General features: G+C 38.9%; 2 protein-coding genes across 2 annotated transcripts; both read left to right on the top strand.

The window, feature by feature from the left end:
* The first annotated feature begins 3,939 nt into the window (after nucleotides 1–3,939).
* LOC137266343 (uncharacterized) lies at nucleotides 3,940–11,826 on the top strand. Its single transcript, XM_067801829.1, has 3 exons — nucleotides 3,940–4,342; nucleotides 6,179–6,395; nucleotides 11,307–11,826. The coding sequence occupies exons 1-3, from the start codon at nucleotides 3,940–3,942 to the stop codon at nucleotides 11,482–11,484; spliced, it is 798 nt and encodes a 265-aa protein (XP_067657930.1). The 3' UTR covers nucleotides 11,485–11,826.
* Nucleotides 11,827–46,152: 34,326 nt separating this feature from the next.
* On the top strand, nucleotides 46,153–58,731 carry LOC137266225 (T-cell leukemia homeobox protein 3-like). The gene is made up of 3 exons (XM_067801723.1): nucleotides 46,153–46,498; nucleotides 55,821–56,037; nucleotides 58,545–58,731. Exons 1-3 carry the CDS (start codon nucleotides 46,153–46,155, stop codon nucleotides 58,729–58,731), a joined length of 750 nt encoding a protein of 249 aa, XP_067657824.1.
* The last annotated feature ends 13,358 nt before the right edge of the window (nucleotides 58,732–72,089 follow it).

Here is a 72,089-nt window from a genome sequence, read left to right as displayed (position 1 = left end):
TGAATTCAAAATCCCAGCTTCCAAATGAGTAATTAATTTGGTCAGTAGGTTGGTTGGTTGGTTGAATGGTTGGTTGAATGGTTGGTTGAATGGTTGGTTGAATGGTTGATTGGTTGGTTGAATGGTTGGTTGGTTGGTTGGTTGGTTGGTTGGTTGGTTTACGCCGCGCTCAGCAATATTCCAACTATATGGCAGAGACCGGTAAATAATCGAGTCTGGACCAGACAATCCTGTGATAAACAGCATGAGAATCGATATACGTAGTTGGGATAAGATGACATGTGTCAACCAAGTCAGCGAAACTAACCTCTTACGACAGGCATGGGTTATTGCGGATCAGTTCTAACCCTGATCGCCAATTGTGTGAGTGTTGAATGTTACCTGTGAAGCAGGGCATTATTTGCCTTCATACAAACATTAGGTGTCATGTCTGACATTCAGTGAACCATTTATAATTTGCAGTGTACGTTTGCCTATCATGGAATCTGCCGCTGTTTAAAATCGCAGCAGGTCTTCTCTGCTGTTGACATTTACATTTACGTGACATTAGTATTTTATAACCCTGATATTCTAAGATATATGCTCATGGTTATTCACGGTTCTGCGGAAGCGCTCATTCTGAAGAACGGCGTTTGGTCCAATTTACGTAACATTACTATCACACGAAAACTCGGACATTCTCGGACATTCATGCTAATGGTTCTATGAAAGTGAATAATTATTGGGTGAATCTTCATCCTGTGGAATGACGGAACACTACTATCACACGGTAACTCGGACATTCTCGGCCATTCATGCTAATGGTTCTATAAAAGTGAATAATTATTGGGTGAATCTTCATCCTGTGGAATGACGGAACACTACTATCACACAGTAACTCGGACATTCTCGGCCATTCATGCTAATGGTTCTATGAAAGTGAATAATTATTGGGTGAATCTTCATCCTGTGGAATGACGGAACACTACTATCACACGGTAACTCAGACATTCTCGGACATGTACTAATGGTTCTATGAAAGTGAATAATTATTGGGTGAATCTTCATTCTGTGGAATGACGGAACACTACTATCACACGGTAATTCGGACATTGTCTGATATATACTCATGGTTCTGGGAGAGTGAATAATTACTCGGTGAATAATTACTCGGTGAATAATTACTCGGTGAATGGAATTTACGTGACATTACTATGACGCAGTAACGCGGACATTCTCTGATATATGTTCATGGTTATTCACACTTCAACGTCTTATTCTGCTGGGTGTGTCTACGTCAAATGGACTCTGAAAATAAGCCGGACTGGTCATTCTCTGGCGTTGAAGTTTTATACTTAATTATTGCTGATTATTGCATAGATGCGTACTTGGGCGTGATAGGGGCTATTACAGTTTTATCGCTTTTGTTTCTTCTGACATTTTATTCTACTTACCTACAGTTAATATAACCACTTTCGTGTTGAAACCCAATGTCACCCCATCCACCCTCACACGTTCAGCTGTGTTTTGCGAGGCACTTCCGTTATGGCATATCTGAGCATTCTAATAAAGTCTGTATATTTTCCTTAACGATACCCCTTTGTCTAGGATATTTCTCCATCTAAGCAATTAACTTGTCTCCGGGGACGTCTGCGTTCACGCAAGCTCTTGCCAGTAGTCAGAAATTAAATATGTATCGAAATCCGCTTCGTCTTGATTCGATTTTTTTTCCGGAGCCTGTTAAGTTTCTGACGGATTATGAGAATGGCACGCCACGGACAATGTACCGATGTGCAATTTAAAAGAAGCGCAAAAACCAATAAGCACTGGGGAAAGCTGATTTGAGATATTAGACTAATGTCGACTTGTAAAATACAATTTTACGATGTCAATGATTCATATCTATGAAACTAAATTTGCTGCAGGGTTTATCAATTTGTATCATTTTGAATCTGCTGAATATATGGAATTTATTTATTTATGAAACAACGTGTGGGGTTTATGGGTAGAGATGGTCGGCTTGTCCATGTTGTTGCTAATCAGATACAGGTCTGGGTTTGGATCTGAGCACCGTATACATGGTTTCACCTTCCACGACATACCAGGGCGTGGTTCCATAAAAAGATCTCAGACCTACGTTGGTAGTAAGTGTGCGTGTAAGACTTGGAGTTCGATCACGTCAAGCAACAGGGTCCAGTCCCTCGAGGGCACATGCACACAGAAATGTACTGTCACATGTCTAAAAAAACGTATACGTGAACAATCTTTGGTCCCTAGCGAATTTTAACGTGTCATTCAGTCAGTCAGCATACGACTTAGTGATTCAAACAACTACACTAACTGACACAAAGTGATGCAGAATACGGATTGTTTCAGGTTCGATAAAAAAACGAATAACTGTCTTTCCAAAGTATCTCCACGACCCTACATTTACGTTTTGGTATTTGTGTATATTTATATACCCGTATTGAGTATATTTTACACATGGCGAAATGTTGACATTATATTTGCACAGGAGAGCACCCGTTTATTACAGCCTGCACTAAAGGGATAGAAGAATGATCTGTTTGTTTCAGAAATTTCTTTGATTGTTCACTTGAATTCAGGATACTTCTGTCTCCATTACTAAACCCGTCTTGTCCGACTGTCACATTATTTATTCAATAACAATACATTTTAGAATTAAAATGTTATCATAACAGCACAGAAAGACGATAAACGTTTATAATAAAGTGTAATAATAGGGTGGCTTTCTATACACTCTATCAAGCCATGACTCAGACATCTGACCAACATTTGCCAACATATCTCTTAAAGTAACTTTTTTTAATTGCAAAACTTTTACGTGTACTTTATACACTTTAAATATTACAATTCAAATATTTTCTGTTTATTTTCCAATTTTTATTGCTTTAATAATATTTTCTTAAAGGATTTTAAATGCGCATTTGCCGCTCTGTGAAAACTAGCTGTATTGTACAAGAGCACATGTTACAGAGATCTGTAACATCAGAAGAAAGTTGCCGCTCTAACTAATGAATACATTCAAAACGTTCGCCACTTTATTTGCTTTTATCAAATCAAATATTGTAATATTTTCCTCACGGATGTAATAATTGGTGTTTGACAGAATGGAAACTGACAGGGAGGAGAGTCAGTCCGTCAGCCAGAAACTGATATTGAGATAAAGAGCCACGGCAGTTATCATTGTGAATTTCAACGATCGGAAAATGAGCGACATTTAAACTTTATTGTTGTATAATCACTTCCATACCAGCAAGGAAATTCGATTTGTATTGACCGAACAATTGCCTCAAGTTATAATGGTCTATAACAAAGGGAAAAACATCATAGATACATTTGTCTGACAAGGGTACAACATACATAATCTAATCCTATTTCATTCGTTCCTAACCTTTCGGATCTCCTTGTTTGAAAGCGACATTCAGAACCGAGGTTATTAAAAATATTCTCGGACGAAAAATGCCTCATTAATACACGGCTAAATGACCAACAATATTGGCGAATAATTTAAAGCTTTTTAATGCACTTTCTCTTGGATAATTTGCCAGACGGGCTGTTAATACGATTGCAGGTCGCCTGCACCGATCGATTACTTTAATTGAAAAGCAAACACATGCTAACCCTTGCCAACCCCCATTCTGTTTCATTACATAAAGGCGGGGCCTTGGCGAAGGGATGTAATCAGCGTCTATCCTTCAACTCTGCTAATAGCACCAATCAGGCAAATTTGGGACTTAAACGTTGCTTTAGAACAATATATCCCGCTTGAATTGGCTTGGACGGGAGGACATCTTCGGACTGGGGTTGAGAGAAGGACGGCAGGAATCGCTCCCGGCGTCTGGATTGTTATTGGAAGCTGGGAACGATCCGGCGAAAAAAGGCATCTCCGAGATTTTTGACATTGCCAAATAGATTTTTTCGTAGCCTGGGAGAATAATGTTAGTTGAAAACTCAAAACGTTCTGACGTACTCAGTCCAGATATGTCTGATTCTGAGAGTTCTACCTCCAAAGGTGAAGAGTCAGACGGGCGGGTGACATCAAATTGTGAACCGGATAAACGGATGGAATCAAGCAAACCTTCCAAACACCTTGCGTTTAGTGTGGAGAGGATTTTGGGAAGTGAAACGAAACTTATTAAAAATAGCGACGATGTGGAGAAAAAATCTGACATTTCTGATAGTGCCTCACATTCGGACTCAGTGTTTTCTTACAATAAGTTAAACACGACAGGAGGCAGTCATTTGGAGGTTTATGGTCCCCCATCTGGGAGACCGGTTTGGCCCGAGCTTTACAACTACATGTGCCCTTGGTCCGGCTTACAACGGGACAGACATGGCAGTAAGTCATTTTTATATTACATATAATTACATATAATTGTATTGATTTGTAAATGCTTCATATGATATTATCAGTGCATTGCAGTGTGTGTCGTCTCGAAGATCCAATAGTCTATGACAATGTATTTTCTATAGTGGGTATTCTTTCCCAGTCAATAAAATAGTCGTTTATTGTTTATTTGTAATTGTTCAAACATCCACTTTCCATAACGTTATATGTAGCAAAAGTTTTGTTATGAAAATTAAGTTCGGAAATTACAGATTGAATGACAATATATCACAAAATAATGTTGTTTATCATTATAAATTTGATTTTTACTCATTGACAGTGTGTGTAGCGATTGTAACTGAATATATACAAAACAAATTCTGATATAATTTTAAATCAGAGATATTTTACTTGACACACATGTGTGCTGTATGTTGCATGAATAGGGAAAAGTAAAGCTTCACACCTTTACACAGCAGTGTGAGAGACAAACCTCTATTTCCAAGTTCTTCGTTTTCGCCTGTTTCTGTGTGTTGTGAAGAAACGTGCCAGCTAACGACAACTGGCTGGCTGTCACGTGTAAATTCCATTGTTGTACTTATTAAGGAAATTAGCGACAGACATTGTCTGCCCTGTCGTTTAAAGGCGTTTATTTACTTCCCTCTCTTACAGACCCGTCAACAGCGATTGTGTAAATTCATTTAACCATCACAAGCATTTTTGCCAAAAACAAGCCGTTTTCCAAGAAACACGTGTCTTGTTACATTCTTTTGATTTGCCACAAAAACAGGTATTCATTGTGTATTAAATCCATAAAGGCGTTGAAACATTTAAATCATGCCATTCTGATGCACTTATAACAAGATAAGAGCACAGGGAGGACTGTTGTTTTCATTTTTTAAATATTTATTAAATTAAAAACACCAATGATAAATCATTTCAATTTTAAAATTTCATAAATACTATTCAAAGCAACGACGCATTCCTGTGTTTGGTTTTCCCAGCCGAAAAAGGTAGACACGGCACTTTGTTTTCATCCTTGAACCTATTCTTAATCTCATTTGATGAACGTTTCTCCATAAACCTGGGATTATTGATTTAAATGTATAATAGTTCCGTGAAGAATGTATAGACGCGTCTCGCTGTCACTCACGAAGAAAAAAACAAAACGCAACAACAATAGAGCACACTTCAAACACGATCGTTCTGTTCCCTTGTCCGTTATTCGTATGCACGTAAGAGTTGTTTAAATTGGGTTTATTTTTAATTTTTTTCCTCTTTCTTATCATTCTCTCCAAATACACGAGATGTGTATTTACAACGAACATGACTTGATGATTATTATTGCTGTAGAAATGACAGAAAATCAATAATTTTTCATTTTTCCTCACGGAAAAGAGCAATCAGTTAATACAGAGTCTCCATTGATATTGCACCTCATTCTTAATCTAACTATGTACGCTTGAAGGATCTGGTGACTTGGTAATATGAAAGAATAACTTTGGCTAACAAGCAGAGAACTGATATAGAATTGCTACTGTATGCTTTATAACTGAATGTTAGATAGGTTTAAGAAACTCTGGTTTTCGAGATTATTATTGAAATATTTTAAAGTTTATGTCGAAAATGAAAACATGCATTTTTCTGAACACTAATGAATCTTTCCTAATTTCCAAATAATCTTTTAATACGTACATGTTTATGACTGTCATACCAATCGCAGCTGTGCCTTTAATCGGTTCATTGTCTTTATAGTATTGTCGTGAGTTCATGTTTGGTTGTATGAAATTGTGGCTGAAAAACATTTGGATTTGGCAAATCATTGCATCAAGTTGCATTTTGTTACAGTGGTCAGACGGGTTGGTCATCCGTACCAAAATCGTACTCCCCCGAAGCGGAAAAAGCCTAGAACAGCGTTCACTCGGCAACAGGTAATGGAGCTAGAGAAAAGGTTTTCTCGACAGAAATACCTGGCGTCAGCAGAAAGGTCCAGTCTGGCCAAATCACTGAAGATGACCGATGCCCAGGTGAAGACGTGGTTCCAGAATAGGAGGACGAAATGGCGGTCAGTGCAGTTCTGTTAGCCTGAGTTAGAATCAGTTATAAGGGAGAACCAGCCTTCTTTGAGGATAATGAAATAAGTACAACATCTTTGAACTTAAAGAAATATTTTTGTTATCTAGAATTAGAGCTAGTGCCAAAGGGATGGCCAACCTTCTCGAGGATAATGAAATAATCACACAAAGTTGGAGCAATACATTAGAGATTGGCGGGTACTCATAGACATAATTATTTAACAAACAATATGATACTATGCTATCGCATGCAGTATTATATAGTATTATATGCTATGATAAACATATTCATTGACACATGCTATGATAACAATTATATATATAGTTAGTTAGTTAGTTAGTTAGTTAGTTAGTTAGTTAGTTAGTTAGTGTATGACACATACATTTAGTTATGACACATTTAATGTTAGTAAAGTATAAGTTTCATTTCTCCGAACATTCCAAAGCTAAAGGTTACGTATTTGACACATCCAAAGAATTAATTTTTGCATGTCAAAACAATCAATATATAAAAATATGAAAATTTCTTACGTCATGACAAGTAAAATAACATGGGAACTACTCGAACTGGAGATAGTGAGCATAAACCTTTATCAGAGAAATACACTACACCTAAATAGGTATATTCCTAGATCGGGAGTGGTCGAGTGCAGTCGAGTGTTGATACGTGAAGTCGGGAGTGGTCGGGTGTGAAAATACTGTACAAACTGACTGTTGATGTTTGAATATGTATAGACTTTGCTTGACATCTGCAAGACAAATATACTGCATTAATGCTTTATATTGTTTTGTTTGTTTGGCTTTTTGGGGGTTTGTTTTGCTTTTATTTAGTTAGTTTTTGCTTTATGTTTGTTGTTGTTGTTTTGTTGGGTTTTTTTGTTTTCGTTTGTTTGTGTTGTGTTGTTTTGTTTTATTTTGTTTGTTTTTTTGTTTTGTGGGGTTTTTTGTTTTTTGTCTGTTTGTTTCTTTTCTTTTCTTTTTTTTTTGAGGGGGGGTGAATGTTTGCTTTGGTTTTTTATTGCTTTTTTTTAATTAAAATATTTTAGTGCAATAGGATCTCAATGCTCTTAGCATGCCATTCCAAGATCGTCACAGTGAAATTTAAGCGCGGATTCCTCGTATGCGAAGATTCGATTTCTCGTGATACAGATACACTACGGGATGTTTCTATTTACATTGTATTGACGGGTCTAAATGTGCATTCGTGATCATGCATAAGAGTCACATGATTTTATGACTTTCCTCCAGTACAACTGACAGACTGTATGATATTGTCGAAATCCATTGTTGTGAAAGTTTCAAACAGCAACATGATGACAACGGTATATGTTAGTGTATATACGTACAACATAATATTTCTTATAAATTACCGACCGGCCGTTACTTTGAAATTAATAACAAACCAAACACAAACAAACAAACAAACAGGCTATCACTGTGTCTGGATATAGCGGAATTTGTTTCCAAAGTAAGTAAATATATAAGAAGTTATCTACACGACTATGATAAAAAAACGATCATTTGCCTAAACACATGCCCATGTAATTATTACCAAGTCTGCACAATTCGGATAAAGCTAAATTCTGTTTTATGTAAAAATACATAGATATGTTTTACGACCCCTGTCAAAATTCAGACACATTCACAAAATCTATAAATTTCACAGGGGAAAGCTTTAAAATGCAAATGCTTAAAACCTTTCTCAATATCAAATACAAGTGTCATTAACATTTAGATTTATCGTAATTCTTACGTTACCAACAAAAATATCGATTTGTTATAAATAATCATGGAGAGCTGACGCACTGCAATCTAAAACAGTTATGATAATAAAATGCACAATCTCTCGGCAGGAATATGTAGTTGGGATTTGTGCCTAGTCCCCGTGGTACAGCTAGTCAAGTCATTTTCAAGTGGCATTTGTCATGCTCAAAGCAAAACTATCACAAATCGGATAATTTACCAAAACAATTTTGCAGATGACATATCTTCGCCGTGTTAGTTGAATTATGAACGAACTGATAGATTGTTCAAGTCAACCAGTCCTTGTTCGACAGAGGCTGGTTTTAATGTTGGCTGACAATTTAAATCAATACGTTAAACAAGAACCCAGGGGACTCTTCCCATAGGAGCAACAAGTTCGGATGTGAAATTAGGAAGTGTAAGGTGATAGTACACAGCTAATTGTTAACGATATTAGCCTGATTTAAGCTCTGTTAATTTCGAAGTGATGGAAATATAATACAGTAAACCTACCTTAGCGAGTTGTCGTTCATTGGTCTCGAGTTTCCTGGTCATTAATAGAAATATTATACCTTTAGAATCATTTCAAAATCGGTGATAGTTTATTCATTGGTTTGCACTTGTTAAATATCTTGAAACGGAGTTATTGCGGCTCAAATGCGGGTACCTGTTGATGTTACGGAAAGAGACGTCCAGACGTACCGAAGCAATGTTTTTAAGATGATTCTAACGGGATCTAGGGGTTCATGTTCGCTGACTCAGTTCATGCCTACCGGCTTATAATCACTGGATTGTCTTGTCTGGATCGGATTATGTACATGACTTAAATATACCTGAGATAGTGAGCGCAGCGTTAAACAGCATACAAACCAAGTACAGGCGGAATACCTTCTTCTCTAGCCTGGTACTAATAGAGCGGGTCTTTCGTTGTTTGACGTTAACGTCCGTACGTTATGGCATAGCTTGTCGTTAGCACATGACTGCGGGTATATGTAACCCCAAAACTTACTCACTAGAAATATCGCACACCATTTTACGAACGACGTCTTCAGCATCAACTTCAGAGTATCCAAAGATCGTTTCACAGCTATGTTGTGATGTACTGGCTGTCGTCATAATGACGTCGATCAGGTGGTATAGTGGTAATGTAAAGCTCATTGTTTTTCATTTACAGTAACAATGACAATATGAACAAATGAGTAAGTGTGGTAATATTTATGAGGTAAGGGTTACATAAATAACAATAACAGTTGGTTGGTAACCTGGTAGCTGGAGTAGTAGTAGTAGTAGTAGTAGCAGTAGTAGTAGTAGTAGTAGCAGCAGCAGTAGTAGTAGTAGTAGTAGTTGTAGTAGTAGTAGTAGTAGCAGTACTAGTAGTACTAGTAGTATTATTAGGACTAGTACTAGAAACAAAATTATGATGATGTCATCATCACCATCATCATAGCAATAATAATATATATAAATATTAACATAATAATATATGTGCAGATAGAATAATGTTGAATACGTACCGTAGTAGTAGTAGTAGTAGTAGTAGCAGCAGCAGCAGCAGCAGCAGCAGTAGTAGTAGTAGTAGTTGTTGTTGTTGTTCTTGTTGTAGCAGCAGCAGCAACAGCTGATTGGTTGTATCTTTCATCTATAATGATATATTAATATTAACCCATATCAAAGACGATCATCCCTACGGGCGTGAATTATAGTTACTTTATGATTATGATACTAATAATAATAATGATACAGAAACCATGAACGATCACGCTCAACACGCCGGATCAACTAGACAAACACGGACGTATTTTTCTCCTCGATGCCAATATCGCGATGTTAAGACGTTCATGCACAGACATCCTGAAGCCTAAAGGCGGGTTTGTTTTTGCTCCTTAGAACTTTAAAACTTCTTCAGTACTTTGACGTTTCAAACAACGATCCTACACTTTACTCGACTAATGTCTCACGTTTTTAGATATATACGCATATATCAAGATCTCGTTTACTGGCATTCCAATACATCAAATGGGTAATAGTCTTGAAGTACACCAGAACGTTTTAAAGTGCCTAAGAGCATGGAACTCATTTAATTGTTTTTCTCCGAATGGACTCAGTAGGGCATTCTAATTATGTGCTACACATTATTCGATATATGAAGCATTCTTGTTTCCTCTATCAAGAGGGTTACATTATGTACTTGGAAATAATTTGATGATGACTTTATGACTGCAAAAATAGCAACGACCAAATAGTAATCTGTCATCTCAACAACTACTTAAGATTAGTTGCTGCTCACCTGATGATATTGTCTTGACAACTACTTATAGTATGACTTAGAGTTATAGGTTAACATGCTCGATTAAATAAACGTTTGACAGGTTACCTATAATTAAACGTTTGACGGGTTACCTACACATGTGTAATTATATAGTACTTACCAATACATCTAAATCAAATAGGTCATCTGGCTAGCTATTCTCAAAACGTTCGTAGCCATACGGACTTCTTAAGCCTATTATTAACACATTGGCTACGATCAAAGTTAAGAATTCTTGGGCTACGACCGTTTCGAGAATAAAGGCCGAGATCTTTAGTCAAGTAATCATTTATATGATGTGCGGAAAGACTGAAACAGGCACAAGTAAATGTCCTACGTTCAAATTAATGCATTCAAATGAAAGAGTTTGTGTTCATATGTATTTCTGAGTTAATAAGAAGTTAATATGGAAATGTGAACTTACAATATTTTCCCATACTTCCCTTTCAGTTACATGACAATGTAAAAAGAAAATGCAAGTGATAAAAATATAGATATGAGATTATACTTAACCATAACGACCCGTTAAACTGTACTGGATCTGAGTGAGCGTAGTTTTACACCGGCTTTATCAATATTCCAGTATATCACAACGGGGGACACCATAAATGAGCTTCACACATTGTACCCAAATTTGGAATCGAACCCAAGTCTTCGGTATGACGAGCGAACACTTTAACCACTAGACTACCCCCACCGCCTCTGTATTGGATGTATTTAGTTGTATTGAATATATATCAGGGTGTTATTATCTAGAACCTTCATCTGCCATGTAACAAAACCATTTGAAATCAATTATGTAAGCGTCTTCATAACATGGTTCTATTCAATGTTCCATCTTCGTTCACAGACGCCAGACTGCAGAGGAGCGGGAAATAGAACGCCAGGCAGCTCAGAAGTTCCTCATGAGTCTCCGGTCTGAGGAGGGTAATCAGATGTACCCGCCACTGTGTGTGCCCCCTCCCAACCCCTCATTCCGACTGGTACCCCCGTCAGTAGAGCGGAGTCTGGATGACTCCCATACATAGCCCCAGGGAGGGGTAGTGAACTTTGTGATGCTTACTTGTTTGACGTTCATGCAATCATGGATATTTGTTTGTATAAAAGTGTGTATATACTGCGATATGTATAGAAGATTTTGACATATGATTTATTAGCAGTAGACTGACGGCGAAGGGAATTCCTCCTTATTCACAACGATTGTTTTCACCCTCATCGATGGATTCTGCTGTTGGACGTTGATCCTTTTCTTCACAGCATCGCTCACACGGATGTTATTATCCTATATTTTTGTTAACATTTTTATGTCATGCGTTAAGATTTCATTTGTATACAGTTTTTACATCTTCCTTCATTGATTACCTAATCAAAAATGCCTGTTCTATTTACTTGTATTATTCGTACACATGGTGTATATGGTATGCAAATAAGGGTATAATTGTACCTTTATTTATTTCATACATCAACTATAATAATAGTATAATAATAGTAATAATAACAGAGTTCAATGATGACGGAAATAACCACTTTTTAAGTTTCATTTACAACTTTAAAATGAGTAATTTATCCAGCAATAGGGGGAATATGTTCCGACGAAAAACGAATCGTATATACAGAAATGATTTATGTGGGATGACTCGAAGATGCACATATGTGTAAAGATGTACTATAAGGTTTTGTCAATAAAGTTTTATTCACTTGACATGCATGTTTGTTATTTATATGTTTATTTATTTTATATAACAAAAGATCCATGCAAACATGTGCATATTTTGACAATGGTGTGAACGCTAGGGAACCGCTGTCACGTGATCCTTAAAATGTGGCCCAGGTTCGAATACCACATTTCCACTGTTTCTATGTTTGTCGTTGATAAAAGGATGCGGTGTTGTCAGTGTTGCAGATGCATCGACCACACCGACCATCGACCTCATATTGTTTGGCAGGTAAACTCAATGAGGTGTACAAACGCAAAGCTTTTCAATATTTCATGTGTAAGTTGCTGGGCGAAAAAGACCCGTGTCTGAACATAAATTGTTATACAATGGAAACGTATTCATGTGGGTATCGTAGTTTTGCTTTGAAACTTAACTTTGCGGTATATCTGGGAAATGTTTCATTTTTGTAACGATGTGATGTCGTTTCTAGGTTTTTTTGCTCAAATCCAATCTTCAAAGGTAATATTTCTTTTGCTTGATAGTTTAATGTAAGGTTGAAGAGTACTGTTCAGACACAAGGGATATCAAAAGAAGATTTTCTCGCATTTTGTAACGAAATATCGTAAAAATGGGTATTTCAGATGTAAAATAATCACATTCGTTCATTATAAAAACAGTTGTAAAAGAAACCCATAATATAATGACTTATTAAAACAATTACATGCATTCAAAATATACATGGTTGTCATGCGATACATAACTTCGAGAAAAAATTTACAATTTTCCCTAATTCATATACAATAGCCATGCCGCGTGCATTATAGGTAAACATATATCACATCTGAAAATATATGTAAACTTTTTACATCAAATAGCAAAAAAACACATCGTGATTTTTTTTATGCTGCCTCATAGGAAAACAAATGTAATTATTGTATATCTAATAGCTGAAAAACAGACCATGATTTGTTCTATTTTTCACTACCTGATATGATCTGATGACAGTTAACACTGAAAGGCCCTGGCTCCTCAACGATCTCTTGACGATATGGAACAAACCCTCTCTAGCATTGACCAGGCATCTTCCCTTACATTGTCCCCAAAGAATCATCACAACATGACGTATACAAACAGAAACAATTCTTACCAATAAAAACAACCATGACCAACAAGTTTAGTACTTATTTTTATCCCCCAATCCCGAACACTGATACACAAAGCAAACTTCACGCAGACTCTAACCTGATATTCTTCTTGTTTGGGACATGCCCAATTACTTAATGAAATTACCATTTATTAACTTTCCTTTTGTTAAATAAGAAAGCCTCGGGGTTCGATATATCCGGGACGCTATTGTGTTATGTATTAATTACAAATATTACTCTGTCTGTCTTTGATATTATCGTTCAATTTGCGTTTGAACCCATCTAAAATTGGGATCTTGGGACCTCAAAACGTGAACTCTTATGGTCGAACTTATCCCATTACCGGTTGATCGATGTCCGCATTCAGTTCTGAAGTCGTTATTTGCAAAAATAATTCAATTTCATATTTTTATGTTACAATTGTCGTTTTTACGCTCCCTTTTATTATTTAACCAGTGCGCATGGCCTTTTCGTTAGCTGGGCCAAACGCTCCATGCCCGACTAAACGGTGCAAGCAAGGTTTCCTCGAATTCACTTTGTACAACTAAAAACGACACAGTTTCTCTCAAGTGATTAATCTTGTAAATTGTGAACAAAAGCCCATTCAAGCTGGCCCACAAATGGAATATTAAATGCTTTTCTATCTGGCCTGCGTTAGACCGGTTCCACGACTATTAGACTGTCCTAAGGGATCATTTATCAGACACTGGCAAATTACGAAGTCTCCAATCCCCTTTCGTTACAATCTCTTACTTGCAAGCCCTATCTTTGTAATTACCGTTAAACTAATATATTCTTTTCCACTAATACAAGCTCAACCCTCAACGGACTAGTTGATTTAATTAAGAGTCGTTACAGTCTGACTGCCCCGAATAGGCCATGCTTAGTAACACATGTGCGACGGTGGCAATTAGGGAGATATACCAAAGTCAACTAGTCCAATAGACATTAGTGTTAGTTATCTCACTGCCGCCATTAGACCTCGACACGCTACAGGGTAATGAAACACCCAAAATATTTGCCAGAGTGGGTTCATCAATTATATTCGGTGGTTCCACTCATAAAAGAATTATTTTGGCGGGACCATCTGCCTTGCGCAGTCTTCAGCTTTGAAGCGAGCCCTCGTCCCCATTAGGCTAAGTGTAGCGATAAAGCTAGCCTGATGGCCACCTAGCCGTTAACTTCGCGGAGAAATTTCGAAGTTGTCAAACTACACTGAGTGTCTGACACTTTTGTGCTGAGCGTTGACGATCACTATAAAGATAAACACTAGTGAGGAAGGGGTTCAACAAAGCCTGCGAGGAATAGTACTAAAGCATTCTAATGACGACCTGGGCAGCGTGACAGCGTCTCTTCGATGGCATCGGCCATGTACTGAGCTTCGGATGAGAAAAGGCGATCTTTTTTTATATTATTTATATTGTTGTTTTTATTTGTAATAAAGTTTGAAGCATCACGATAGAAATAATAATTATCATTTGTTCAATTAACAATTTTCTTTTTCTATATTTAGTATGAAACATACCGCCGCCCCCTAGCGGGACGATTGCTGTGTGTAGCATAAAACTAGATTCACTCACCCATTCGTATGAAACATCATGAGAATAGTATTACTTTGATCATTGTACATTCAAACTGCACTACTTAACATGGTTCTCGCTTGGTGAATGGTTCTTTCTTACGATGAACCAGTTATCGTCCCAGCACCACACAGGGAAATATTTACACACAGACAATGTCTCAGATTCAGCCAATGTTTGAGTCTTTTCTCAGTGGGATATTTACACAGCGATAATAGCTCAACTTCACAAAGGGGAATAATAACACACAAGCAGTGGTTTGCACACAGACAATGTCTCACCTTCACACTGGGAATATTTACACACAGACAATGTCTCAGCTTCACACTGGGAATAATAACACACAATGTCTCAGCTTCACACAAGCAGTGGTTTTCACACAGACAATGTCTCACCTTCACACTGGGAATATTTACACACAGACAATGTCTCAGCCTCACACTGGGAATATTTACACACAGACAATGTCTCAGCTTCACACAAGGACTTTTTACAGACAGACAATGTCTCAGCTTCACACAAGGACTTTTTACAAACAGACAATGTCTCAACTTCACAGCGGGAATGTTTACAAAAGGACATCAAACAACGTCTCAATTTCGCAAAGGGAATATTTACACACGGACAATGTCTCAACTTCAAACAACGACTTTTACACACAAACAAGGTTTCAGCTTTGCGCAGGAATGTTTCCACACAGACAATGCCCAGGCTTCATACTGAGAATGTGTACACACTAAACGGTCATCTCCACGAGGGCAAAGACTGAACAGATACACTATCTAAACTACACTACAAAAATATGTACACACAGGCAATGTATTTCTAAGTCACAAAGGGACATTGTACACTCAGACAATGTCTCAACACACACCTGAACTTCACAAAGGGAATACTTACACACAGCCAACGTCTCAACTTTACATGGGCAATGATGAAACAGAGACAATGCTTCAACTTCACAATGTGAATATTTACACACATACAATGTCTCAGATCCACACTAGGACTTTATACACAGAAACAATGTCTCAGCTTGACCATGGGAATATTTTACACACGGACAAAATATTACTTTCTCAAAGGGGAAGCAAATGCACAATTCCAGTTGTAGTATAATGCATCCCACAAATTGCACAGAGACATATCTCAGTTTTACACAGGAAATACTTACACACAGATAATATTCTGTAGCAGCATTACACTAGGCACACACTGCACAGAAACATATCTCAATTTTACACAGGAGATATTTACACACAGATAATATTCTGTGGCAGCATTACACTAGGCACACACTGCACAGAACATATCTCAATTTTACACAGGAGATATTTACACACAGATAATATTCTGTGGCAGCATTACACTAGGCACACACTGCACAGAAACATATCTCAATTTTACACAGGAGATATTTACACACAGATAATATTCTGTGGCAGCATTACACTAGGCACACACTGCACAGAAACATATCTCAATTTTACACAGGAGATATTTACACACAGATAATATTCTGTGGCAGCATTACACTAGGCACACACTGCACAGAAACATATCTCAATTTTACACAGGAGATATTTACACACAGATAATATTCTGTGGCAGCATTACACTAGGCACACACTGCACAGAAACATATCTCAATTTTACACAGGAGATATTTACACACAGATAATATTCTGTGGCAGCATTACACTAGGCATACACTGCAGAGAGACATATCTCAGTTATACAAAGGAGATATTTACACACAGATAATATTCTGTGGCAGCATTACACTAGGCACACACTGCACAGAAACATATCTCAATTTTACACAGGAGATATTTACACACAGATACTATTTCAATGGGAGCATTACTCTGGGCACAAATTACACAGAGGCATACCTCAGTCAAAACGCAGGAGATATTTACACACAGATAATATCTCAGCTGCAGCATTACACTGGCCACAAAAGACATTTTGTCTCTACGTAATTGGTGTCCTTTGTGAAACTGAGACACGTGGCACAATCAATACCCGTTTACTGAAGATACATCTTTGGAGTCGCGCATAAACCCATCCACTTTATGAAACGGCCTAAAATTCTCCTCATGCAATCTGTAAATAATAACGAGAGCTGAAGGAGACAGGGCGAGTCTCGAATCGATCGAGGCATAAAGCCCACAGAATGTCTATACCTTAATCAAAAAAATACAAAACCCTTTAGATATTCAAAATTGTCACGAACGGAAATATCATTTGCAGAAAAAGCTATTCCCCACTATTGCAATTATGACAAGTGCTGTCAAACGACGTAATGGAGTGACATTCCCTTGTCTCAGAGAAGCTGAGCACGTCATACAATAGCGCCCTTAAGAACTCGACAATGAGGAATTACATAAATGTGCAAATTGAACACATTCAGATAACTAATAATTTTAATTTTTCTGTGAATATCGCTGTAGATTAATTGCCCTGGGCTCCCCCTTTGCCCCAAGTTCCTTAGGGACAAACTTCCCTTTAATTTAAAATGACAGTTGACTTCATATTCATAGACTACAGCCAATTACTTTGACGAGTTGCCCTGCTTACGGCAAATGGAATAGACTGAGGCAAGAGGATCTTCTGGGACTATCACTGGGCGTGTGGTTACAGGCCACGTCGCCCGGCGTGTTACCGTGGCGAGTGTTGGCCGATGGAAAGGGAGATTTCTTTAACAAAGTGATCGTAAAGTTCCGATGAGATAATTGTTGAGCAAAACGTGGAAATAGGGAAGAAATTGACAAAATTGCTTTTGACATGTTTTGAATGTTATTGTGAAAATTATATTCACCAGATGGCACGACTAATTAATAACTACGGTAATTAGTGTTGTGGATGAGGGACGTTGTTGGAGTGTTTCACCAAGATGGAAGAGTAGCGTTGAAGGGACGTAATCAGTAGGGGGTTCGATCGCTCGAAATAAATTTGGATAAACATTGTAAATACTCTGATTTTTCAACGAAACATGTTTTGTCTGGTTTGAGGGCGCTCTCAGCAATAGTTTAGTGATACGACTGAGGAGCATAAATCTTCGAGTTCGGATTGGAGTAACCTAGTGGTTAAAGCGTTCGCTCGTCACGCCGAAGACCCAAGTTCGAATCCCCACATGGATACAATGTGTGTAACAAAATTACAGATTAGCACATTTCATTCGACTGTAGGATGAAATGTTTAACTATAGTTACTTTTGTATCCAAATTGAGGCGAAAGGTACCGGTAGAACGGGACATGTTTACTTTCTTCGCAAACATCTGCTGTCTTCACTGATTTTAGTTATCCATGTGAATAAAATAAAATGAATTACATCTCTGTTTTGTGTTTGAATCTTTCGGCTGATAAACCAGACTGATTACTGCTATGCGTCGACGTTTCATATACGCATAATTTAAAACTTTATGTTCTGTCACATTTATGATATAAGGTACTTCGCGTTGATGGGGACAGAAGTAAGTGAGTGTAGTTTTGCGCCACTTAGCGACATCCTAGCAATATCACGGAGGGGGACGCCAGGGAAAAAAGGGCTTCGCATAATGTACTGAAGTGATGAATCGAACCCGATACTCTGGAGTGACGGGCGAACGCTTCAACCGCTAGGCTTTAGCACTGTCCCTATACGAGTCATGAGAGCGGCGTAAGTGTGAGTACAAAACATGGACACTGTACAAAATATGGGGCTTCACTACTATGTTAAAACATTATATAATACCACCCGCAAGGAATCAGTTAACTGAATCAGAAAAGTTTCTTTTCGAACCTCGAGGCAACATTTTTATAGTATACATTGGAAGAGATTTGACGTACCCTAACTCGCGTTGCAGAGTTAATTTGTCGATGGCAGACCCTATTAAACTGCGTGAAAATACGTTTGAATTCGTTCTGATTACAGTTCTTGGTTTGGGAGTACTATGGATTTCACCGGTGCAAAACATCAACGATTCAAGGACCACAAGACCTGTGAAGGCTCTGTTAGAATTGGTCTTCACCAACCATACTTGTCTTAAGTCGTAGGTGACTAACGGGGTCGATTAGTCAGCCCTGTCATAATCGCAACTCGTGATATTGGTCACTGGATTGTCAGCTCCGGACTCGACTTTTTACAGATTCGTCTGATGATAGCCTCTCTCGCCGACATCAGTCTAGGTACGCCAGCTTCAGTACACGCGTGACATCCAGCAAACATTGAGGTTTTCAAATGTCATCGGAAATGATAATTACTGGCTATTTTCAGCAGGCCAGTGATTTCACTGGGTTTGTTTTGCTAGGAACCTGTTCTTATCGTGGGTAACATTAGAACATGGACATCCAGAGGCACTGGCGGGTTAAGCTAATTAGCGTCGTGATTGTCATAGCAAAACACAGTAATACGATGGAACCACATTGTACGTCAGTGAGAGTGCAACACAGTGATGGTGGAACCACATTGTACGTCAGTGAGAGTGCAACACAGTAATACGATGGAACCACATTGTACGTCAGTGAGAGTGCAACACAGTAATGGTGGAACCACATTGTACGTCAGTGAGAGTGCAACACAGTAATACGATGGAACCACATTGTACGTCAGTGAGTGTGCAACACAGTAATTCGATGGAACCACATTGTACGTCAGTGAGAGTGCAACACAGTAATGGTGGAACCACATTGTACGTCAGTGAGAGTGCAACACAGTAATACGATGGAACCACATTGTACGTCAGTGAGTGTGCAACACAGTAATACGATGGAACCACATTGTTCGCCAGTCAAATCACACCAGAGTGCAGAACATGGGCACCACAACAGTAATTCCCCAAAGAAGCGTAAAACAGGTCTGTCTCGAGGACAAATTATACTCTACCAGCTTTGATGGAGACAGTGTCAGGTGTATAGAACCATTTCTTATCTCTAACAGATCTCTAACAGGTGTGTTATCATGTCGAAATCTTAAATCCACGCGTTGTCCCGACTCTGCATGATCCAGGCGCCATTTTTCAACCAGATACAATACCCATCATATGACAGGAAGACCTGTACTGACTTATGGTGTCTCAAAACAAAACCGTGGTATGATCACAGGATCTAAACCCGATTGAGCACAATGAGACGCTTCACAGACGTTTACGTCAACGTCAGTCACGGCCATTGTTTCGGCAGCAGTTACGCCAAGCTGTTCAGAAAGAATGTCTGAAGGAGTCATCCGCAGGCTTTCCAATTCCACGGGCGGGAGATGAGGTGTAGTAATTCAGGATATTAGCCGATACCCACATTGCCGTTACGGCTGCCGTGTACAAGATAGTGACACATATAAAGACGTCACAGTTAACGTTTAATGAACTCATATTTCAGACGGTCTAATCTTCCAAACACACGTCGTCCACATGCCACTATGACGCCTTCTTGTCGGAAGAGACTACTGGTCAGGATCATTGACTTGGTTGACACACGTCATCACATCCCAAATGCGTAGATCGATGCTAATGATACTGATCACTGGATTGTGTGGTCCAGATTCGATTATTTACAGTCCGCGGCCATACAGTTACAGTGCGGCGTTTAAACAACAAACCAACAAACAAAAACATCACACCTCACTGAAGTTATATAATCATACATCTTGAAAAAAACGCACATGCCTTTCTTTTTAATGGGATGATATTTCATTTTTCGCTTCAATTTTTCAATTCATGTGCATCTTAAGATGTAAAATGGAAGCCGCATGGTGTAGTCGTTTAAAATTCACGACGACGACCCGGGTTCGACGCCATTGTCGATACGATGAATTCACGTGTTAGGGGCCCATTGACCCTAAAAGGGCTTTTTCTTGAATTCAAACAATCTTCAGTCAATTTTTGTCAACAAAGGGAGACAAATCTACACGATTCCGTATGTATACCGCGATATATATATCAACATTTTGAATCCTTTGACTAAGCGCGCCTATATATATATATATATATATATATATATATATATATATATATACTGCAGGATTTGTAAGCAGGATATATATATAGGCATTTCTACTGGTGACTGATAGCCCGCTTACAAATCCTGCAGTCAAATACCATCAATTTTCGGAAATGATCAATTTGCGCCTCGCAACACGAAATCGGGAAAACAAAAGCTATAATTGCACGCTGTTACCTACACGGGAGAAAGACAGTGATGTTTATTCTATCTGAATGCTCGACATTAACTGGAGATATATATATATCCTTTGACTAAGCGCGCCTATATATATATATATATATATATATATATATATATATATATATATATATATATATATATATATATATATATATAGGCGCGCTTAGTCAAAGGCTATATATATATATATATATATATATATATATATATATATATATATATATATATATATATATATATATATATATATAGGCGCGCTTAGTCAAAGGATTCAAGTCGTTGGTCTTATGCCATCCAGCTTTGATTATCAAGACTATTCAGTCTTCATTCGTTCATTACAAAATATCAGAACGTCTTTTTCAGTTAGATGTGAAAGACACGGCGCCAATGTCACCCAGTCAAATGAGGGAGATGAAGTAGATGACGTCATGTCCAAGAAGAGGCCATACAGTGACCGGCCGTGGGTATTTATCATAATGAAGTAAAGACATTACACTCAAGATAATCCAGTAATGCGTCATGAATAATGCAAATCTGAAACTGACTAGAAAGTCAAGAATGAAGGACCGAATCAACTACAAAACAAAACAAATCATTCTGCCCTCTATTCCTGATCTTTTATTGACTGCACGTTTCATGTTATCTTAAAGACCAGTCCTTAAGCTGAAATTCGATGACATATTATACTAACCTGTCTCTTTAATCATGTTCTTCCCTTTTAAGTTGAAATAGAAACATAATGGCGCCCCGATTACCCGCAATCATATCTAGCCATGTAATTTGAAATTGACCAGCCTTGTTCATATCACTTACAAGTTTTCCCGTCAAGTCGTAAAGCAATCTACATAATTTATATCCCCTGTCGAAACTGTCCGCTACCTTTTCCTATCGGTAAAACAAAACCAATTGCTATCGTACAACAATATTAAGACAAACTGTTTCGATTTAAAGGGTATTCATTGCAGCGGAGAAACGTCTTCTAGGCTACTTAGGGCAGGCAATTTGCTACAGCTATTGTCTCTTCTGAACCGACAGCTAAATTCTCCAGTTAATGTCGAGCATTCAGATAGAATAAACATCACTGTCTTTCTCCCGTGTAGGTAACAGCGTGCAATTATAGCTTTTGTTTTCCCGATTTCGTGTTGCGAGGCGCAAATTGATCATTTCCGAAAATTGATGGTATTTGACTGCAGGATTTGTAAGCGGGCTATCAGTCACCAGTAGAAATGCCACTATAGTGACTGGTCGGTAATGACAAAGGAAATGCTCCTAATAGGGAAACTTGCCAGGTCGATTAAAGTGAGGAGAGCAGGCGGGATTAGGAAAGCTGTTTCCATTGTAATGAGCAACAAACGCCCATTAAGGAAACAACATTTTGATTGCATCAAAGGCAGTCAGATTTGATGAAGACATTCTTTTAGATTTTTTAATATCTAGCGTTCTTCTGGCTTGATCTACATGCTCCTCGCTTTTTATTTTGTTTTATTTGAGTTCTCTGTTGAATATATAATAGCATTATTATTATCATAACGACCATCATCATCATCATCATCATCATCATCATCATCCCCACTACACCACCTCGACCATCATCGTCGTCGTCGTCGTCATCATCATCATCATCATCATTATCATCACCATCATCATCCGATAGCGACATTATCAGCACTATATCGTCATTATCATTATTATTATTATCATCATCATCGTCATCATCATAACCACCTCCAACACCATCATCATCATCATCATCATCATATACACATTAATAGTATTGATTATACCAGTATGCCCATTTACCTTTGATGAGTGTACACAGCTGACGCACATAAACATGCAGCTGAGTGTATGAGCATCTGCCATTAAATGAACTCCCATCATAACAACGTTAAACCCCCTGATCAAGGCTTCGGCTTACATAATTATCATACAGAAAAATAACTGTGATAAGATCAATTGGTAACATGAAACCCTTCCATTGACATGTGTCCAGGGTTAAAATCACACTAAATCAGAAAGATTCCGTAATTCTGAAGCATCAAGATTTATTGCATATAATCATGACACAGCCGTGATTTGTAAGAGGAAAATTGGGTTTTGTGTTTCTCATACCCTCGCATACCTCTCCGAAAGAAGAGTACTCCATCTTATCGGTATAACCAATGGTTCATGGCAGGGGACACATGCATTGGTGGGATAGCATCGCCGATAGTTCTTCGGGCTATTTGCCTGTTTTGACCTATCATATCCTAACTAAATTCCGCCTTGTTCTTGAGGATGAAATAACGTGGAAATCATCCTTGAGAGAGCGTTAAGCGGCCATGTCTTTTGACGGGCTGTCAAGTAATATCAGCCGCGCGCATACATGACGGAAACCAGGTTAGGAGCGCGAAGAAATCGGCCCTTCTTCAAGAGGCGATAAGGGTTAGTGTTTCGAAGGATGGATATCGCAACTTGGCTTTAAAGTGATTAATTTTCCGCTTCAATTCTCCGGGCTATCAGTCTTTTACGTGTTGCAAAGAAATAAACATCAATATGAATGTATCTGGAATTGCTCACATTAACAATCACATTCATTGGGGTTTGAGTACTAAATGGAAATTCTTCTTTGTTACGGAGACGTGGGATATTATTTACTTGTGATCATTTAGGGTTCTTTTATCAGGCGATCCCCATGGGCCACCGATGTGGCGGATTTGGCGTGTTTTTGCTTTTAATCCTAAAGAGATAACAGTATATTGCAGCATTGGGTCAAAAGTGGAGGGAAACTAGCGACTAGGGAGCCAGTGGTTGCACAATACATGAAATGCACTGACATAATAATTTTGATTTCATTTTATCAATCACTAAACAAATGTTTAAGATGTTTTAAAAATATTACACATGTGTGGTCACAGAGATTTTGTTCGAGTAATGAACCCTCAAGTGTATTTTTTCTCTCTGCAGCCAAATGCCGTTTTAGACAGCGTCTGTACGCCACAAGTCCCCGGTGACTCGTTCGGTACTGATTTTACCGTTACTTGGCAGTGTAATTCAATGAGTATGCTTGCTGTAGCAGGATGCATTTTTGTAGATTACTTACTTAATGAAGATGTTATTATCAGTAAAATGTTTTCATTGGAAAGGTTATGTAATAGGAAATCAATTGGTTTGTACCTAGTAACCTCCGCGACTATCCCCGGAGGTTTCTCGTTCCAGTATGGGATGAATAACCACTAATATATGGCACTGTTATATAAAATATAGGTAACTTGTTATATTTGGGATTACACTTTATCAGTAAACTTAGAGCCCAGTATTATGTTTAGTTGAGTCCCATCCAGGATTCGAACTCACGCTGTCAGAGTCAGACACCTAAACGCCACCACACAAAGTCAGCCGTCTAACCCACTAGGCCACCGCGGCTTCTACCAAGGGGGTTAGACATGACTTGTGCTGGCGATTAGGGGCTGTCTCTGAGAGTATGGGTCTGAATTCTGGCTGTTATCCCATGTCACATTTGACCAATTTCTAAACGGCATTGTGTATTAATGTCATATACAGTTGGTAATGAACTACACTGGAATTTGACAACACCGGCATCTGTCCAATCCGGCAAGTTGTCAACACCTGCATAAAACCTCATCCCACCCGTGGCTTGTACATATATCATCAGCTCTACAATCCAGCACGTTGTCTAAACTGGATTATGTCTTCAGTACCAATGAGCGTCGGTTTAGACAGCTTCTACTGTATACCTGTGTGTGATTCGAGATCTGGGATAGCCGGATGTTTAATTTTATGACCGGTCACAAAGGAGTGGGTTTGAATCCGGATTATGTCATATTTAATTCGCTGATCCGCTGATTCGGAAAAGTCTGTGCCATTACTGTCTAGTACATCTAGGTTGTGAAGGGTTTTATCAAGTCTTAATTCAGTCCAGATACTGCCATAAAGTCACTCATTCGCTCATATAAACAATCAAATATGAATGTTTCGCTCTACGGTACACGACAGTGATTAAGTATCCTTTAAAGTCAGACCACAATAAATGCATATATTGTCAACAACTATCTCTAACGTCTACCGGTGTCTTGTTGATTCCGTTGAAAAGTACAGTTATATGAAAGCCTGCGTGAAGAAGCCATATCATGCACTGTATCAGTAGCTGACACCAATTTCAGACAATACATTAATCCACCTGCGAATATTCGTAAACGCTAGCGCGAAATCAAGGAAGGGTTATTGTGCACTGCTGAATTTCATCACACATAAAATGTATCCTATCTACCATGCATCATTACAAAATGGGAAAAAAATCGTTTCACTTTTTCTATAAATAATATTGAAAATATGTCTATTGAGTTATATTAATATTATCATCAATAGAATTTAGTGATAAGTACTGCTATCATAGAGCAGCTCATATAAATTATCTATATCATCCCAAATCATTCTTTCCACATTGATATTTGTATGATCAGTTTCAAGTATACGGCTATGCAGCACTTCTCTCACAGTATGTATAAGCCTCACGTTCCTTAACGGTGAGGCGTACCTGTTATATATTTCCGCGTCATGGTCCAGAAATTAAAATGCAATCCATCTCAAATCTTGAATGTTTGGGCAAGACCAGACTGTCTCGACCCTAGGTTGACCTATCGTTCTGGACAAACACTACGACTCTGAAAATACAATATATATGACTCCGATATTAACAAATTTTCTCATTTAACCTGAAAAGGAGCCGCATTGAGAAGGGACCTGAACCTACAAAAATCTTGACTTGCTTCATATGGGCTTTAGCATTGCAGGAAAGGATAGGCAGAAGGAGAAAACTGTGGTTCAGAGACTGTGAACAAGACAGAGTGAGTGAGTTTAGTTTTACGCCGGCTTTAGCAATAATCCAGCTATATCACGGAGGTGGACACGAGAAATGGACCGCGTATATTTTGTACTAGTGGGGAATCGAACTCGGGTCTTCGGTGTGAAGATCATACGTCTTAAGTACTAGGCCACCATCCCAGTACCTCTCTCTCACTCCACACACACACGCACACACACACGCGCACGCACGCACGCACGCACATACACACACACCTGCACAAACACTACTGCCGCTCACTTACTCTGTCACCAGCATACTCATCCACACCCGTATTCGGCTTGTTATGGGTTCGAATCCAGTAGCACCCTGATTGTCCTTAGCCTATCACTAAACAAGTGCTCGTTTGCTACTATAAGCTGACTGTATGTGCTGGGACCCTGGGTATCTGTTCATGATCTTTCTCCTTGGTTTGTGTTGTTCTGATGTCAGTGTGTCTTTCAAACCCAGATATGTCTGGAATATTGGTGACTATAGCAATGTTCACACACTCACATGGCGCCAAAGACCATTCGGAGTAGCCCTGTGGTTAAAGCGTTCACCGCCGCCAAGAAGGTTCGGTTCGATTCTTCACATAGCTACAGTGTGTGAAGCCAGTTTCTGCTGTTACCTGTCAGGTTACTGCTGAAATGTTTCTAAAAGCGACATAAGCCCTTCTTCACTCACTAATAACCGGCTTAGATTGTACATTACCAACATGTCCGTGACAAAGGTGCATTTGAACACTGTTAATTGTCATCAGATATATCGAATGATTCATTTCAATCAGAGTGGTGTAATGACAATCTTGATCCATCGATCTTTGTCCAGTTACACTGGCAACATCCACAAATCATACCAAGCAAGACGATTAAGGGGTCAATGGCGCCCGAACCTTTGATTACAAGTCACGATTAACGACTCTTCCACAGCTATTAACAATAGCTGCAAGGTGATAACCACCCCACCACTCCCCCACATCCCCTGACCCCCACATTTCTCCCCTACCCTCCCCATCCTAGAGGCCAAGTCAATCAGCCCAAGTTCCTCATCAAACCCCGACTTCTAAAGCAACGCAGCTGATTTAAACAGCGCCATCAATGTGAACCGTTCTGTCAAGAGCTCTACAACATGGCCCGGAAACATAAACGATTTCTTCCAAACTATTATCATTACTCATTGGGTGAAAAACAGCAATTTGTCAGCTGTTTGTTTTGTTTCTTTTGATTAAACTGAGCCTGCAAATTTCGATAAACGATCGAGAACCCTCAAGCCCTACGGCCCCGTCACCGGCTGAACGATTACCCTCGCTGTTCGATGTCTTCCCAAGCGAGTCTCCTCACATCATTTCGCTATTAGACTTGGACGTATCAATTTCTCTCGCGCCACGCTCAGCATGAACTTTCGCACCAATCTCGTGCTTGCTTTTGCATAGTCCATGCGTGCTGTTGTAAGTCAATTATCCTAATTCATTGATGAGGAATTGCAATACCAGTTCTACGAGCTGGCCATGATTGGTCCGGCCACATGGGAGGGTAAAGTTATGACGCTGGGTGTGTGTAGCCAGTGTTCGGGGAGGTGTACCTGAAATTCTATCTAACGTTCTATCAATTGTTCGCTAAGCGAATTCACTGTTTAATAGACATTTCACGAAAGCGTCCCTTGGAGTAAATTCCGCAAGAGTCTGGTGTTTATTCGCGTCGACCCGACGGGTGCCAAGACACTCTTCAATCGAAACAATGAAATTAGATCTGATTTTTTGTTTCGATTTTTCCTTTGTAATGGCTAATTGCATCATGTTTGGTCCGTGCAAAACACGTCAGTCCCGTCTTGACGGTTGAATGTATGATGAGAGGTGGCCATTGGTGCCAACAAGACTCTCAAGAAAGGAAAAAAGATCTCGCTGAAGTCCAGAGTAGGGTAAACAAGGTCGAAGGTGTGTTTGGGGGGTTGCGTATGAATATTCATAGAGACAAGCAATCGCTTGTTTGACCTAAGGTCACAAGTTGCATACAGCGCTTTCTGACAGCATGGCTTAGCACGAAATGTATTGCAGAGTACTCGGCCTTTCGTTCATTCACCATGGTACAAGGCGGTACTCAACTGCAGCTTCCTGATATTCTGTATTGATTTTTTAAATTACAGTGGAAGCTGTCAAAACCGGCATCTGTCCAATCCGGCAAGATGTTAACAGTAACATACAATCTCAGCCCCATCCATGGCTTGTACATTTACCATCAGCACTACAATCCAGAACCTTGTCTAAACCGGCTTATTCCTTCAGTCCCAATGACTGCCGGTTTAGACAGCTTCCACTGTATTTGTATAAGACAATACAAGCAATCAACTTGACGTATTTTTATGCTTTACGTCAATGACCACACGTAAACTAAAAAAATACTTTATTCGCAGAACCTTTTTAACTGATTTTGTACTTGTGAAAATGCTGGCATACAATACTCATGTCAGTATCAGAATACTAGTATCTGTCAGTAGACTTAGAAAGTTAGTTTTTAATCGTTTGAAATCCACAGGGATCCTGGGTTTGGTCATCCCGAGCAGGATGTGCTGGGTAAAGTAACAAGGCCTGGTCTTCGATCCATCCGTAACTAATCGTGTCATTCCGACAAGCTCGATGGTGACTCGTGTACCCCTCTCGTGGCATGTTCACAATTGGGCGTTGTCTAAGCGCAAATGAGTACGGAGATGAAAATAGTGTTGTACAATTTCCAAGGAAACGTAACTGTGAATTTCCAAACATTGTTACTCTTGTAATACAAGACGAAAGTCACTTATATAAGTTTCTTAAGTCGTTAACAAATATCAGTACAACAAGTTAATTTGATGGTCACAGAAATAATGCTACAAATCGCTAATCACAAAGAAACTATTTGACTCAGTTCACATATTACCATGAGCAATTTGGTTGGTTTGAAAGGGGCGAGTAGTTGGTGGTCTTCGGTCGAGGGGTCAAACTTTGTGCGTCGGTGTTTTGGCATTTATAATATCAACCACTGGTTTCTCGGATGAGGGTTAAATATCGATGATTGCGAAACGGTACCGTTACTATTTGTAATTCATCCATGTGTCACAGATGGGTACCGTCTGTAAGCCATTTAGGTCTGTGTTACCGAATGGTTTCCGTTTGTAACCGATCAAAGTGTCTGTTAGGTAACGGTACCGTTTGTAACCCATCCAAATGGCTGTTAGAGAACAGTACCACCTTTAAACCATTCGGGTATCTGTAGAGTAAAGTACTGTCTTTACGCCATCCATGTGGATGTTAGGGAATTGTACCGTCTTTGACCCAACCAGGTATGTTCGGGAACTGTACCATCTTTAAGCCATCCAGGTGTCTGTTTGGGGAAAGATCAAAGCCTGTAACCAATAAAGGTATCCGTTAGTCTAACCCATCGAGGTGGCTTCAGAGAACGGCATCAACTGTCTAACCCATGCAGGTGTTCTTAAGAGAGCGGCACCGCATGTATTTCTCATCCAGGGCCTAGATTTTCGAAGCTCTCTCAGCGCTAAAATAGTCGTAAGTTAATGTTAATTAATGGCACTTACGGCTATCATAGCGCTAAAACAGCTTCGAAAATCTGGGCCCTGGTGTCTTTTAGAGACCGCCACCACGCGTGTTACCTACCCAGGTATCTTTTAGCGAACGGAGCCGAGCGTTTAATCTACCAAGGTGTCTGTTCGAGTACACCCGAATCGTTTCACCAAATAGGTCTCTGATGAGGAACGGTTACCCGTTCAAGTCCATTTTTGGACCCCACAAGGTGTGTGTTATTTGCGGTATATCTTTTATTAAAATATGAACAATATTTTTGAGTGAATGATTTTAACATTACAGTTACATGTATTTCAGGGTGACACGGGAATCCAAGTGGTCAAGGCGCTACAATTAGCTCTGTTGACTTGCGTCCCTTAAGGAAAGTTGGGCAAGCCCACTATAATATCTAAATATATAGCTTTACAACCTATCTGGCTTACACGAAAAAATGGCTTGCTACGCGCCTGAACCTATCCTTGTGGGCTGAAACCCGCCGAAATTATATTTCTGTTATTATTCTGTTATGTTGTTAGATACCTATGCAGGTAATGTTTCCACACACATTGAGCTGACAAGTAGTGCTAGGAATTATGAATAATGTTAACGCGACGTTAAACCCATAAAATTCTCACTTTGAATATTGTTTATAGTTATTTTGGTTGTTTTTGTTGGGAGTTTTGTTGATGATGCCTTGTTTTGTTTGTCGATGTTACATGTTATTGTTGCTTTCCGGGGTTTTATTCTTTCTTTGCTTTCTGTTTTGGTTATATGTTTGGTTGGTAGTAAGTTGGTTTTGTGGTTAGGTTGGTTGGTTGGTTGGTTGGTTGGTTGGCTGGTTGGTTGGTTGGGTTGGTGGGTGGGTGGATGGAAGGATGGATTAACGTCTCACTGTGTCCCTATCGAGATGTCACCTTGAGCATGTATAGTTGTGTGGATATGTACGCTATATATAAATACCCTCTAACAACAAATACTAATGTATGACGGTGGTCAGTTTATAATCTGGTGTGGACAATCCGGTTATTACATCATTACCGTTAATCTGTGCAAATGGAATTCGATGAAACACACCAAAGAGTTCAGTGAACCTGAACAACTTCGACCATCGATGAAAATAAATCGAGCACTGAGTTTTATTCTTATATGTTCTAGCGTCACCATCTATACCTGTGTACTCTGTCGAAGGTTTCTTCTTTTATATAAATAAAACGAAATAGCAGGAAAACGAAAACGTTCATCATTAATTATCAAATTCCCCTTTGAAGTCGACTGATGAAACATGTCGAACCCCAACGCCACGCCATAATTGTGTCGAGAAGGAAATAAAAACAGTCTAATGTATTTACATTTACTAAATGAACCATCGCTGATCAAGCTCATGACCTGTCTGCCACTAAACCGCTGGATCATTACGGTAGCGTTCAATATCCTTAACAAGCATTTAAACACCACACCTTCTCCTTGCCTCTGTAGCGTAGAGTGCATGCTCTAAAAGTGGTTCATTGCACTAACCGTCTAAGTGATGAAAAATTTAAGTCTAATAGCATCTCACAAAATTCCATTTCCGCAAGGACCTCTGACGATTCCGCAATAAGAATTGAACATTTGGCACCCCGACGTGTTAGCTTATAGTCCGGCAATTTCCAACATGGACGAAAAGAGAACGAACAAAAAGTGGCAAGGAGAGAACTTCACCCGTGTATACAGTTAATTCAATGGCTTCCAAGCTAAAGACTGGCCAATGTGTTAGTAAAATGAATAGTTTGCACCTCAGCCAATTAAACTCCGGTCGCCTGTAGAGAAATTCGATTTCCAATAGCGACCCATTTTGTGCCTCGGCCTAGCGGAGCTAAAACACTCACACCATGGGCGAGAATCGCCGTTCAAAGCGTAAACCAATACGTCAGGCTCCTACCTAATTCTAGTCATTGATGAAAATTTAAAGAGTTTTGCCAGACAATTTCGTATGCCAAGCATCCGCTAGTGACGGTGGACCTCTCTCGTTGCATTGTTTTATTTCCGCGATACCTTCAAGCCTCATAAAAAGTCCCCACTTTGCAGATCGCTCGTCTTTTCACTTAACCCTGGGCGACCTTGGAAAGGGAGATAACTCTCAGCCCGAGTCCTCATCTGTGTAATATCGTCCATGGAAGCGTTCCAGTGGTGGATCAAAGAGGGGTAAGGAGTGCTGATAAACTCCATGACTAATTCATGTTCGGTGAAACGCTCTCGCTAAAGTGTGCACTCATTTTTTCCGAAATAGAAAAAAAGATAGGTTCTTGATAATTACGTTACCAGTCTCGGGATTTTGAAGCATATCTTTTCAAATTGCTTTTTTCAAAAGGATATTATGAAGCTTTGGTTTGAACGCTTGCCAGCCTTTTCATCAAGGGAAGTTAGGAACTTGTCTTTTATCCCTTTCTAATTTATACACTTTCCCATAATTATTTTATGGAATCATTATTGTATTTTTTCAAATGAGAATAGTTGTAAAGATATTTCCGATTATTTGAAGTTCCTTTCATGTACCATATTATCAATTTCACACCGGGGGGCTCTTAACACGAGACGGACCGTGCATTTACATGTTCATCATTACCCAATGTACAACACGCATGTGCACATATCTGCTCCCAAACTACTTGCATTATCTAAACCGGTATTTTAATACAATGGGATCATTTCATAACTCAGCTTAGCGAGTGAGTTAAGTTTTACGCCGCACTCAGCAATATTCCAACTATATGGCGGTGGTCTGTAAATAATCGAGTCTGGACCAGACAATCCAGTGATCAACAGCATGGGCATCGATCTGCGCAATTAGGAACCGATGACATGTGTCAACAAGGTTAGTCGCCTCTTACGACAAGCATAGTCGCCTTTTATGGCAAGCATGGGTTGCTGAAGGCCTATTCTACCCCGGGACCTTCACAGGTCTTCTGGAAACGGTAACATCGTCATCTTTTGTACTCACTCGCCGCGTTTTCAGCGATTTTGTAGAATGATAGATTCTTCTATGCACATCATTTTCCTAACTATCTAATTATGTTGGCATGGGAACGCTACAGTTGGTTTCCGCCAGAGTTGCCTCCCTTGAGCACGGCAGAACTTGTCATTGTGGGTTCGAATCCAGTTCTATCCGATTTCGTTTCTTGGTTTGTCAGCACCAAACCCTACTTATGGATTAAGTACATCCACACTTTCTCCCCACTCATATACAGACGTGTAGCATGTATCTCAAATTGCCCGATATCTGAAAACATTAGACGAATGCTTTGAATTCAGTATGACTAACAAACCTGTAGACGCAGTAATTCTGCTGCAGATGAAAAAGACAGACCGATCATATTCTCATGAACGAGGCACTGAACTAAGTTCGGAGAGCATGTGTCAGGATATTCCCAGACTCCCTGGAAACAGATTTAGACTGGCCGTGAACTCTCGTGCATGTAGCTGCCACTCACTCATGCCGATCGTCAAACACGTCACTATCTGAGTGTTGTCTGAGAGGGATATAACATAGGTTATCTCAGTCTGAGAGGGATATCACCTGGGTTATCTCTGCAGGTTAAGCACCAAGATAGAACCTTTTTCTAACATGACCGATCTTCTCGCACACGAGGAACTCCTGTAGTTTCACTGTCAGCTTGTACTCAGGATCTGTGAGTGAGTGAGTATAGTTTAAGGCCGCACTCAGCAATACTCAAACTATATGGCGGCCTCCTGTAAATAATCTAGCCTGGACCAGACAATCCAGTGATCAACAGCATGAGTATCTATCTGCGCAACTTCACGTGTCATACTCCGGATCTACGAGAAAACGAATCGAGAGCTGTCCAAGTCGACGCAAGTAACCGTAAACATATATTTGTAAAATTATCCAGCCAAAGAAAGTACCTCCTGGCTGATGCCATATGTTTAATTTTCAGCTGAAAAGACCTTTAGTTAAGGGTGTCATACCCCGAAGGTGTATTGCACTGGCGTGCAGTCCGAAGTCAGCAAATACTTCCCCACGATTATATTTTAAGGTTTAACGTTTATAAATTAAAAAACAAATTCACAAACTGATAACTTGTGTCTCAGGCATCTTATATTATCTTGTCACTGAAAATCAATAAAACTTTATAGCAAGTCTACAACCTATTAAACATTCAGTTTTTTACCCAATCTTTATCGAACGACGATACTTTTTACAGTTTACACAAACTTACCAAATTACGGTTACTGTTTTCAAACTATTGCATGTAGTCATACAGTTCGCAATCGGCAGTCGTTTTGTTCAGGTTCATACTCCAATAAACTCACACTGATTAAAGGTAAAAGTCACCAAACCCTTGCCATAACAAAATCATGTCGGTCGTCAGTTGTACTGTTCCAAATGTATATTAAGTATGGGTTCAAATAGTTATGACACCAGTTGTTCGTAAAAACGTGACCGTATCCTGATTTGATTTCAACATATTTAAACCCACATGGGCACGCAATTGCGGACAAGTTATCCAACTTAAAATATCCGCCCCTAATATTTACGTACGTACATTTTAATTGTATACATCTGAGAAAAGGACAGAGAGAAGAGATAGGAAAATGAAAGAGAGGAGGAAAGGCAATTTGTGTAATCACACAAAACGTTTTGACTGTTGAATAAAAGTTTGCACATATTTAAAACGTATTCCTTCTGTTCCGCGGTCATATCAGGACTTCCACATAACATCAGTGACAGTGTGATTTTTTTATTTTACATTAATAACTCTCTTTGAATGTTGCACAATTTACATACCAATAGGAAGTGATGTACATTTTCACAAGCATTGCCACAGTTACAAGAGGCCGAATCTTTCATTTTGAAACGATACAGATCAATTCCAAACAAATAATATGATAGAGCAACAGGTTGCTCGCACTTTAAGTACGACTTGAAACTCTGCAATGAAGGTCGATTTCTTTCGGCCTCAGGAACATTATTCCACCTTCTTATAGTTGATGGAAAAAGGAATGATACGAAAGTCTTAATCCTAACCATCACGTCATAAACACATGAAAAGGCAAGGCAACGGATCACATATCTGTTACGAACTACAAGGGGACGATAACAACACACTGCTGTGTATAAACAGTCAAGAACGTAAAACGTTGGTGATAATGATGCTGTTTAACTGCTATGTTCCAGTTATATAATCACGACAATAAAGAAAAGAGACGACACATTGCATCCTAGTGAATTAAGCATGAGCAGCCATCACCGCCATGAGTGAGTTTAGTTTTACGTCGCACTCAGCAGTATTCCAGTCTTGCGGCGGCGGTCTGTAAATTATCATATCTGGACCATATCACCCACTGATCAACAGCATGAGCATCGATCTGCGTAAATGGGAATGACCTTTGTCAACCAAGTCAGCGAGCCTGACCATCCGATCTCGTTAGTTGCCTCTTACGACAAGCGTAGTCGCTTTTTGTGGCAAGCATGGGTTGCTGAAGGCCTTTCTACCCTGTATCGTCACGGGTCTCAACGCCAGGAGAATACGATGACTACATTTAGCCACTAAGTCAGACTACCTGATACAATATCGCAGAGTATTACGACAGGCTGATTTAAAATGAGACCAATCCGAATTACCGGGGGCTGTGTGTAATTGTAAGACGAGGAATGAAGGGCCCGCTGAAAACTGACATATTTAATTTACGCTGGAATGGTTTTTAAAGTTTTGTTGTTAATTTAAACACATTTTCAACAGACTGACAGCTAAAATGTTCTTAAATACTCTTTGACAGTAACTGCCAGAATTTTAACGAAATTACAGGGAATAGGTCAGCAATCCAGCATTCAAAGTTTATTTAATGTGTGAGCGTAAGAACATATGCCTGATGTTAAGATATTAAAATATTGTGGGTAACACCCTAAATATAATACTGAGAGTTTAACACATATCTTTTCAATGTTAAAAGAGAATATACCCGTAACTCCATCAAACGATTTTGAGAACAGATCTCTGACGCATTCTCCAACCCCCAAACCCACAATCTCTGTAAAAGCTGTGTGTCATTCAATCAGACAAAGAACTTTACAGAAAGGGGTAGTCTATCTTGGTGTGTGAGATGTCAGCTGCCCCCGTTTCCTCCGCTTCAAGAAGGAATTAGGGTGATAAAGTGGTTAAAGCGTTCGACTCCACATGGTTACGCCACATTGTGTTGAGCCCATTTCTGATGTCCCCTGCCGTGAAGTAATAATAAGAATAAACTCACTCACTCACGCGAGCAACCACTTGAAAGACCAATTGTCTCGAATATTTAGAAGTGTGAACTCCTCTCTGAAATGTAATTCCAAGATTTAGGGAATTTATTTGTTAACCCTGAACTTCATCCGAATGGGACGGTGGATAGCCTAGTGGTTAAAGCGTTCGTTTCTGATGCCGAAAACCCGGGTTCGATTCCCCACATGGGCACAATCCCTTGTAGGTAGCCGTTGGAAGCCTTGATATAGTTGGAATATTGCTTAAGGCAGCGTGAAACCAAACTCACTCACTCACTCACTCACTCGTTTGACAACAGTGTGGTAATACACAAATCTGGTACAGACAATCCAGTGAATGACATGATGAACATCGTTCGAGCAGGTTCGGACACATTGAGAGCCAGAGACACGAATTGTCGACTTTTAACAATCGCTTATAAGTTTTATTGAATTGTGAGCCCATACAAATGCATCATAAACAATATTGTATAAAACTTTGTTTATGTATAAAAGAAGAGGTTTTAGAGGAGATCAGTCACCCACACCTGTCAAATTTCAGTCATTACGTTTCATCTTTTCAAAGAAAATATGTCATCTAGAATAATAAATGTTATCTAGATGAAGAAAATATCTCTTTGGATAGGTCTGCATTGTGATCTTCATATAATGAAGTTAGTTGGTATTAACTGTGTTGTTTAACTAACACGCAGCAATATTCCAGTGTGGACAGGTGATTGGAATCGTCGGTTTACGTGCCTGGGATATGTTAACATGCATTAGCCAACAACCTGACCACCCGATTTTGTTCGTCGCCTCCTACAACAAATATGGGGTACTGAAGACAAGTTCTAATCCAGATCTTCATGCACGGGTCGTACTTTTTGGTAAGACCTTCGCAATATGAAACAACTAACTTGCCGGCAAAATAACAAACAGAATACACCATTTTAATGGTTGATAAACGGAGAGAAAAAAAACAAGAAATGGCTATCCTACTGTGATTTTTGATATTTGTATCATAGAGCTTTTGAATCATCAGTTCGAACTGGCTCGATGCCCCTTTTCAGCCAATTAATGTTTTGTAAACGTTTATAATGTTCTGGTTAATACAACTTTGGAGTGTATTCTTGCCTTGGTCAGGAACTTTTAATTATATGTTTAAGTAATGAAGAATAGAGCGTATTGTTTTAATTTTTTAAGAATAGGTCATAGCTACCAACCCCATAAAAACAACGCGTTTTTAGTTAAACGCATGTGTCCAATGATTCATTTTAATACGTACAACGAGTGCAGATTTCCATCTCACAAAATGTTATAATTGTGGTTCGTGTACACAAACAAAATTGTTGTTTGGTAGCTCAATGGTTAATGCGTTCGCTCGTCACAAAGGCCCGAGTTCGAATTCCAAAGTGTGGTGTCCCCCGTCCATATATTGCTGGAATATTGCGAAAGGCAGCGTAAGACTAAACGCATTCACTCGATTGCGCAAACACACATGGAATTTGTCCTTTACACTCACACTACGGAGGTTTCGCGTCGATGTGGTACAACCCGGAACACAACAGTGATGAGACGGCATATTTACATTAGCGACGGCCTGGAAACAGCCCCACCTTCCAGTGACGTAACGACCCTTTTTCACCTTTTCTAAAGAGAGGACTTACAAAGGGACGTAATCCGAAACCTCCGTATTCTTTGTGTGCATCCAAAACTAATATAATTTGGGACATAAAAATATACATACAATATTCTTCTCAACGAATATGGAGGAACTGAAACAAAACATAACCAAATTCTCCATTTTCATCAGCCCTTATATCGTATTTACTCTCAAGACTTTATTTCTACAGAATAGCAATCTCTCCAAAGTATAGTATGGAATAACAGAAACGGGTTTTTTAAGAAATAACCTAATTTGTATCAAGACCATCTGACTCAAGTTTGCAATAAATACAAGGGAGGCTGCAGACAATCAGGACGTGAGCTGCACCCTCCTCAAGGGTACCTTTTCAAATTTCAATAACGCATACCGTCAGAAAACATCATCTCGGTACCATCACCGCTACAGTCATGCCAGACCAGAAGGTCTCATAATAAGCTGTAACTGTACTTCCTTGCAACGCTTTTAATTACTTTTTGAAAGTCAAATGACTAATTGTTCCGTTATGGCGACCTCGAGGGAGTATGTTATCACTGCTCGAGAGCTGCTGGTCCCGCTTCAAAGCCTTGGGAAATTAAGTACGAACAATAACTTTATTTTTGTCAGTTTAATTTCGAACGAGACAAATGTCCTCTTTTTCAGACATTTTTCTCGCGGTAACTTGTAAATTCAGATTTGTTTCAATCAAATTATGTAGAAATGAAGGCACAATTGTTTTAGACGACATTCGCTGATGGAAATGATCTGTTTTGCACTATTTGTTTATCATGGACACGATTTACTTACTACAAAACAACGAGTATTTTAACGTTCTGTGACTTGAAAGGTCTTTTGAATCTGTATATACTTATATGCCTTAAAACCTGACTACCCCTACGCTTGATATTGTACAATACAAAGTATGTTTATTTATCACACGGGAAATTATGAGTTACAGATTATAATCCACAAGGAACCGTGAAGATTGCGAAATTGTATACAACATGTTTTCTTTAACACATGCTGGTTAATTTCAAACACTGTGAGAAAAAAAAAACATTCATAAAATTTCGACATAAGAAATGAATTGGAAATTTAAAATGTCAGTAAGAAAATGACTTATCCAGAGTTTGATAGAAAATGTATACATGCATCTCACTTGCTTCAGTTGGTGTTAGAGCCAACACCGAAACGCAGCTGTCACCCTAATGAAGACTCTTTCATGCGTACATTGTTATACCCCCGTACTGATCCATCTTCTAAATGACTCTTTAAGAAGTTGTGCATTTTCTGTCTGTTGTTTTTCATATTTGTTTTTCAACAATATTCCAGCTAGGTCGCCATATTTTGTTTATTTCCTACACGATTGAAGATTATGGGTTATTGAATAATATTATACATGAACAAACATATGATTTAGATGGCAGCAAGGGGTATGCATATAATATCCATACAATAAAATGAAATTGCAGTGAGTGAGTGAGTGAGTGAGTGAGTTTGGTTTTACGCCGCTTTTAGCAATATTCCAGCGATATCACGGCGGGGGACACTAGAAAAAGGGCCTCACACATTGAACCCATGTGGGGAATCGAACCCGGGTCTTCGGCGTGACGCGCGAACGCTTTAACCACTAGGCTACCCCACTGCCTCTGAAATTGCAGAAAATTATAAAGTGTCTTAAAACATAAAGTCTCTCCGCGATTCAAATGGAATCACCTCCCCTCATGAAAGACGTAATGTCATGTCATCATTATATATGCTTTTGCACCGGACCCCACCTTCAAGACATTGCAGTACGTTCCTCGGTCCTCCACATGGTGTCACAAACCGGATCATTATGATAAGCAAGGACGAAATAAGCTCAAAAGACGCATCGGTACTATCAACTTTCAGTAGACACGTCCACCCCTTCTTTTCTACTGGATTCAGAGATTCCAAAACAGTCAAACAAGGAGATCCATCTTGATTTGTCCCGCAGTAAAGATTCCATTCCTCCAAATTCGAGCCCTCTTTCAAAGATAAACAAAAATATTTATAAAAGGCTCTCTCTATATTGCGTTAACGAATTTGAGACAATGCAATTAATGCCATGATGATTCTAAAACGTTCCTAAAGAATTGTTTAAACTATTGCATCCCAGAAAAGAACTAAGTTCAATCATGTCGAAGCATGTATTTTTTCAACACTGTACCACAAGTAAACAATACATATAGTTTTTACGTTCTCATAGATAAAATTTTTAAACGCAGAAATAGAACATTTTTGGCTAGTTGAAGCCAACTCGCCACCTGCTCAATCCGTTTCCAAGCTCTGTTTGTGTGAATCGAAATGTCTCCTCGGATTTGCAAAATCGAAAGAAGATTTAGCCAAAAAGTTCAACTTCAACTTCAGAAATATCGATGATCTAATGTCGATTAATATCCACAAATTATCCAAATTAATCACAAGCCTGGGTCCCGATACACAGAGCGTTCGTTAAGTTACGACCTATCGTAATCTTATATATGTACTTTACCATTTGTTTGCGAATGGCACAGTGCTGCGAACGTCTTGTGGTTCTCTGAAATGGAAATAGAGGTAAGAGATGCACAGAGATTCAGAGTGACAGAATACTCTTCACAAGACTTACGACATGTGAGCGGTGTGGTAGCGTAGTGGTCAAAGCGTTCAGTTTGCTAGCTGATGAACCGGGTTCGATTCCCCACATGGGTACGATGTGTGAAGCCCATTTCCGGTGTTCTCCGCTTTGATTTTGCTGGAATAGTGCTAAACGCGACGAAAAACTCGCTCACTACTTATTTCAGCTGTCGTAAAGTCAATTTTCCTTCTGTGCCAATTCTAGTACTCCGTTTGTATTCCAACAATTGACGTCTTCATTTCACAACTTTTGAGGGACCCGTTAATATGGGAATAAGACGTATGACGTCAGAGACGACTAACGGGATCGGGTGGTCAGGATCGCTGATTTGGCACATGTCATCGCATCCCAATTACGTAGATTGATGCTCATGCTATTGATCACTGGATTGTCCAGCCCAGGCTTATTTACAAATCGCCGCCTTAATGCTGGAACAACAAACAAACCTTTTGTGAGTGAGAGAGTTTAGTTTTACGCCGCACTCAGCAATATCCCAGCTATATGGCGGCGGTCTGCACAGTTGGGAACCGATGACGTGTCAACCAAGTCAGCGAGTCTGACCACCCGATCCCGTTAGTCGCCTCTTACGTCAAGTATAGTCGCTTTTTATGGCAAGCATGGGTTTGCTGAAGCCCTGCTCACGGGTCCCAACCTTTTGTAACCAACCTTTCCGGTAAGTAGGATTCCGCCCAAAAGGGGCTCCACACAGAAATGTTATTCGCCAATCCTTGGGTTGGGATTTCTCCCGTATAAAAAAAGTAGAACCACATTTTCTCCTTAACACCCATTGCGCTGTCAATTCATGCTGCTTTTAAAGAAAACAGTTGTCTGTAACAACGAGTCTGGTTACATCATCCGACAGAATTGACAATTACACACATCCATGATAAGGTGTGCAAAACACAATGCTAAGAATCTAATGAAGATTTGTAAAAAGCACAGTATCTTCAAATGAAACTACATTTTCATCGACTGAAAATCTACCTTGACAGAAGCCAGCTGACAGAAAACATTTTCAGGATCTGTATAAACAAGGGAGACCGTTTGCAAGTGTATACAAATGTTTGTAACACGGCTATGAAGTTTCAAAGAGGCTTAAGGCCGGATGACTTGACAAAATGTCCATTTCCTTTAAGAGCACGTGCTTCTCACGGTGTGAGTCGCGGCACGTGCACGGCAACCTACCCGGATGTATCATATCACTATTCTATGAATACAAATATGAGATTAAGTTATATCCCTGCTTGCACGAACGAAACCGAGGATTAACCCATACAGCATGTTACGCCCATATACGCCCATTCTTTTTTAAGATAAAATGACTGCCTGCCTCACGGGCGATAACTTTCGACGATGTTGTGCCAAGTGTTTGATATGGAACAAAGGATTCTGGAATCCTATTAGCGTATTCTTCAAAGAATCCCAGAGCACAAAAGGTAATTACTATTTTTAAAGATCTGTTTAACAATGTACACAAATATATTTTTTTATTTTGAAAAAAAGGTTTTACAAATATATTCATACACTATACTACACATGGTCATAATATTACTTTAGTGTTTGTTTATTTTCAATTTCCAGGGGTTTCAAATCCGGCGAATTCCAAAAATAGTCAAAGTTAAGAAAATGGGTTTTGTTGAGACTGGCTGTCAAATTAAAGTTAAAATACTACGATTATCAGCCAGCCCTTCCTCTTCACCAGATGTTTTTTTACAACCCACCTAATGCTTTGAGGCAAGAAAAATAATTAGGGTTTTTTCCTCTCTTTTTCGAAAAGACTACCTGAATTTCGGAGCCTAATTCTGTAAAACAAAATTGAAATTATTTTTAAAACAAGCTGTGTATTGCTTTTTTATGAAGAGGTCGAGTCGGGCAATAAAGACGTAATTTAAAAAAAACATTCAAAGTATGTCGGTTTGTTCGTTGCTAAGTGAGTGAACTTAGTTTTATGCCACAGTCAGCAAATATTGCGGAGGCCTGTAAATAATCGAGTTAGGACCAGACTCCAGTCATCAACAGCATGAACGTCGATCTATGCAATTAGGAAGCGAGACAACCCGATCTCGTTAGTCGCCTCTAACAAGCATGAGTTACCGAAGACAAATTCCAAACCGGATCTGAACGGGTCTTCACAGAGTATACGATGGGAATCACATTATTCAGGTGTTCCGCGCATAGTTTAAACTGACAGAATGTTAGTATCTGTACCCGGTACCTTTAAGTTTGTGCTTGGGCCACACGTTTTGCAGTGTCTTTAACTCATTCGCTATACTTTGTAGCTACATCTGCAATTAATATGTCCTTTATTTGTTTATAAAAACAAAAATACATACATCTTTTTTAAATCTTAATAGCCCGAACTCAGAGTGTTTCTATATCTGTTAATACCTAAACACATAAACCTCTTCACTATCTCAAGACGAATAGTTGGACCATATTTCATCACCAAGGAACAAATTCTGCGAACATGAAATTTTATCAGCATATATTTCATCCATGTCCAATGTGATAAAACGGAACGGCCAAAGATCAAGTTATTTGTCTGGAATGAAAATAAACCTCTTGAGCATAAGAGCTTGTAGTGGCATTAGATAAACCAAATTGTCGTGTTGGAGAACGTGTTTTGCGTCCCATAACCCACCGCGTCACTACACTATTTATTCGTTTTGCTGCGGGGCACCGGAAGTTGTTAACGAGCGCCCCCTTTAGGTCAACTACAGAAAAAAATGTGTGAACTGATATGAGCCGTTCCCTACGCTGTATCGCCAAATTGTATCTGTCGTGATAAGGGTGAATATGTTTTTTCGGGGAGTATAAACTGTTTATTCCAATAACTGAGTGACAAGCTGACAGAGATGCTACAATGTGGAGACGAGTTGTCTTCAGAGGTCGGAACCTGGTGAAAGTAGGAGCGATAAAGTACTAATTACACTTGGTGTCATATTGCAAACTGCAGTAGCGAGGATTATAACCAACCAAAGCCAGCAATTACTGGCATAATTTGCACGTGCAGTTCTGACCCCCATGTAGCCACCATCATACATAAATAACGATTCCCTTAATTTGCAAATAAATTCCGGCTTGAGGAACCGTCTTTGATGAAAACATGCTATTATGTTCGTTGTTGTTATCTTTGGAATTTAATTTGAATTGTAAAAGTAAATATGGGTTAAGAACTCCCAGTTAAGGAAGTGGATGGTGTCGGCATAGGGTTTCAATTTCCTCGTTCATTATATGAGGGATGCTGGGAGCCATGTTTTAACTGAAATTGTCTGAAAACGATTCAGTTATATAATACACACAGAGTTCACCCAGGTGTTTGCATTACATTAAGCGTTCAGGAGATTGGCTGTGTGCACATCTGTTCATTTTCAATAGATAACTAAATATATTCTATATTTTTAGCCACATCTACCTTTGATGTTTGTAGGTTTCTGGGTTAAATGTGAAGACTCTGATGTATAAATTAGATTTTAAAAATAAAACACACGTTTTGATTTTCATTTCTTCATCTGCCAGGATGTCTCTGATGTTGTGGCTTATTTGATTTAATTATTTAATTCAGGGTACATCTTATCTAAACTTTGGTTTACATTCATCATTTAGTATAATAAAAGTTCTTAAAGTTTTTAATCTTATATTAATTTCACTTCGCTGTAACAGTAGTTCGTTTTCGTATTTCGACTGAGAAACAACAGGTAATGGCGGGGAAAATGCAGTTATAAACGCTCCTTATAGGAGAGGTCGGTACATACGTAGTTTACTGTGCGTAAAAGTGATAATGCGAAACTGCTTTATCAAATTAGCACGTAGAAATCAGCTGTAATCAAGTAGTATTTTACGTATCGTTGTTTTGTATAAATGAATAACACATTTCTAAAACATCAATTACTGTCAACTCTCTTGAGTACTGAGCGAGATAGATATGGTGTAAAAGGCAAAAATAGCCATGTCTATTACGAGTGAATCACTAAGAATAAATACCCTTATCTACACCTTTTGCAGAGGTTATCATACTGCCCTCAGTAACCCCTTTAGTCAGGAACCCACACAATCCAGACTTTTTCAATACATTGCATCATGCGTCAGAATTAAGGGAGTTCGCTTTACAATGAATAATGAATTTGATTGCTGTATATGCACGTGAATTATGATTCGGAACTCAAATTAATAGGAAACTGCACTTTTATTATGCCCATATCAAGTGTATTACTTAACATTATCTTAAAAAGGGGGCAAAGCATTATAATTGGGATTCAATGATTGGGTAAAAGATGAGGCTCGTGAAAGTGTACGATATTATCAACATGTTTAGTCCAAAGTATAGCTTTTCTCTAAGGCTATACTGAATGCTAAGCTTTTTTGTGTATAGTAATTCTGCCCTTTAAGGAGGCAAGTCTAGATAAACGTTAGTGGGATATCCATATTTTATATAAAATATCATATAAACTATATATTATCACCTTGTACAGGTCCTCCTGAGAGCCTGTGGCAGACACTGATACCAAATAGTTAAGAACGTCCTCTATAAATCTTACTCTATCCAAGTCCATCCAAGATGTAAATAGATTAAATAGGGCTACAAATTAAATCAATCGTTTCATTAACGACACAGCATGACATACTCTCGATGTTGTTTGTCCATTCGTAATTTGAAAGACTGTTAAAATTTGGTGGACAAGTTCATATAGCAAATTACTCATGACCTCCTTAACATTTCGCCTATGATGACGTATTGGTCAAGTGAGCCAAAAGATTTCTGTGAAACCTTAAGATGACATCTATTAGCACGTCTACGAAAATACTAACACTTAAACAATGAAGCTTTCTTTAAAACTAATTCTTATTTTGTTTTTTCAAAAGGACATCTTCAACATAGCCTTGGAAACAACGAAATTCTCTTTAGATTTATCTAAACTTTGGGTTATTTTAGTCTTAAAAATATATATATAATATTCCACAATCATTGTATATTCTTAGTTTGTTAGAAAAACGTGTTTTCACAAGGTGCCTACACTGTATGCATCTACTTGACATAAGACAACTGGCATGAGTGAACGAGTTCTTGGTCAACATTTGAGGAAATGCTTCCCAAACAAGCATTTATGTCAACTGAAAGAAGGATATATCTGTCCGTTACATCAGAGAACGCAGCCTGTCAATCTCCTGTCTCTAATTATTCTTATTTGTCGTTGCTTTAAAGCAAATCAAGGAAATGAATCACTCCGATTGTGACAATCACTTAATGGTCCATTTTCATTTTTATTTTAAAAAAACCCAACATTTTTCAGGACTTGTTTCATTCTTTACTCTAATTCCTTGCCATTGCAATTTATTTATTTTATTGCTAACAGGTTCTCTGCCCTGCCATTCAACGCACTCTTCAAAGTTTAAATTAAACTCAAGATCAGAAAGTTTATAAGTAAGTTTTGCCTTTAAGAACATCTATGACAGTCAAATTATTTACACAAAAGAACTACGACGCCAGTTGCGACTTTCTTCCTGAGAGCCCGTGAATTTCACCTCCTTGTGACAGTCATTGATACCAATTAGTTAAGAGCGCTTTGTCTTCTATAATTCTTACTCTATCGGTTCTTACAGAGCCCATTATCGCGGAAGGCGAAACAACCTTTCAAAATCAGCACGTAATTATTTAACCACAGCCCTGTCTCCCTGAGTTATCAATTTTCTTGATAGAATCCATTTTCGTGTCCGGAAACTCAAGAGGGATGTCTTGATGCCCCTAGCCATAAGAAAGACAACAAACCATTCTAAATTTCCGCTAATTCCACTCGCAGTTGGACTCCAATAGTTAGAAGCGGGCACTTGTCAGATTTTCACAACAGATTTCTAATTTCAAAGAGCGCTCGCCAATCGATCCGTTTTCGCTGTTAGAAACATTGAACGGATTTTCCTTGTAGTAACGCGAGAAGGAACTGATAGGGGGCGTGGCTTGTTGACAGATGGCGCTATACAGCAACTAGAGCTAAACCAATCAGCAGCCAGTGGGGTCGTCCACGTGCGACTTTCTACACTGCAAGTGTCATGCCGTTTTAATGACCCTCCTGACAATTAGCTGACTATATCTGATCTGAGAAATGGCCTAGTGCTTTATTTAATAGACTAACTATTAAGATGCTCTTTTACACTCTTTCACACCTAAGCTTGTAAGATGGAGGCGATATTGGATTCGCACAACTGATGTTCTAGCTTGAGCTTACTGACCGCTGGCAACACAGCAATATGTCACAAGATAGAAGCGAAGAAGCCGTTGTCCAGAAGGATTCCGACACAGAGTTGTCTTTTAGCATCAAGAAAATTCTTGGCGAGGCACCCCTGAAGAGAGACGATCGCCCCCGGTCAACGAAGTCATCGTTGTCCCAAGGTCCTTTCAGTCCATCATCCGACAATCCTTACTCGCCAATTATTAAAAACGTGCCATTTTCGCCTGTGGGCTGCGTCCCATACCTCACAAACTCTGAGTCTACGGGGGTGATTCGTGTCCCCACCCACAGACCCCACCCTGTTGTGCCTCTGTGGCCGAATTACAGTATACCCTGGGTAGATATTCGGCGGGACAGATTTGGAGGTAAGTTCCACGTAAGTCGTATTCCATATTATTCGTAAAAAGAACGAGTAAGGTATTTCTGTACTTAGGTTCATGTGTATTTGTCTCCGTGTTATTAGACATTTACCGCTATGTTATTCTGTTTGTGTGTCAGATGTCAGATGTTTATGTAGATAAACAGAGGATCGATAAGTCATTTTAGTGTCGTAGTAATTATATATATTCTTGAGACAGTAACAATCGCCGCGGTGCCAGCGAGTTTGAAACCAGACTTGTTGATTCATGTAAGCGGAAGCACCAAGCCAGTCTGGAATCCCTAAGCCTCTCTCCTGTCAAGGACAAAATAAAAACATTTTTGAGCCGCTCAGCATGCCTTGTAGTTCTTCTCGTGTACTACATGTAACTTATCAGTTTCAGTCGCACTGTTGATTTCTTCCTAGCCTTTGAAAACGTTTCTCCGAGTAAAAGAAACACTTATAGATAAAAGTTTCCCTGTAAAACCAAGATTCCGATCGGTTTTCTTTTGTCTCTAAATAGCATGATCTTATATGTAAGAAACTATTTTAATTTACTAATCTATATCAATTTCCATTAGCTCACATTTTAGTTTATATGACAAGTGGTTCTGCTACTTACCTACTTACCTACCTACTTACCTGTTGCATTAAAAATTATCAAAGTTGACTATGTCCTGTTAACCACTATTCATGTTCAAATACCTTTGACAAAATCATCGCAAACGCAAACTTTGCTCATATGAGAATCTGAAAATGCGTATTTCTTGTCTGCATCGTGTTCTGTGACATTCCGCCATATAACGTTCAGGAAATTGATGGTAACTAAAAGTTCCTGTGCCTAATTTGATATAGCCATCCGTCTATTGATATTGACATGTAATCCCAGCTAGTGACGGTTTGTTATGCATATTACGCTTTCTTCTGTCACTACTAAATCCAATCAAGTTACAGTTGTGAATGTATAATTGCCCCGCGACAGGCGAAGAAACTCGAGCCTCCCTCAGGCACAAAAACTCTCTATTTTATCGTTGTTTTATTGATGTCGAAAATACTATGAATCACACTGTTATGACATGGAACACGACCCCTCGGCCATTCAGCAGGTATATATTTGCATATTTCGTTAGCTATATCTGTTGCTTCTAATGAATACCTCCACTTGTACTGTATCCACTGGTGTGTAAATTGATCATGGTAACGTTAATATAAAAAAAATGACTGTGTTCGTTTAATATACAAATAGGGGTAGGGTTGGGTGGGGCTTACAAAAGCATCATATACATTCGGTTTAATATTGATGCACAAGTACATCTGTGGTATTTCTGGAAAAATCACAATATGTAGATTTGATTAAAAAACGTTAAAGAGGAAGCTTCTTTTCTCAGCCTCTACATCTATTCATAACCACGCCTGTTTCCATCTCATTTATCGAAAATGAAAATATATAATACTGATAGCCATGGGTTTCGATTTATTCAAATATATTTAGATCACCCCTGTGCTATTTTGATTCCGTTGCAGTCTCAAATCTGTGATTATCGTTTAAGACTTGCTAAAAAGTAACAATACACTAATGAGAACATAATGACGGTTAATGAAAATTGATGTTCATATTATAGAACAATTTTGGAAACGACACAATTCCGTGAGGAAGTTCCTTCTGCATGCTCCCTCATTTGTTGGTGCTAATCCCATCCGTGAATAGTGATCAATATTGTTGTCTTGGTCAGTCATGATACCAATCAAAACCGATCATCTTACTCAGAGATAATCAATTGAAACCTTAATCGCCTATGGTACAATATATATGGCGTTTAAGAAGTCCTAAACTGGAAAGCTTGATGAATGCGTTTATAAATTGATTTTTGAAGGAATATCAAATTTACACCACAGTTTTTGATTTGATTATCTCCTTAAATCTTAAATTACTAATGCATCAACTTGGGATATTTCTTTTCTTCTCTTTTTTATATCCATGGCATATAATGGAAACTTGTTTTGTATTTTTGTCTTTAATGGCAATTCTGTAAAGCATTTAAAACATCAGCGGTACTTATAACGAAACGGTTTATAAATACCTTTGCAAGTGGATTGTGATATATATGTAGATATTCTGCTTAATTTAAACCTTTGAATGTTGATACATAATTAAACATGCATTTTGTCCCATAATGATTTTTTAAGGTTTTGTGTCAATAAATATAACCTAATGCAACCAAACAATAGAAATCGATATTAAGAGTATAAGCCACTTTGCATGTAAATTGCCTAAGTGTGCCTTGCTATTACGCGTAAGACGCAATAGCGTCCTGTACAGACACTTTAAGGCATTTTAGTAATTTAGCTCAATCACGACGAGTTTTGAAATGAATCTATTTTTGAGACTTGTACAGGTATGCGTTAACAATAAAACGTATAGTTTTATCTTTTTAGGCATTTTAAAATGTTTTTTAACACTATTTAAGACTTAACTTCAAGTTTATTCCCTTTTACAACTACAGACGAAAAGAAGTAAGTAAGGTTTACAATGTGTTAAACTTAACATAAGCTATTTAAAACCAAATTGGTGCCGGTATCTGTCAATAGTACCGTTACTTAACGGTAAGTTGATAAACTAGACAATTATCATATAACTGGAATTGGACAATGAACAATATTTTCAAAGATGTTTGATTATTATATTCATATTATTGACGCCTTTTCGCACGCCATTTGCACCGACTTACAAAAAATGCATTATCATTCACGTGCGAAGATATATACCGTGTTGGTTTTATTCATTAAGGCACTGAAAGAGGCATCGCAACATAGCTCTGCATGTCCGTTGTTTGGAGCTTTCCCCTGATATTTGGATTTGCAGTTTGTGATTTGAAACTTTTGTTGTGTGCAGGGAGTATAGAGACTGTATGTTTATTTTGCATGTGCATTATTCATGTGTATAGTGGTATGCACAGGGAGTCCATTGTGTCATAATTCGTGCAAAGTGAATAGAGTATGAGGATGCAAATATGTTGCTGCAAGTGAAGTGAGTGAGGGAGTTGTGTTTTAAGTCGCTTGTAGCAATCTTACAGCAATATCACTTGGGGACACAGCCAATGGGTTTCACACGTGTACCTATGTGGGGAATCGAACCCAGGACTTCCCCTTTAACCACTAAACTGCCCACCGAAAAAGGAAAAAGTGTTTATGTGTTTGTATGTGTATGTGTGTGATTGCATGTTTGAATACACTCTTGTTTTGTTTATGGATATATTTAGTCATGTGTGTTCTAAATCCCAGACACGTTACATCTTACATATTCGTGCCATACTTAATCAGGTACACTACATCATGACTGAAATACTCTGTGTGTCGCCGTTTCAATCACGTGTATGTGAAATGTCAATTAAATGTGTTATTCTGTGAATTGTCTAGCGTCCAGTGATAAAGGCCAAAGTCCTTTGGCAAATATTACAGAAGTAAACGTATAGATTAGATGAATTATTAATGTGCAGCAGATCTACGAAGGCATGACAGGTAAAAGCAGCATGTTTCACGTGTTTCCTTAACAATGACATTATGTCTCTATAACATGACTCTCTGACAAAAGAACCAAAACGCGAATCTTATAGTGTATGGGCATCAGTACAACAACATCGTTGTTATGTGTGGGCGCTGTTAGTGTGTGGACAGTAGAATCAGAACATGACTCGTTAGTGTGTGGACAATAGAATCAGAACATGGCTCTGTTAGTGTGTGGACAATAGAACCAGAACATGGCTCTCTGACAAAAGAACCAAAACGCGAATCTTATAGTGTATGGGCATCAGTACAACAACATCGTTGTTATGTGTGGGCGCTGTTAGTGTATGGACAATAGAACCAGAACATGACTCGTTAGTGTATGGACAATAGAACCAGAACATGACTCTCTGACAAAAGAACCAAAACGCGAATCGTATAGTGTATGGGCATCAGTACAACAACACCGTTGTTATGTGTGGGCGCTGTTAGTGTATGGACAATAGAATCAGAACATGGCTCTGTTAGTGTATGGACAATAGAATCAGAACATGGCTCTCTGACAAAAGAACCAAAAACGCGAATCTTATAGTGTATGGGCATCAGTACAACAACACCGTTGTTATGTGTGGACGCTGTTAGTGTATGGACAATAGAATCAGAACATGACTCTCTGACAAAAGAACCAAAACGCGAATCTTATAGTGTATGGGCATCAGTACAACAACATCGTTGTTATGTGTGGACGCTGTTAGTGTATGGACAATAGAATCAGAACATGGCTCTGTTAGTGTGTGAACAGTAGAACCAGAACATGACTCGTTAGTGTGTGGACAATAGAACCAGAACATGACTCTCTGACAAAAGAACCAAAACGCGAATCGTATAGTGTATGGGCATCAGTACAACAACATCGTTGTTATGTGTGGACGCTGTTAGTGTATGGACAATAGAATCAGAACATGGCGCTGTTAGTGTGTGGACAATAGAACCAGAACATGACTCTCTGACAAAAGAACCAAAACGCGAATCGTATAGTGTATGGGCATCAGTACAACAACATCGTTGTTATGTGTGGACGCTGTTAGTGTATGGACAATAGAATCAGAACATGGCTCTGTTAGTGTGTGGACAATAGAATCAGAACATGACTCTGTTAGTGTGTGGACAATAGAATCAGAACATGGCTCTGTTAGTGTATGGACAATAGAATCAGAACATGGCTCTGTTAGTGTGTGGACAATAGAATCAGAACATGGCTCTGTTAGTGTGTGGACAATAGAACCAGAACATGACTCGTTAGTGTATGGACAATAGAATCAGAACATGGCTCTGTTAGTGTGTGGACAATAGAATCAGAACATGGCTCTGTTAGTGTATGGACAATAGAATCAGAACATGGCTATGTTAGTGTGTGGACAGTAGAACCAGAACATGGCTCTGTTAGTGTATGGACAATAGAATCAGAACATGGCTCTGTTAGTGCATGGACAATAGAATCAGAACATGGCTCTGTTAGTGTGTGGACAGTAGAACGAGAACATGGCTCTGTTAGTGTATGGACAATAGAATCAGAACATGGCTCTGTTAGTGTATGGACAATAGAATCAGAACATGGCTCTGTTAGTGTGTGGACAGTAGAACCAGGACATGGCTCTGTTGTTGCATGGACAATAGAATCAGAACATGGCTCTGTTAGTGTGTGGACAATAGAATCAGAACATGGCTCTGTTAGTGTGTGGACAATAGAACCAGAACATGACTCGTTAGTGTATGGACAATAGAATCAGAACATGGCTCTGTTAGTGTGTGGACAGTAGAACCAGAACATGACTCGTTAGTGTGTGGACAATAGAACCAGAACATGACTCGTTAGTGTGTGGACAGTAGAACCAGAACATGGCTCTGTTAGTGTGTAGACAATAGAACCAGAACATGACTCGTTAGTGTGTGGACAATAGAACCAGAACATGACTCGTTAGTGTGTGGACAGTAGAATCAGAACATGGCTCTGTTAGTGTGTGGACAATAGAACCAGAACATGACTCGTTAGTGTGTGGACAGTAGAACCAGAACATGACTCGTTAGTGTATGGACAATAGAATCAGAACATGGCTCTGTTAGTGTGTGGACAATAGAACCAGAACATGACTCGTTAGTGTGTGGACAGTAGAACCAGAACATGACTCGTTCGTGTGTGGACAATAGAACCAGAACATGGCTCTGTTAGTGTATGGACAAAAGAATCAGAACATGGCTCTGTTAGTGTGTGGACAATAGAACCAGAACATGACTCGTTAGTGTGTGGACAAAAGAATCAGAACATGGCTCTGTTAGTGTGTGGACAATAGAACCAGAACATGACTCGTTAGTGTGTGGACAGTAGAACCAGAACATGACTCGTTAGTGTGTGGACAATAGAACCAGAACATGACTCGTTAGTGTGTGGACAATAGAACCAGAACATGGCTCTGTTAGTGTGTGGACAATAGAACCAGAACATGACTCGTTAGTGTGTGGACAATAGAACCAGAACATGACTCGTTAGTGTGTGGACAGTAGAATCAGAACATGGCTCTGTTAGTGTGTGGACAATAGAACCAGAACATGACTCGTTAGTGTGTGGACAGTAGAACCAGAACATGACTCGTTAGTGTATGGACAATAGAATCAGAACATGGCTCTGTTAGTGTGTGGACAATAGAACCAGAACATGACTCGTTAGTGTGTGGACAGTAGAACCAGAACATCACTCGTTAGTGTGTGGACAATAGAACCAGAACATGGCTCTGTTAGTGTATGGACAAAAGAATCAGAGCATGGCTCTGTTAGTGTGTGGACAATAGAACCAGAACATGACTCGTTAGTGTGTGGACAAAAGAATCAGAACATGGCTCTGTTAGTGTGTGGACAATAGAACCAGAACATGACTCGTTAGTGTGTGGACAGTAGAACCAGAACATCACTCGTTAGTGTGTGGACAGTAGAACCAGAACATGACTCGTTAGTGTGTGGACAGTAGAACCAGAACATCACTCGTTAGTGTGTGGACAATAGAACCAGAACATGGCTCTGTTAGTGTATGGACAAAAGAATCAGAACATGGCTCTGTTAGTGTGTGGACAATAGAACCAGAACATGACTCGTTAGTGTGTGGACAGTAGAACCAGAACATGACTCGTTAGTGTGTGGACAGTAGAACCAGAACATGACTCGTTAGTGTGTGGACAGTAGAACCAGAACATGACTCGTTAGTGTGTGGACAGTAGAACCAGAACATCACTCGTTAGTGTGTGGACAATAGAACCAGAACATGGCTCTGTTAGTGTGTGGACAAAAGAATCAGAACATGGCTCTGTTAGTGTGTGGACAATAGAACCAGAACATGACTCGTTAGTGTGTGGACAAAAGAATCAGAACATGGCTCTGTTAGTGTGTGGACAATAGAACCAGAACATGACTCGTTAGTGTGTGGACAGTAGAACCAGAACATGACTCGTTAGTGTGTGGACAGTAGAACCAGAACATGACTCGTTAGTGTGTGGACAGTAGAACCAGAACATGACTCGTTAGTGTGTGGACAGTAGAACCAGAACATTGCTGTAAGTGTGTGAACAACAGAACCAGAACTTGACTCTGTTGGTGTGTGGACAGTAGAACCAGAACATGACTCAGTAAGTGTGTAAAGAAGAGAACCAGAATATGACTCTGTAAGTGTGTGGACAACAGAACCAGAACATGACTCGTTATTGAGTGGACAGTAGAACCAGAACATTGCTGTTAATGTGTGAAGAACCGAACCAGAACTTCACTCTGTTAGCGTGTGAAAAACAGAACCAAAACATGACTCAGTAAGTGTGTGGACAATAGAACCAGAATATGACTGTGCTAATGTGCGTGCACTGTCACTATTTTATCAGTGTTAATTTTGACATGGCGAAATATCCATTCATATGTTACGACAAACACTTTTAATGTCGGCATCGGGTAGTTTCACCGTTTGTGTAAGCCTCAGGAGTAACATCGTCAAGCATACCAAAAATACACCTGAAGGCAGGTGGAAACAGCACTGTCTGTTTTACCTTTACAGTCGGAATCAAGAAAATAACACTGTGACACTTTAACGTCTGCATTAGGAAATAATACTGTTAATTCTTAATGTTAGTTTTAGGAAACCTCTAATGCAATGCATAAACTCATACTGTTGATAGCGTAGGCAGTAGGCAATAGCCGTGTTACTGTAACACTTTAATGTAGTCATCAGGAAATAAACATGTTATTGTCACACCATAAGGTAGATGTATGTAGATAACACTATAATTATGCACATCAGAAAATAACATTGTAAATGTTGGCATCAGGGGATAACATTCGTACTACAGGGCACCAGGAAGTAACGGTGTTGATGTAGTCCACAAAACACTGGTGAAAATACATTGACTGGATGGTTACTCTTACTTTCCATCATGGATTTCAAAACCGTCCATTGTTCCAGAGTATACATGTTCACATCATTAGATTTTAATCCACTTTCTACAATTTTTTGTCGTGATATTTAAGATTTTACAAATCGTTAAATTAATTCTTATGTTTATAGCAGGTGGTGCCGATAGAGCAGGACATTTTCGCGAACACACGGTGTCCTTCTTACATATCAAAAGACGAAGTAGACATGTTATTAATGTCGAAAAATTGCAGTTGGATTCTAGGGAAATGGATTGAAATGGCAAAAATGACACCGTTGTTTACCTTGTCAATGGTTATAAGAAATAATTTAGATTTAAACGTTGATTTTATCAGCGGATTTACCAGCAATGCACAACACAGAAGAACTGTTCCATCCATGTTATACCGTTGTCATAATGAATGTATCGCGGTATAGGAGATCAAACTAGACTCATCCGAGAGACATAGCTTCACTCACTGACTCACTCACTCACTCACTCACTCACTTACTCACCCACCTACACACACAATCATTCACTCACACTCACTCACTCACAAACTTACTGTCCTTGGCGACTTACTTGGTCTGTGGTTTGCATATCTGGAGACCTTGCGCGGTAGGCCTAAAACCACTTCTAATTATAGTCAAGATTATATTTCAGGAACAGCAACAATCACGCGAATTTTGACTCATCATTATTCAGTTTAGGACTACTGAAGATATACTTCTGAAGATAATATTTATCACCTGTGCATATGCCTCATGACGTCAACTGCACTAAGTAGCACAATCCAGATGAAGATAATCCATAATCGTAATCTCACTATAAACAAATCTCAGAACAAATACTAAGCATTTTCACCATCCTGGGGAACATGACACAGTCCTGATTTGCTATACGCTTAGATACAGCTTAAAGTTCAGGTGTATCTTTATCAAGTCACTAGCTCGTATCGACCATTTCCCTACAAACAGCTAAGCCGCCCAGTCGTCAACCACTTCTCTTCAGAAAAACTAGCTCTACTTATTTTGGTTTTTAGCACATAATAATAGACCCTTCTGGGATATCTGGAAATACGGAGAACGATTTTCACTTTTTGGAGCATCTTGTTTATACGCAATGATGATGTCCAAGTTGAATATTGAGCTTTTTAAGGATACCCAGAAGTCATTATATTGGACGTATAGGAATAATATAATCTAATTAATACCAGCTCCAAAGAACAATCCCTTTAGTTTTTATAACCACGTTTTGTTACATGTATATGATAAAGAATATGCAGCAATCGACTGGGTACAAAAAATAACAGTTCGTAAAACAAATCCCATCCGTCAGTTCGATATGAGCGTGATCCCCAATATCTAACCTCTGTTACAGTTGTCCGGCGTGTTGGTCATCCCTATCAGAACAGGACCCCACCAAAGCGTAAGAAGCCTCGGACATCTTTCTCTCGCCTACAGATCATGGAACTTGAGAAACGCTTCCATCGACAGAAGTACCTGGCTTCAGCTGAAAGGTCAGCCCTGGCCAAAGCGCTTAAGATGACCGACGCCCAGGTCAAGACCTGGTTCCAAAACAGGAGGACGAAATGGAGGTAAGATACATTTGTGTTGCCTTTCCTGAGTCCAAGACCAGACTAGTTATGCATGTTGTTCTCTTCTTTTTTCATATGAAATTATTAATAATTGTTTTCTTCTTTCTTCATATCAAATTACTAATGGTCTCGACTGATTGTTACATATAACTCCGAAAGGGTATCTGTTTTGGTGGACCGATGTAGTTTAACTTTATTCTCTATGATTAAAGGAATCTGATCCTTGATCCTAACATATTACCACCTATGAACCATTCATGAAGTCGTTAACAGGAATGATTTCTTAAAACCCTTGAAGATCTAGATAGAACAATTATTGGAACAATTAATCTATAATTGTCATAAATGATAAAAAACAAAATCGAGTGGACAGGTTCGCTGACTTGGATGACACACGTCATCGTATCGCAGTTTTGTAGACTGATGCTCATAGTTTTGATCACTGTCTTGTACAGGTCTGGATCACAGACCGCCGCCACATAGCCGGATTATTTCTGAGTGAAGAGTTCAACAACAAACAAAAACAAACTTCACGAAAGCTATTCTTATACTATACACAGTTACTGACATAAAGCATAGAGAGAAGAGATTAGAAATCAAATTTAAATTTAAATGGTTTGATTTCTAACACAATCTAGACAGTTTAAAAGTGGTCTGAAAAGACAAATTTACAAACGTGTGATTGAATACAAATCACAATAATATTTTATAACATTTGTTTTTCATCAAAATACATCTCGAAAATATTTTTTTTCTCAATACACACTATGTTCGAAATCTAAAATGAATCTTGATTCATCTTTTTTCCAAAGTTTCAATCCAAAGTTACAAGCATTGAAAAAGAGTCCCTAAATGCATAATTGTGGTTGATTAAATTTCATCTGTATTTACTTAAAACGAGTCTGCAATATGTGCATTCTCTTGAGACATGTTTTTAATCTGCAAGGACATCGTGACTCACGTCTTAAAATGTATTTATATCAAGATCCTTACCTACACGTGTTGAAAAGAATAGTAATTGAATAGTTTTAATTCGGCTCTTCAACTGTTTCGCTTGCAACGAGCCATGTTGAAATACTGTGTTGTTTCAATTCTCGGCAGACTGCTGGAATCTCCTGGTAGTGCTTGTCACGTCTAGACTATTGTGTTTTTCTTACTTGCAAATGCATCCCAAAATGCAAAGAGACAGTCAAAAAACTCACGAGGGATTACAAATCTGTGAGAGCACCTTTACCTTCAACATCAGACGTCGATTGACCCGCTCGGTGGTAATCGTGCACGATTAGATAAGTACAGAATCCAATTAAATCCTGAAAGGTATGCGTTTAACATTATCAACTTTCTATGAGACCCCACATATGCTCTCAAAGAATCTAATATTGTGGACAGTAGTTCGGTTAAATTTTTATAGGCGAGTGAGCAGCCTGACAAGTTGACTCAAAAGCGTCATGGGAGATAACTCTTGCTCTTCAAAGACTCGAGTAATTGCCCTCGTGGCTCAGCAAAATCGAATTGTTCGCCAATACCAGAGTTATTCAATTTGTTCAGCGTGTTTGAACTCCAAGTACTAATAATTGATCCATCTGCTCTGATCAGAGCGTGAAATACTATTAACCCCTGCCTAACACCACATCATCTGAGATTAGAAGCTCTCCCTCACCGACAAGTCAGCATTGTGTCCCCATTGAAAGGCAGTTGTTAGACATGTAAGCTAGCAGACCACGTGACATAGAGTTTGATTGAGATAAAAGCTGGGACGACAACAACTTCTTAAGTTCTTGGTAACATTTGTCTCGTAAAACAAGAAGTTTATACCCACGATTCAGCACCACCCAAACCAATCTTAAATTAAAATTTCGTATCTTTTGAATTAATTCAAGGTAGCATTACCTTCGTCACTAGTAGTGCATCAAACACAGCAATTTTTTTCATCACTTTTTATACATACATACTACGTATATACTTAGTATTATTTCAACGACCTAGCAGTAAAGTCACATCACATAGGCTACCTTCAAAATGACACGATGATACTATCCTTAGTTAGTCTTGGTTTGACTTGGTTATCAAATTATACGTGGTTGCCATTGGAGACAATAATCTTGAAGCATCTGAAGATTAAAGACACATTAGGCAATAATTGTTTTATCACACCCCTGGGATGTAATTGGCGCTGATTGTCTACGTATTTTAACGACGCCGGGTTCAATACGCATTCTGTCGAATTCAGTGAGAAACGAAATAAGATGTGCTTTTAAGTTGTTGTCCTTAAGAAACACCCATATTTAGAAATGCATGCATCAGTTAATATACTTCTTTTCGACTGCGATATACATATGCATGCTGGTATAAATGTGAGGGGAAAATATGTGTAACTACACACTGAAATAACTAGCTGGAGATTAGTTCAGTGCGTGATATTTACGAGGTATTTGTCCTCTGGTAATCATACAGACACCATACTGCTGTTTATGCCGATGATTTAAGATGTTCTTTTCTTTTCCCAGGCGACAAACCGCAGAAGAAAGAGAAGCCGAACGACAAGCCGCAAACCGGTTGATGATGTCGTTACAAGCGGAAGCTAGTAAGACGATTTACGACATTCGTGACCCACTGTGCATGAGTAATTCGTCCCTAAACGCTCTTCAAAACCTTCAACCTTGGGCAGAAGATGGCTCAAGGAATAATGGCTGACGTCTCAACTCAATTAATAAATAATTATTGACTTTCAAGCCACCATGAAACGGTTGTTGCTATCATTGATCCCAGACACTGGTCACGTATTCGTCTAAAAATGGCGGCCTCGATCAAGTCCAAGTTTTTCCGACCAAAGTGATTTCGGCATCATCGAGGGATGTTATTGCTATATTGTGTATCGTTATGATGAACAATGAATTGACAGATTCACAAATCTATTCCAAATGCATATCATGCGATGAAACAATGTGTGAAACATGAATGGATGGTTGATCATGAATGACTTGTAAATTTCAGTCAGTGTATACGTGATACTGGTCAGTACTATATAAATATGTATATCGTTTACGTTTCAAACTGCACATAGTGTATTTTGTACATACTATTTTTCATTCACTCCAAATTAATTATATTTAATGTGCTTTATATTCACGAATAACATAATACAACACAAGTAATTTTATGATTTAGACATTTACAGTATTACAAATCGCAATTTGGCTGAGATAATACTTGTCCATACAATTATGAATAAAAAAATGTAAAACAATCACTCGCGCAGCCACTTAGTGAAATCATAAAGTCCGATTTTTCTCTGTTATAAACCAGTTACAGCGACAGGCACTTACATTTAATTATATGAAAAAAGTATTTTGACAAAAACTATTTATGAATTATAACATCATTATGAACTATATCATACCCGTTGACACTGATACTTTCTAGAATATATCACGTTCAGTTTTCTATCTTCATTGTCTGAAGAGTAACATTTTATTGTTCCACACATTCACTGTGGACCGTTTGGTAACAGAAACTTCCTGCTAGACCGTCAAAGCTACTGACTGATAATAGACAACGAGATGTAAGATAATGTCCATGTTCAGTCAAGACGTAATCTCGAGCTCCATTCTTGATCATTTGTCATCTGAACAACAGACTATCACCAACCTTTCACAGGTTATAAAAATGGAACTTTTTTCATCTTTTCATCTCTTCTTTATGCCGTTCAACTCTTTTGCTTACGGAATGACAGTCTACTCAGTATTTATTGATTCACTGTTACATTTTTTAGTGCATCTGAACATACGATAACATTCTTCATCACTGGCAGAATATGATGTGACGAGAACAAATAAATAACTTTCTACTGTTTTTATACTTATTTTTCGTGACACAATTTTATTTATTTATTTTTTATTATTATTATTTATTTATTTATTTATTCATTTATTTATTTATTTATTTATTTATTTATTTATTTATTTATTTATATATTTTAAGATGTGATACGTTTTGGCCATTTTAATTTCATGGTTTCGAAAATAATCTGCTGATATATCTCACTTTTACTTTACTGAAATCAGTTGATGGTTGGGTAACAGTGTTTTTGTCAAAGGTTATTTATTTATTTGTTTGTTTATTTATTTATTTATTTATTTATTTATTTATTTATTTATTTATTTATTTATTTATTTATTTATTTATTTATTTATTTATTTATTTAGGGGAACCTGTGTACATATCGGATGTGCAGGCTTTACAGTGAATATTGCAGCACAGCTCAGCAGAGGGCGACTGTTACAATAGATATTACTGACCATCTCCTCACCGTGTACAGTACATTGTTGTCACGTGTCTGTTGAATGAAATAAATTATATTCATACTTACCCAATGTCTGTGTCTGTCTCTAGGCTTAGTCACGCAACCCCACGTTCAGTGGTCATGTTACCATTACTCTGCCAGTTCCTCTGACGGCGGTTCATGCAAGGCTATTAGACGTTTCAGCTATGTTGTCTACATGCTGCAGTCAGTCACGCAGGTTCCTGGAATGTGGAGAATTGACACTACCAATACCAATACTAGTTTTCATATATGAGTGAGTGAGTTTAGTTTCACGCCAAGTTTAGCAATATTCATGGAATGTCACGACTCTGAACACATTATACCCACGTGTAGAATCGAACCAGGGTCGTCGGCGAGACGAGCTAAAGCTTTAACCACTAGGCTACCCCACCGCCCCCTTTGTTTAAATCGAACACATGTCAGTCTGGCTCGTCTCCGTTGTATCATATTCTACTCATGAGCGAGGGTCGGTATAATTCAAAGGTTGAAACAATTTAGACTAACATCTAATCTCTGAAGTGAGCCTATTTTACAGAAAACGACAACTCGTAAGTTAGCTTAATACAATTTAATACAAAGATGTCAAATGAAAGTACTTGTTTCATTTACAGTAACAGAAACTACAGTTGTCACGTATATATCGCCACTGAGCAGTTGGAAAATAGACGCCATATAAATGCTTGGTGATTATTATATTGCCATTACACTTTCATGGTTTTTATATAATATATGTCTTCCAGTGAGACAGACTAGGATCTGTTGTGAGTATTTGCGTCTGAGCATATATTTTAACAATGCCTAATAATAATGATCTATTTCGAACTTCCATCCATGCAGGTTGCTCAGGAACGCTAAACAAACTATAATGGATGTAACTAAATGTTGCAATGAAACATTTGTCAAGAAAGGACATGAAAACACTACATTGTGCTACAATTGTCTGTTCAATTGCCGTCATTTTACGACAAATCGATAACATCAAACGGGGATACCTCAAGCGACCCGCGTTCCGGTGAGATTTAATGGCCAAACAAATGCTGAAGCATTTATCTGTCATTCTGAAGTAAAACTGTTTTACGGACGCATGTGGAACATAATCAAACACCTTTCAGCGAACACCGTATGAGGGTAACAAATATGTCCAGTAATTGCAGGCCTTTTGTCCATTTATAACCCTTAATGGTTTGGTATATGGACAATATTTATGTTGTAATACTGCAGAATGAGGGTACATTTTACGGCTTTATTTCTATTTATATTGAAAACAGAAATGAACATTTTTATATTTTGTGTTTTCTTCAGTGAAATGCAACACACACATCTGGGCACGCACTGAACTCGGCAGCTTAATTCAGTTGTTAAGCATTCCACCACCAAATTTATTGTATTCGTGGATTCTGTTCATGAAATATCCCAAGCGTACTTTTCAGATACGTCGAATTCCAGCTTTTATCTTATGTCGCTGCAGTGTTGAGAGGGAAAGGTGGTGGACTGATTCACTTGATTATATTGATTCGTTGTCGGGTGTTACGATCGGCGTGTAAGGTAGGACTGACTATATCACACAAAGCCGTCACTTGACACAAAATATTAGAGATAAAATGGCATCAGACAAACAACATTTCAATTTATGCTCTCGATCACTTGATTGGAAATTGTTTTTCGCTTGTCAGTTTGAAAGAATGTTTCTGCATTTAGAACAAAACGGTCGTCTTTTTAACATTTAAGATTGACTCTGGCGCCGTGTTGATGCCTAGCATCGCGGTTTCTTGTGTTCTTTGGTTTCAACCAAATCGATCTGCTGATACGGCGAAGAACTGATTCTGCAGATTTCCACAGCGTTTAGAGTTGTCTGCCCTTGTATAGCACCCCGGAAGAAGATGACTGACAAGTTGACGTGGACAGCAACATAGATTGGTGGGACGATCCCTGACATTGTCATACGAAATGACGTAAGACATATCCTTGCTGGCGTAAGTCTTTTAGCGGATAAAACATGGAATCAACTGCTTGAAGTATGTTTCGGAGTTAGAGATCCTTGGTAAACGATCCTTGGCAGCCCTTTAATGCCGGTTTTCGTCCAGACAAGTATACGAGAACCACACATACACACACGCATACTCATGTACACCTATATGTATGCATGGCCATACAATGCTGCAATAAACATTAAACATTAAACCGTTACGTCATTACACCACCTCAGGTTAACTACTTTGTCGCCATCATAGCCATCGGAAATGGGGTATGTACTGTTCATAGTACTATACTAATACTGCCGATTCTTTTATAATACTATTTTCAATCTGCCATGTCTTTGAATTACATAGATATACGTCCACGATTTTGTTTGTTTGTTGTTCTACGCCGCACCCAGCAATATTCATGCTATATGGCGGATATCTGTAAATAATCGAGTCTGGATCAAACAGAGTCTCTTAACTGACCATATACAAGCATTTTGTTATGGGAAGCGGCCAAGCACCGAACCCCTACCATCTCCAATCAATACAAACGCTCTGTCCACTGTCCAACTGCATGCTCACTCATTCAAATAATAAACTAGTAAAATAAACGTCGTGTCCTGACAGATAGAGAGACATAATATAAGTGAACCCTATGAATTTCGGAATACTTAATAATGCTAATACAACAATCGAAATGGAATCTTTTATGAGAAATTGTCGTTTTCTGAAAGAAAATTGATTGCTAGATTAATAATGTCCGTGGCATTAATTTCCTGTCATTCAAGAGGTCATTGATCATTCATATAGGAAGTTGGGTTTATAAGTAAGTGGTGAATCATTATATAAACCAGGTTGCACACTAAGTGACAAACGGAGCATTTCTATTCATACTGAATGATCACTCTGTGTGTCCTGAAAAACAAAGCGCGATGCTTTAATTTGAAATAAATTTATGTTTAGTTTTGATTTACGATCAATAACTGTATGATTTCTCTTCCACAAGAGTGGAATTGTCTTCTATTCGTCAAACTATGAGCACAAACGGGTACATGATAAAAAAGCCTCCGCCCTCTGTGGCCTATGTACCCTGTGTGTTACAGCCGATGGACCGGAGAATAACCAGTGTATGATATTACACACCTAAAGCATGTGTTATTATTTGTCAGAAGACCACAGTTAGGCATTGCTACACTACGTTCAATGTTCATATTCATCTATATTAAGATAGGCAGACAGCAGAAAGTAATGGAGTCAGTCCACACAATCCGGTGATCAACCGTCTGAGCATCGGTCTGTGCAATTTGGACACTATAGCATGTATCCACCAAGATAGCGAACCTGTGACCCAATCCCGTCAGTCGACTCCTATATTAGCCCAGGGTATCTTCCCATTATGACTACTCCCAGTTTGACAACTCATGAACATATACATATTGTGGAGCACCCCTACACTCAATAGTGTACGGTACCTGTGTAGCTGATTACTCCCAGTTTGACTACTCTTTGAATTAACCAGCCTGGGGTGCTGAAGATCAATTTTAACACGGATCTATACGGGTGATAAGTTCTAGGACTTATTATCGAGTATATAATAATTATAACAATGACACCCAATACAATAATAATTTGATGACACTTACGGAAATCGAATCCAATATCAGTCTTGGCCTTTTCGCTGCTTTGTTGTACCCGTTACGTAAGGTTCCTACAGTATTCTCGAGTATATCCATGCATACAATTCAAGAGAAGCATAATTTCTCTATATGTTGTTAAAACCTTTTAATCATTTCACCGTCACCCGTTTTACAATCTAAACACAACCGGGGAGCGATTTGAGTTTTTTTTTAAACTTAAAAAAAATAATTTGGTATCTGTGCCCACAGTGTCGATGATATTATGTCATCAATTATTCACACACTGTAGTTACACATATTTCTTCTTCCAGGAAACGTTAAAACGTGAAGGAAGGAGCACAACAGAAGGGAAATTACCTCCTGTGAAAAAAACAGAACGCCATGAAGAAACAACACACATAATGAAACACGATAAAGATGCAGCCAATGGTGAAAAAACTATATTTGCTGCTTCTAATGGAAATATGCGGCGACACAGTGGGGTTAATTTGACTATCGCCGGGAGTGATAAATTTAAACTAATGAACTTTTAATGTCATTGATTGAATTGCTAAATGCAGTTACAGTTTTCAAAATGTATTATTTAATGGCGTTTCTTTTACGTTTTTAGTTGTTATGATTCAATAATATGTTGCAATTGTTTTAAACTATTTCGCTTAAAAACACATTTATTTTGGTATGTCACGAACTGCGAGGAATCGGATATATATCGTGTTATAACAAGGAATGCAAATGCAAGAGATTTTACAGGGAAGATATTATTGGTCGGAGTATCTGTCATTCTCTAGAGTATAATATCCGAATTCTGATATGTGAAATAATTGACCTTGACCTTTCCACCATCATTGTTACCGTGACGTCACTTTCTGATCACGAATGAGCAACTTCCGTTCATCCCTGCCCTTTGTTTGTATGGCAAGTCTTACCATCGTACCCAAACCATAGATACTTAACGAATGGATAGGAGCAAGAGAAAAAAGGAGATTATCTTTCATATTAAAGCTTCTCACATCGCATAAATGGAAACACGGTGATATCACCACATGGAAAACAGAGTTAGATGCTTTTTTGGATAAAAACAAAGATTGTAGATTAATATTTGTACTGTGGCATAATGTGGGCTTCTGCCATCTCTGCTGAAACACATGTGATGATGATGGTAACGTGGAGGCGTGATGCTTCTCTAAACAATGTATTTATGAAGAAGAAATGGCATAATGGTATTGGCGATGATCATGGTGGTGGTGGTGATGATGATGATGATGATGATGATGATGATGATGATGATGGTGGTAGTGGTGGTGGTAGTGGTGGTGGTGACGACTGTGGTGGTGTTGGTGTCACGATGATGATGATGATGATGATGATGATGATGATGATGGCGATGATGATGATGATGATGATGATGATGGTGGTGGTGGTGGTAGTGGTGGTGGTAGTGGTGGTGGTGACGACTGTGGTGGTGTTGGTGTCACGATCTTGATGATGATGATGATGATGGCGATGATGATGACAATGTATATACAGAAGATATGGCATAATAGTGCTAACGATTATGACAACAATAGTAGCGACGACAACCACGTTGATGATGAGGAGGAGGCGGAGGAAGATAACACACGGGATAAGCGAGCATGAGGTCTGGCTTAGAGTAACTGAACTGAAATTTGACAGTACTGCGAACACCCTGACACTCTAATTCTAGTGTCCCTTGTGTCACTGAAACACCATCTCTGTGTAGTTATCTCCCTACAGTATCAGTAACTGTTCCGCTGGTCTGTCATTCATAACCCTGAAATAATTATATCCAGTGCAGTCCATGCATGTCTAGAATATAGGCCAAGTCAAGACCACCATAGTTTCTGAAAATAAGGAAGGTCAATGGTCTCCTTGTTATTATATTCTATTTTAATTTTCAAACCCTTTTCTGTTAAAAAAATGTTCATTGCAGAGACTAGATGTTAGCCTACAGTTCCGCTCCTCGACGCGTCTGATGACTCATTGACAATGACCGACCATGGCCGTAATATAATTTATTCCACATTTATCACACACATGAACAGCCGTGTGAAAGGATATTCCCTCATAATGTATGTCAAATCTTACAACATAAAAATAGTTTTAAGTTTCGACACGTTTGGAACAAAGTTTTAAAACACACGAACTTCTACTTCTGGAACTTTCCTTTTCACGGCATAGACAGACATTTCTTCCAGCATCAGCAGTTTCTTCTTAAATGAATTTTATAGCTGACAATAAAATGTCCATACGGTCTTCACTGCCCCGTGTATTAACCTTTTAATCCCACAAAAAGGCACTAGGATCATTAAACTCCTACTACAGCGACGCCCCTCTGGTGTGAGGGCTAATGGAGGAAGGACTCTTAACACACTTTGATAACATTCAGAATAAATCCCTATTGTTTTGTCAGCCTTCTTCTCTAAGTGAATCTCAAACCCGCTCGTTGACATCTTCCTTTATTTTAATCTGAAAAAAGCGGCTGGGGTTATCGAAGTTGCGGACAGGCACTTTGTCTCAACGCGCGAAGAAAGCCGAGAGTTCTCAAACCCCTAGGGAACTCGGATGTCACTACAACCCGTGTCGTTCGAGGTTAACAGATGATGACATGATTGTAAAACAGTTACAATGAGACTATAAATGCTTCGAGGTTTTATCGTCTCTTCAAATGACGGTGAAAAGCCCCAGCTAGTATAAGAACGAGTTCAGATGTACATGCTATTTAATGTATACACATAGAGCATCGTATTAACCGGTGTCTTTGAGGAGGAGGGAGTGGGTGAGGTTTTAACCTGCTTTGAATAATTCAACCAAATCACAGTCTGTCGGTTAACAAAACGTTAAGCCAAATTCCCAGTCAACTAAAACTCTGAATATACCATTATAACATATCTGCTATGTCACAGCACCCCACATCCACAGACAGCCACCTGAAAAGTGCGAGATGTGTGGTGGATTCTATCCACACTCTAATCAGTCCTGTAGGCGCATTCAGCCTTATCAAGGGATTCCTATACAAACGAGCCTTCTCCCACATATTGGACCAACAATGTTCTACGATGTAAATAGCGTTTTTGTTTTCATTGCTCTAGAACGCTGCTCTAAGTAATAGGCTATATGGCGGTTGTCTTTAAATAATCGATCCTGGGCCAGGCACTCCAGTGATCAACATCATGAGTATCGATCTACGCAGCTGGAATACGATGCCACATATCAACCAAGTCAGCGAAACTGACCACCTTGATCCCGTTCTTTGGTCACCTCTTCCAGCCATGGGTTGCTGAACCCGTACCTTCGCGGGTCCATATATACGAGTGGCTATATCCAGTATAAAGAACGCTCATTTAACTGAAACAAGTCCCTCTTTTTGAAAAAAAACAAAGGCTATAAGGAAAACGTCTTAACAAGGAATATTTCAGAGCTAGTCTCTGAGTGGAGTATATTTGACCTAAAATAAATGTTTTTGAATTAAAATGAAATAAAACAAGAAGGAGCCCAAAGATTTAAAGTTTCTTCAATTCCTGGATGTAAGGTAGCCTTGAGTTACATACATTCTAGACTTGCATGGGCTGCAATGGGTATATTTGTTTCAGGGTGTTTGTAACATACTAGGAGAGTGACTGAGTGCACTTAGCAATATTCCAGCTATATGGAGGCGGTTTGTAAATATTCGAGCCTGGACAAGACAATCCAGTGATCAACAGTGCGAGCATAGATCTAAGCGGTTGGAATATGATGACATGTGTCAACCAGGTCAGTGAACCTGACCACCCGATACCGTTAGTCGCCCCTTACTGCAAGCATGAGTTGCTGAAGATCATCTGTAGCCAGGATCTTCACGGGTGTGACATACTAGGAATGTTTTAGATAGCATATTTGAAAATTGATCTGTGTTTAGGTGATTCGAGAATAACCTCAAAAGACAACCGTTATAAACACGTTACGAGACTGAAACCAGTTAAGGAAAAACTCACAGCAGCATCAATTAACCAGTTTTGTTCATTCCACGTTTTAGGTTACACTCACTCACTCACTCACTCACTCGCATCACCATCAAAAAATCATTTTTGTTTCATTTTTAGACATCAAAACTGTGTGTGTGCTTTCTTCTGCCCGTCAGTATAGGTTTTACGCGTGGAGAACGGCAGTGTGTATCACCCAGTGTCCAGCGAGGCCGAAATCGGTCAGCCAGATGGACGATATACTATGGCCACACACAACCGACGTTGTATATGGACGCGTTGTTTACGGCTGTTCTTTATGTGATGACAGTTTGATGGACGATGTCGCCAGCCCACTGTTATCAGACACCCGGGCTGATAAATACCTCTTATATTGATGTGCTTCTCAAACATCTGAAGAAAGTTTCTGGTGATACAGAATCCTCCGTGTCTTGACGCAGGTGAAGGGTTATCGTCAGACTGAAGCTGTTTCATTATACGTTACTGCTATGGACTGCATCGTGGTTTAATTAGAGCAATTTGTAAGCTTGACTTTGGGTGTTGTGGGAGAGTAATATAATCCTACTTATCACTGCCTTCCTCTTACGTACCATTTCTGATACGTATAATTTATTATTTGTGTGACAGTACCATTTATAAACGGTGTATCATATCCTCAACTTAGATGATATGGCGATGCCACTGGTCACACATTATCGACGTTTAACGCCGCGTCCAAGATTATTGCAATGATGCTGCCATGTGAGTGAGTGAGTATGGTTTTACGCCACTTTGGGCAATATTCAAGCAATATCGCTAGGTGGACACCAGAAATGGGCTTCACATATTGAACCCATGTGGGAAATAGAACCCTGGTCTTCATTGTGACGACCCGTGAAGGTCGTAAGAGGCGACTAACGGGATCGGGTGGTCAGGCTCGCTGACTTGGTTGACACATGTCATCGGTTCCCTATTGCGCAGATCGATGCTCATGTTGTCGATCACTGGAATGTCTGATTTAGACTCGATTATTTACAGACCGCTGCCATATAGCTGGAATATTGCTAAGTGAGGCGTAAAACTAAACTCACTCACTCACTTCGGCTAGACGAGGGGATGCCTTTTCCAGTAATGCTGACAACCCCACTCTCCCTATACAGACAAGTTTTAGACTAATGATTAGACCCTGATTATATCATATTTTGATAGTAACAAATAAACCCAATAAAATTCAAATGGAACTTCAGCAGTGAGCTGGGAAATTAAAAACCCAAGGAAATCCAGGCTAGTTTCATATGGGGCCTTAGCATAAGAAGGAGGGCAGGGCAGTTGGGAAAATAATATGGTTCAGGGACTATGAGGCAGACTAGGACGTGTTTGTGTGGCAGCTTGGAATAGTGAAGACTGAATAGTGCTAGTCCACTTAGATAAAGGATAGCGACCACTGATACGGACTCCGAACTGACATGACCTTGTTTTATTTCTCTAGCGCCGGGTAGGTAACAACATGCATTGTGATTTAACGTCCTTAGGTATAAAAGCCCGTGAAGATTGGGGTCAGAATTGATCTTCAGTAAACCATGCTTGTCGTAAGCGGCGACTAACGGGATAAGGTGGTGAGGCTGGGTTGACCCATGGCACCATTTAGAGGCGTTAAACAACAAACAAACAATCAATACAAGGCGAAGCACCGACCTTAACCTGTCTAACAGACACTTCACCCCTATCACCAGAAAACGGTCTATCAAGAATGTAAATTCGAGTCAAAGAGCCAGGGCAGTCTAGACTCGCCCAAACATACTGAAATTGAGTTGGACTCCCTTTTAATGTATTCTGTACGTTCTAGCTATAGGAGACAATCAATGCCTGAAGAGTAACCCGTGTTGTTACAAGAGGAATTCTGGTCATCATGTTCTTGTCGTGCATCTTGTCCTGACCGCATGGAACGTTAACAATATGCTCTTGACCACTGGTTTATCAGGCTTAAAGCTGTTATTTACGTTATAAAGCTACAGCTTAAAATACCATTCACTCTCAAACGTAACCCTTCAATAGGGTATATTTTATGGTTCAGCCTTCCTTTCACAAACCAGTAAGATGACCGTAAGTCACTAAGGTAACGGTACAATGTTAAAGAATGGGAGATAAGGTTAACCTTAGTAAAGGTTGCTTTGTGAATGGACCAATATGCCGCTGATGCAACATGTTGCAGTTTTACGAATGCACATACCCAGAAGAATAAAAGTTTATCATACACAAACACCCAGCAGGATGCAAAACATGAACTTGACTAGGTATAAAACATAACAATAAGCAAAGAGTTTTAATACATGGGTTGCAACCCTTTGTAATATTGATAGTTTTAGGTCTTAAGAGGATATGCATCTTTGTGACTTGAACGTTTGTTAATGAAAGTGGAGATATTTTTATTCCAATGTGAATTTTAAGAAGAAAACGCCCATGGTCATGTATCTGTGTCAGTGCGGATATGAGTCAGTCATTTTTAAATTTTCTATAATATTTGTAGGAGATATTAAGCACAGATGTTGCTGAAAATATACTATAGTTTGTGCAATTAATAGCTCCATCTGATTGCATCCAGGCCAGACCTATTCAATCCTATGTGAAGTATATGAATACACATATGTGTGTGTCTTTGATATGGTTAATGTGGATAGTGAAAACCTAGCTTAGGGTGCAGGGTTAACATTCGTTATTTCCTTCCCACAACCACATTGCCACAGCGAAATGTCTGGCTTTTCATCTCTGTGTCACGTGATACTGACCCCAATCACGACCTCTATAACAAGTTCTCGTCTAGCCACGTGACGTAACCGAGATCACGGGCGCCGAAATGTTCTAGACTAAACAAGATGCCGGCCCTTCGGGACTGGACATCGGTCTAATAGCTGACCAATTCCAGCCAATTACTCACTCGGCTATGTTACCATGTCGGAGAGTTTCAATGAGCCAGAACGTCAACGGTTCCTCACCAATTACCTCCCTTTGATGAGTGTGGCCCCTTTGAAATGGATAGGACGGCGGTTTGGCGGTCGAGATTCCGAATTCCAGATCATTGCTGTTAGTCCCGTTAGATGGCGTTTCGCTGTTAATCTTCGCTGTTGATTGAACCGACTTTCTTGATTAAATGAAGTCTCTTATCAAACGTGCGTAACAATGTTGTAGCAACTGTTCCATATGGCGTTTGTCGTTGTAAACGAAAAGAAATATTATCATGTAGATTGATAACAGTTCCTGGCACTCCAAGGGACAGATAGGCAGTGTGTTTTACTTCTCATGCTTCTACCATGACTTAAACAGTTTAAGTTTCTTTTCTCATAGATGTATCTCATAACAGATAGAATTACCATGGCATCTCAAGTACATCTCATTGATTCGGGTTGTTTAATACCAGTGGAACTGCAACTACTTTCTTATGTAGTTTTTTTAAATTTATTGTTATTATGTTTATCCCCTTAAACATGTACATGATGCTCAATGTTATAATGTATAAACTTTCTGTTTGAAATCAATATAAACTGCACGGTAAAATATAGTCTGCCTCACAGTCCCTCAACCACATTTTTCCCTACTGCCTAGCTCTCACTGCAATGATAAAGCCCTAAATAGAGCAAGTCTAGATTTCCCCAGGTTAAGGATCTCCCAAGTCACCGGGGTTCCTTTTCAATTGATTTGTTATTCTCATATATTCAGAGACTAAGCGTTAGTTAAATAAATACTGCTCCACCCCGAACAATCAGTCCTTGTATTCAGTGGTTTAAATGAATTTTTTCGATCCATTTATCTATTTTATAAACTAACATGATGGTAGCGTTAAGACTATCATTTGTCTTCTAAGCCTCAACCGCCCTGTTGGAACAGGAGTGGTGTTCTACTGTGTTAACTAATCATATTAGCGAAATCAATTATAGCACTTCAAATAGGTTCACACTCTGTTCATACACAATTGATAAAGAAGAACACCAGCAAAACCCCACGAGTCTCAGAGTTTCCAAATGATTAAATATATGCAATATACCAAGCTCAGATCAACTAACTGGAATCTATTCTATAGACTTTCCCAAAGAGAATTACTGTTTACTCTCTGACTACCAGTTCATTCTTGAGGGACAGGTCGATTTGCTGGAATGTTTCAGAACTGCCAGTA

The sequence above is a fragment of the Haliotis asinina genome, chromosome 15 (genome assembly GCF_037392515.1).
Source record: "Haliotis asinina isolate JCU_RB_2024 chromosome 15, JCU_Hal_asi_v2, whole genome shotgun sequence".
NCBI classification, from domain to species: Eukaryota; Metazoa; Mollusca; class Gastropoda; order Lepetellida; family Haliotidae; genus Haliotis; species Haliotis asinina.
The sequence above is the reverse complement of the archived record's forward strand: the minus strand, read 5'-3'. Positions and strand labels throughout refer to the sequence as shown.

What these genes read in the sequence shown, in the direction of transcription:
- LOC137266225 (XM_067801723.1), top strand. Translation starts at nt 46,153, where the DNA reads ATGTCACAAGATAGAAGCGAAGAAGCCGTTGTCCAGAAGGATTCCGAC. An exon ending in TCGGCGGGACAGATTTGGAG is followed by an intron (nt 46,499 to 55,820) that starts GTAAGTTCCACG and finishes CCTCTGTTACAG; the next exon opens with TTGTCCGGCGTGTTGGTCAT. An exon ending in AACAGGAGGACGAAATGGAG is followed by an intron (nt 56,038 to 58,544) that starts GTAAGATACATT and finishes TTCTTTTCCCAG; the next exon opens with GCGACAAACCGCAGAAGAAA.
- LOC137266343 (XM_067801829.1), top strand. Translation starts at nt 3,940, where the DNA reads ATGTTAGTTGAAAACTCAAAACGTTCTGACGTACTCAGTCCAGATATG. An exon ending in ACAACGGGACAGACATGGCA is followed by an intron (nt 4,343 to 6,178) that starts GTAAGTCATTTT and finishes ATTTTGTTACAG; the next exon opens with TGGTCAGACGGGTTGGTCAT. An exon ending in AATAGGAGGACGAAATGGCG is followed by an intron (nt 6,396 to 11,306) that starts GTCAGTGCAGTT and finishes CTTCGTTCACAG; the next exon opens with ACGCCAGACTGCAGAGGAGC.